General features: G+C 39.0%; 1 protein-coding gene across 1 annotated transcript; it reads left to right on the forward strand.

Moving 5' to 3' along the window:
• Nucleotides 1-12,777: 12,777 nt before the first annotated feature.
• CDH17 (cadherin 17) lies at nt 12,778-47,701 on the forward strand (the record flags this gene model as incomplete). The annotated part of the gene is given in 17 exon segments (XM_084230538.1): nt 12,778-12,825; nt 17,545-17,646; nt 22,884-23,018; nt 24,142-24,280; nt 26,127-26,372; nt 26,374-26,573; nt 28,874-29,005; nt 29,311-29,461; nt 31,326-31,541; nt 33,766-33,842; nt 35,933-36,124; nt 36,525-36,769; nt 39,722-39,852; nt 42,362-42,601; nt 44,103-44,219; nt 45,543-45,656; nt 47,598-47,701. Coding segments are annotated over 17 exon segments (2,589 nt in total).
• Nucleotides 47,702-72,089: the final 24,388 nt, after the last annotated feature.

Below are 72,089 nucleotides of genomic sequence, written 5' to 3' on the forward strand. Positions count from 1 at the left end.
AGATTAAAGAGAACTTTTTATATACTTAAATTTTTTAAAAAGATTTATTTATGCATACAAGAACTGGGGTACATGCCAGAAGTGTGGGGGGTGAGAGGATTCACCAGAGACGGAGTGGGGAACAGAACAGGCAGACTGACTGAAATACACTGCTGAGGGGAGCAACAGGCGAGTCAGGAGAGGTCTGCTGCACCATGTGGGTAGCTCCCTGGCTGGGGATCGAACTCTTGCAGCAGTGGCTGCGGATACCTTCATAGGCTGCGTCTTAACCCCTGGAGCCACCAGGGAGGCCCTATACTTAAAATTTTTATATACTTATTTTCCAAATAAAAAATAAACTCCTTTCAGATCAATGCTGTGAGAGTCCTGTCTTTGGTTCAAGGAAGTGAAACAAATAGGTGCAAGTTGTTTACTTCTCTTTTCTTCTTTTTTTTTAGACCAAGGTCATTTTATTTAGCTAAGGAAGGAAAGAGAAGTTAAAAACTTGAAGTGCTTAGCTTTATTAATTTCATTTCCTTAAATATAATTATGTTGTGTGTGAGAAAAAGTGAGATAGAGCCTTCCTGGACCTACTGGCATTATGTGTATGCTAGTCACGGGTATGTGACTGGATGGTTTCACTTACAGGGTCCCTGAGAATAAGGGACTTGGCTTTGAGAAATCGTGAAGGCTTCTCCAGGGATCTTGAGTGGGAGCCCATCTAGATAGTGGGCTTTACTCTTGTGCTTTCATTGTGCTAGATGCACATCAAGAGACAAGTAGAAAACAACACAGATTAGAAGCCCAGAAATGAATATCGGAGAGTGATCAGAAACAGGGGAAAGCATGACGCATTTGACACACAAGTGACATTGATTCTCATCTTTAGTCTGGATTTGCAGAATGACTGGGGATGGAAATCAGCAAATCAGTCTACAACAGGCTTTGACTCGGAAATCTGGGGTTATTGGCTTTTATAATTTAATCAGAAACTTCATTTTGAATGGAAAGTAACTCTTGGGTAAGTCCATTCTCATTATCATGAAAAAAGTACTTGGTTTATGTTATGGGCAAAAGCCCAGTGCTGGTTGTTTCATGCAGACTTTAAGGAGGACCCTTGGCACTCAGAAGTAGGAGTGGCCAGACTGCATCTTGAGTCACATCTGCGTCATTTCCTGTAGTTCTTGCGACTGTGATCAATGAATTGTGTCATTACTAAGACATGGCTCCCTGTTCTGTCTTTTGTGTTTGAGATTAAGTCTTCACAAATATTTGTCAGTTGAAACTTCTTTGCAGGCACTCTTAAGTATTGAGGAGTACAAAATATGTGTGAAACTCGTCTTTAATGTTGTGAAGTCTACACTTTAGAAATGATTAGTTTTTGCACTTGAACTTCTAATTTAGTTATCTGCACTAAAATATTCAGAAACCTGTTTTGAAATTATACATATATATAAAATCTCATATATATATACATATATATACGTATATATATACATATATATGGATTAACTTGGTTAATCCATTCTTTCATGGAATGAATATAATAATACCTTTATGATATCTAAAAATCAATAAAACCAGATGATGGTTAATGTTTAACAGAACATAAAGGGAGAGGCCAGGGAAGCAGAACAGTTCTGCAGAAGTGTCCTTTGGATAGATAGTTAAGTCCAAACAGCTGAATGGAAGAAAATAACTTTTAGCTACCGTTTTGTTATTTACTTACAGAAAGGTAAGTGTTGACATGTCTTAATTATGTTGAGAATATGTTTCTTCAAGAATGACAACATAGATGATGGCAGGGGGTTGCTTAGGTAGTTGCTGGCTAATTTATTTCATGAGAGGTGCTATGCAGCTTTGCAGGAAGGGAAGTTTATTCCTGGGGTAAAAGGTTTTGTTTATGGAACATAATTTTTTGTGGTTTCTTTTCATTAGTCTATATTTTATAAATTTAGTTCATAAAATGGCTTCAGTTTAATAAGCTTGGTAGTGGGATTAATGTAAACATTGAATTCTTAGATGTTTAGAAGTATTACACCATTCTTTGTGGACTGAAATATAACTGTCTCAACTTAAGATGCTCTGGGATTCTAGTATGCTATAAATTGGGGTTGAAATCTTATTCTCACTAAGTGCTATCTCTCAGATGTGATCTTCAAAAATGGAGCATTGGGTCTATTTCTTGGCGAACAGGATTAATTTATGGTTCTAAGGACAGTCTGGAACACAGTAGGGAAGGGGGAAATGCATAAGGGAGAAGAAGTCCTTTCTTAGAATGACTGGAATAAGAATTGGAAACAGACACAGCCCTGCTTCACGTTTGGGAAAGGCTTCTGGAGCAGTTTCTGGTGCTTCTTTGGTCTAACTGTGGTGAATGTGCCATCGGCAAATAAGTGGTTATTTTGAGATGTCAAGTAATGTAAAGCTTATTGGTGTCTTCAAAGATCCATCTGTCTGGGAATAGAGACCTTCTGTGATAGGGGATGCAAGAAAGGAGATTGGAAGGACAATGTCTCCTTTGATATTTTCTGGTCTTTGTTTTTCTTCAGAAACTTACGTTTAAGTGAGGAGTATTTTAAGAGAAAAAGAAATCATGTTTAGCTGTCAAGATAAATGGATGACATTCAGGTGTCACCAGGAAACAAAATGAGTCTTTCACTGAGTGAGGGTTTATTGTGGGTTACAGGGCATAGAGTTTATGTGTCTTTAGGGATGGGCAGATAGGTTAGGCCAGCTTTATCATTTATCAGTCCATGGGCACTGAACAGATTGCTAAACTCGTTGAACCTTATTTTCTCATCTCTAAAATGGAGATACTTGCCTAGCCAAGTTGTCATGAAGATAAATTAGATAAGCACGTAAAGAACTCTGGACATTGCATTAGCTGTCCTTCCGGTGAAAATTCGTCGGCAATGCAGGTCAATTGAGAAGATTCTATTTCATTCTGTAAGGGAAAAAAACCGACAACAGCTAGATTGCAATAACTACATTTTCCATTGTGCTAGAGAGCAACTAGTTCTTTGCTAGGAAAGTAGGATCCGGTAAGAGAATGATAAAACAACGAGATTTTGTTATTTTTAATAAGAGGCATTTAAAAAATTCCTCTGATATTTCACGTATTAGTCGTCCAGTGAAGGGTGGGTGTGGCATTCTCTGAAACTTGCTAAAATGACCTCTGGAAAACGTCATCACTGTTCAAGGTGATGCATTTCTGTACCTCCTCCCTTCCTTCATAAAAACACACCCTGCCAGCAACTCAAGTTTCTGTGCTATTGTCAGAGGAGCTCTCTGCAAAATGAGTGTGTACCCTTACCCTTCTTCCTTTCAAGAGAGATGATTCTGGAAAGGAATGTCAAACTCCTGACACTCCTTTCTTCAAAGGTCCACAAATAGGTGCTTAGAAAACAGACAGAAAAATAGATACTTGTTGGCAAAAAGTTGCATTCATTCAGAAGTTCTGTGTCAAATTTAGAAAGGATCTAGTTGTTATAGAACCTATTCATTGATTGTCAAACAAGGGAAGAAATATTGGATTTGTTAAGGGAATAATCTACCTGCCTGTTTGTTACTTATGGGAACAACCACAGATGTGTACTTAGATATAAGAAATAGTAACTTAATAAAAACAGATACTCATCTTGTGGTTGAGGTATTAATTATGCCAAAGTAGATTTTTCTCTTAAGCAAAAATGACAGGCCAAGGTATACGTGGTTATTATACATATGTGGTGCAAAGAAAACACTTTCTTTTAAGGTAGATTTTAAGACTGACAATGAATATTTTCATTTATGATATTCTGGATCAGAAATTTCTTACCTTATTTAATTATTTGAAAACATTAGGACTTGTGTTCTTGAGGGAAAATCAAAACAGTAGATTTAAGCTCTTAAAAGTATTTAAACTAAAAATGAACACATCTTCCTCCCAGCAGGAGTCTGTGCTTGGTCTCTGCCATCAGACTGGTGTCCCTCAGCCTCACTGAGCTCATTCTCCTGCCCTATAGCGTGACAGTGAGGCTCACCCTGCAGCGGCGCTGGCATATTTAAATGAAAAAGGTCATCCAAAGTACGTAGTAAATGCTCACAAAATGCTATTTTTCTGTTTTCAGTTATAAAAATGTAACTCATGAGTGAGGCTTCATAGTGGTATATTTTTCTTTTTTAAGATAGAATTAAATTCATTTCCCTCTAGCCCCTTGCTCCTCTCAGTTCTCTGGGATGATTTAATTACAGAAATCAGAAAATTAACGTACTTGAGTTTTACTGCACATTAAATCCTTGCCTCAAGGTCACCTTATACCTGAACTGGTATTACGCTGAGTGTGTGTGTGTGTTAATCTCAACATCTGTGCCCTAAGGAATGGAATCCACTTTATGATTTATACACACTGAATTTCAAAGGTCAGAATGTACAGCTTTGTTGTGTAGATGAGCGTTTTTGTCACACTTCATTATACATGGAGAAATGTTGTATGTGAAGAAACACTCAAAAATAATTAAGCCACCTTTTATGAGAAATGACACCTTCCTTTTCAGGCCAGGGAAGACGTGATGTTGCTCTGCCAGATAAGGAGGAAAGAAAGGCTCCTCTTTGCCTTCTCCTGGGGTTTCTGAGGTGGAAACCTGCCCACCTCAGAGAATTCAGTGCTGTTCTCTTTAACTGCCAGCTGGCTTCAGAGGCCAGGGAAGCACCAAGGCCAGACAGCTTGCCCTGTGGGGATAGCTTGCCCTGTGGGGATAGCTTGCCCTGTGGACTCGGCCTCTCCCTTTGCCCTAGCGCCCCTCCCTCTCACTCAGGGCTGGGTCTCTGGCGCCTCTCTCCCCGACGCTTCTTTCCTTACTCTGGGGCGGGGAGGGGTGTGGGTGAAGCAATGTCAGCCAGCAATGACAGGAGCAGCTTTCCCGAAAGTGTCTTTGGGAAATTTTTATTATTTAATGTCATCAAATTATAATGCTGTACACCTAAAACCTATATATTTTTTTACTTTTTAAAAATTATTTTATGTATTTTTTACATCATTTTTCATTTTTTTGCACAATGTATGCATTTTCATCTTGGTTATATTCCCCATAGAATTCCCACCCCCTTATTTTGAACCCTAATCCCTCCTCCCCCTCCCCGCTCCCCTGTAGTATATCTCTGGTTTATAGTTGCTTGTTGATTTTGATTTTTACGTTTTTTTAATTAGTCTTTTTCTTGGTCCCTTATTTTGATGAAACCTATATAATATTTTAAGCCAATGTTTCTTAGGTAAATTTTCAAGAGAAATACATAAATACGTTCAACTACAAAAACAAAAGGTCTGGCTATGACTTAACTTTTTGCTAAAAATCAGTCTTGTGTGTTATATGACTCAGATTTGGAGACCGGGGACCTAGAAATTCCCTGTCCTCACTCAGATTAATGGGGAAATAATAATAATGTCTTAAAAATAATAAATAATGATTTCTTATTTAAACAATCGTTAGTCTTTCCTTTAACACAAATAATGGTGCAGGTATTTGTACTTAGTCAGGTGAGTTGAAATTTTTTTTAATATTTTATATATTTTATACATCATTTTTCATTTTTGTGCAATGTATGCATTTTCATCTCAGTTATAGTCCCCATGAATCCCACCACCCATTCACCCATGAACTGTCACCATGGTCCCTTGTGCTCTTCCCACCCGTTTTGATCCTGCTTCTCCCTGCCCTGTAGAATGTCTCCGGTTTATAGTTTCTTGTTGATTTTGATTTTTACTATATTATAATTACTTTTTTATTCCTTATCCCTTATTTGGATCCTCTACATTCCTCCTATAAGTGAAACCATCCAATAGTTTCCTTTTTCTTTCTGGCTTATTTCACTGAGCATGATCTTGAAGATATTTTAAGTCCTCTTGACCCAACTGTTACCAATGAATAAAACAATCATGCCCCGTGTTGTGTATGTGTGGGTCCAGATTTCATAGACTGAAAGAGTAGTATATCTATATTGCAAAGGTTGCTGAGAGGGAAAATGTGTGGGTGTATGCGCAAGCGTGGGGGAGGGCATTGCTCCCTCTTTTTCTTCCTCTTTCCTCCTAATTAGTCCGAAGGGTGAGGCAGCAGCCTGGATTTCATGCTTTTCTTTTTGTTTCTAGCTTGTTAATGGCCATTTTAATTGGGTCCCTAACTGCTGAGTGCAAATTGAATAGATCTTTCAGTGATTTTTTTTTTTTAAAACCCGAGTGATGTGATTAGTGCCATAGATTTGTGAGACCAAAAATAGGGACAGGAGTGATGCGAACATTACTTGGTGAACAATGGTGTGAGGCAGATTTTAATCTGATCTTTATTCATAGCTGAACTTTCTTTATAATTTATGCATTGCTTAGTAATATGCAATGCAGAGGTGACATAAATGATACACAGGAAATTTGGTGCTGTTTCGTCTTGGGAGTGTTATGGATTCTATTCACATTATTTCCTGCCTGTCGCCTGTGTTATATATTTCAAATATATGCAAACAAAATTTGCAATCCACTCCTTCTGAATCATTTTTTTATTTGGAAATCTGTGTTCAACATTAGTGCGGGGTGTTTTATTTTAATTCAAAGCCCTTAATTTTTTTTTTTAACAAAAATGAGAGATGGATACGCTCCTTAATGTTTGGCTATGCAGAGGGAAGGGGTGAGGAATAGGTAAATTGGGTAAAGGAAATTAATTGTACGGAAACTAGATTTTTGGTAGTGATCACAATGTACCATATACAGATGTCAAATTATAATGCTGTACACCTGAAACCTATATAATGTTTTAAGCCAATGTTTCTAAGGAACGTTCTCAAGAGAAATACATAAATATGTTCAACTAAACAAAACAAAAGGTTAGGCTATGGCTTAACTTTTTTGCTAAAAATCATTCTTATTTGTAATATGACTTGCAGATTTGGAGACCAGGGACCTAGGAATTCCCTGTTCTCATTCAGATTAATGGGAAAATGATAAAAACATCTTTAAAATATCTGAAAGTGTCTGGGAGGCATCAGAGTCCAGAAGAAGCTTGGTAAGCCTTAAGGGGCCTCCTGTAATGTGTGGACACTGGATGTATATTATTAAGTGAATAAAGCTTCATCTGAGACTGCCTCCAATCCTGCGAAGTCAGTACCTTTCTTAGTCAAAGCCAGATTTTGTTGCTGTATTAAGTTGCTAGGGCTGCTGTAGTAAAGTTCCACAAAGGGCAGGCTTAACCGGCAGAAATCTGTCGTTCACCAGTTTTGGAAGCTAGAAATCAGAGATCAACGTGCCAGTAGGGGGCCTCCCTGGTGGCCCAAGGGGTTAAGATGCATCTATGAAGCTGTCTGCAGCCTCTGCAGCACGAGTTCGATCCCCCAGCCCGGGAGCATCCCACATGGCACAGCAGACCTCTCCTGACTCGCCCGCTGCTCCCCTCAGCAGTGTATTTCAGTCAATCTGCCTGTTCTGTTTCCTACTCTGTCTCTGGTGAATCCTCTCACCCCCCACACCTCTGGCCTGTACCCCAGCTCTTGTTTGCATAAATAAATAAATCTTTAAAAAAAAAAAACCCCACAAAGTGCCAGTAGATTGGTTCCTTCCGTTGGCCACAGGCTCTGTTCCAGGCTTCTCCCCTTGCCTTGTGGATGGAGTCTCTTCCTTATTTCTCTTCACAGGGGCTCCCCCTTACGTGTGTTGCTGGTTAGATTTTAATTTTAATTTTTAAATTATATTTTTTCATTGAGGCAACATTTGTATAAAATACCATGGTGTATGATTCAGCAAATATCCTCTTCGTAGGAAAACACTATGTATGATCACATTCTGAAGTACTTGGGAGTTGAGACGCCAACATATGAGTTGGGGGAGGGGCACCGTTTAACCCATAACACAGGCTTGAAATGGGAGACTCTGGAGATGGTGTGGGGGGAAGTGAGAAGGATGGACAGAGCAACACAGAAGGTCACCAGCTGTAGGAATGAAGCCTCTCTGAGCAGGGGGAGTCATGTTAGCAATTGAAGGGAAGAGCAGCCAGCGTGAAAAAGTGTTTGAATTTTTGGAAAGATAGGCAATGTACTAAGTGATACCAGATGTCTGATGAGGACATTTGTACTTTCAGAGGGAGATAATATAGGAATAGGAGCAAGGGTGTGGCATTAGCTGGGACTGTGATCAAGAGCAAGTCACTTAGCTTTTAGATTTCTGATCTTTAAGATAAACTTTAATACTGATTCATAGAGTTCTTAAGAGAAATTAGTTAGAATTCATATAGAAGTCTCAGTACCGTGTATACCAAATTGTTTCTGGCAAATGTCAGCTACGTTGTGTTATTTTGCTGACTGGACACATTCAGGATGTGGAAGAAGTGAGCGCTTTCTGGGCTGTGGTGAATTGAAAGGAGGCGATACGCCCTAAGCAGCAAGGCCAGCAGCACCGAATCCAGTTTCCGTATTTGTCAGTGGTCCATGGTTAAAGCAAATGGCAGTGGCTTTTCAAAACCTCAAACCTTTGACCTGTGTTGCTAAGGATGTGCCTGTCCTCTCAGATTGTTGCCATAGAAACTGTCTGAATTTCGTCTTTGTTCCTGAGAGCCACTCTGACAAATAGCAAAGATTCCAAGCAGATAGTACAATCAACTATTTCAGGTAGTTCAGAGAAATGTCATTGGATTATGAGGAATCTACTCCAATCCTTTCCCAAGTGATATTTGTGAGGAAATATATCAAGTGTGTATGGCTGGGCGGTTGTAGGCAATTTCATTATAAACTATGGTTTTCCTTCAGCACCATTATGATCCGGGATGTGGTATTTCTTATGTCCATACAAAGGGGAAATATAGGCAAGCTTGATGAGAGGCCAAGGTCCTCTTCTGGCATAACCCTAGCAGTTGTGTAGTTTGCATTGAATCATGCAGATAAAGGGTTGCCTAGCCACTTTATTTGGTCACCGAGGATGTTGCCATGGGGCTGCAGCCTGAGTAGGCTTCATTATCAAGGCCACCAAGGCCTGGACAGTGGGAAAGGAGACATCCTGAAGGACAGGGTTTAAGGTTCAGACCCAGCCAACCTGGGCAGCAGAACAAATTTTTATTTGACAAACACTGTTAGAAATAATAACTCATTGATGCCCATACACTTCAAAGAAAGATAGCATTGTTATCCCTACTTTCCAGAGGAGTAGAGCAGGCCAGGTGCCAATAGAGGAGCCAAAACCCACACCAGCCAGTCTACCCCTGGGTCCCTGAACGCCTAAGGACTGTATCATGTGGTAGATTTATCCCCAAAGAAATTGTGTAACCCTAGGTGTGATGAGAGTGGAAAGAAGTTATTTCCATTTTCCACATTGAGCATTAGGACTAAATGCAAAAACAAAATAAAGCTTATGAGCATTGCCACATTTACTTTTTAGATTCCTTTAAATCATCCCAGACCATGATCTGTCTGAGCAGCTGACTAAAACGAGGCACATATTTTCATTTGCTTTTCTGTCATTCAACATCTATGTTTTTGGAAGGCTAACATGTTAAAAAGAATTGGTTCAAGGAGAGATTAAATATCAACTAGTTCCTAACCTATTATTGAGCAAAAATTTAAGAGTGCTTAAGAGAAAAACAATCCTTTTCCTCAACAATAAAAGGCATTTCTTTGCATCAAAATAATTCTTTAACCCCCAAATTAGTTTTCTTTAAGAAGTTATGTTTATTCCAGAACTGTTTTCCTATAGATTAGACAAATTAACAGAATGTTAAATGATCACAACTGTTTTAGTATTTAATAAACATCTTTTGGGGACCTAATATATGCAAGACATAGCATGAAGAGTTATGAGGGGCTGAAAAATTAATTTTAAAATAAGGTCTCTTCCTTGAAGGATTTTGTTTTCTATAGAGGCAGTAACACAGACATGCAAATAAGTGATAAAAAATAAAATGCTTCAAGAAGAGGATACTTCCTCTGGCTGGAAATCATAATATTTGATGAAAGATGTGGGTTTTGGTCCTAGTTCCATGAAGTCAGACCCTTTTTTGGGGGGGGGCGGGGATATCCTGGTTCTTAGCACCGTATCTGGCACAGATGTGATGGTGGATGCTTTTAGAATAAATGGATATTTGAACCTAGATAGTGAGATAGGAGAAGTTGTGGTGAGGAAGGATAGTCTCCATCCAACATCATTAAGCAAATAGCTATTGCTCCTCTACTCCAGGTGGGGCTTTGTGCCAGGTGAGGTGAATGAACAGCAAGTGCTGGAGCCTGGGGATGGAAAAGCCTGAGAGCAAAGTTCACTCCCGTGGGCAGGTGGTAGTGTGTGTGGGAAGGGAGTGGGAGATAAGACTGAAAGAAGATGGGAGGGCATTGCGAGCACTTTGAGAGCCGAGGGACTTGAGAAGAAAGAGCCCCGATGTGTCATCATTGTCTATATTTTGTCTCTTAAAAAAAATGGTTAAAAAAAATATATGGTTGATAGCAGATTGTGTTCAATTTAGTCATATAAAAATATAATTAGACTGAAGAATGCCAGTATATTCATTTATATAGCTTTCATTTTGCAACATGCTAAAATCTGGGATTTGTTTCTATGTGTTTCCAAACCACCTACACAGTAGAAAATCTTTTTTTTAATTAATTTTTTGTATTGTTCATATTTTTATATTTGATTTCTCCCCTCGGGTGTAGTCCCTGTTACTATCCCAAACCACATCACCTGTGAACCATCACCGTGGTTCCTTGTGCTCCTCACCCCTCTTATTGATCCCTTGTCCTCTCCCTCACCTGCTTTAAGCCTCAAATCTATAGTTGCTAGAAAAATATCTTGTCCATGTTTAACAATATGAGCCAGTTCTAAAGGGATACCAGTCACCTGAACTAAAATAATTTTGTTGCAAAAGCTAACTTTTACAGCTTGGTAGAATTTTGTATCTTAACTGTCCTCAGGAGTCTTATTCCTGGTTTTTCTTTGAAATAGCTATAGAAACTTGGGATAAGTTGCTTAAAGAAGATGGCATGTATAAACAATATACACATTCTACAGCTGTCTACATGTATTCTCTGAAGCTGTCCCACCATATAGAGATGTATCGTAGAAAGAGTTGAAAGAGAAGTTTTGGACTTTGGAATCTGAACCCGATAGGGAGCATGGCAATGTCATTTCCTAGCTGTCTGACTTTTGGAAAATGGTTTAAGTTTGAACCTCAGTTTCCTACCTCCTTATGTTCATGAGAGATGCAGAAAAGCACGCATTTACTGCTGAGCCATTGCTGTGTGTTTTCCATTTGTGGAAACGGAGGCAGGGAGATTAAATAGTACACTCATGAGCTCTGAGAGATTGGAAAGCAGAGCTGGGTGCCCCACCCAGGCTCTAACTCTGAACTCAACTTCTGCACCATCCACTCTGTTTTTATAGGCACCCCCACCCCAACATACACACTCATATACCTCTACACACAGATCTTTGTAAATGCTTATTTCTGTCTTTACTTCCCAGGGCATTTGTGAATCTACCATGGGCTAGTACTCTTAGCCTTTGAAAGTTCAAATATAAGCTACCCAAATAAAAGGCATTTAAACATTTCAAGGTCTAAATTTTTAGAGTGGATAGAATTTTAACAGCTGATAATATTAGTGATATGTGTTCAATGTAGAAAAACTTTAAAAGAAAAAAAAATGAAAAAGGAAATGAATCATCAAAACCCCTAGTGACAAAAAAATGATTGGGATTTTAGTGAAATTAATGCCTTCTTCATACCATTGTTTTTGCTTGTTCTAGAAGTCCAGCGTTAACCATAGACAATAGCCCGGCTCTAGATGCCATGAGGAAAATTTATCTCGGATCTTGAAATCAGTCACAATATGTCAAAAATTGAGGTATAATTTTGTGAAATGTGAAGCTATAAGGAGCAAAGGAAAAGTAAAATTGTATAGAAGAGAATAAAGGCAGCATTTTGATTTTGACTTGGTTTACTTTTGGAGCATAAGTACATTCTCTCCTTAAATGTATTGATTAGTTAACAGCAATGTTTAGAAGACCAAAGAGGCAGCCAGTGAGCTCTTTGAATGAAGGATTGTGAGCATCTTTTTAAAAAGATTTATTTATTTATGCATACAAGAACTGGGGTACTGGCCAGAAGTGCAGGGTGGGGGCTGGTGGTGGTAAGAGGATTCACCAGAAACAGAGCAGGGAGCAGAACAGGCAGATTGACAGAAATCCACTGCTGAGGGGAGGTCTGCTGCGCCATATGTGGGTAGCTCCCTGGTCACTGGGGTGTGAACTCATGTCATGCTGCAGTGGCTGCTGATAGCTTCATAGTGCTGCAACTTAACGCCTTGCACCACCAAGGATGCCCAGATTGTGAGCATTCTTCTGGGTACTTTCTGTTTGAGGAATCACCTATATATATATATTTTTTACAGCTGAATGAAAACCAGTTAAATTTAGCACCTAGGTGTCCTGTTGGCCAAAATCTGTCTCCCCCACCCATATAATATGAGCGAAAGCTACACTTCTTACCTATCATTTAAGACCCTTAAATGGAAATTTTAATAAATGGAAACAGGTAAGGAAAAGGACTGGCCAATAGCCTGTTTGGGGATGCTGGCGTGTGTGCCTGTAGACAAAGGATGGTGGAACTTCTGGAAGATGGAAGACTGGGCTTTTCCCTGCAGAGGAGAGGCTGAACTGTAGGGACCCCATTTTACTAGGTTTATTATTACATATCACCCAGTGAACCTTACTGGTTGGGCAAAAAATAGTTTTAACAGATTGGTCACTGATTACTTTTATCTTTGGTTTATTCATAGGAGTTTGAATGAGGAAAACCACAATGACTCCTGCCCAGCTGAGCTGCTTGTTTCTCCTTACTCTTTATTTGGTAAGAGAAGAGAAGTTTCTTTATTTCCAAGAATATTTCCCCCCAGCCTTCTATCATACCAGAAAAACAATGGTATCACTTTTTAAAGAAACCTATCAGAAGTAAATAATTGTCAGCAAAAGACACATAATCTGCCCTGATGTCATATTTCTGGCAAAATGACTACAAATCATAAGTCTGTCCTTCAGTCAGGGAAGGTACTTTGCCCTCAGTTCTTAAAAGCCAATACCACTAAATGGGCAAAGTATAAAACAAATCTGTGGACTCAGGTTTAGACTTTCATGCATAGCCTAGGGCATCTGGAAAGAAAAGTGGATTAAAAAAGTGACCATAAGAAATTATCACCAATGTTAAGGAAAACATTTACACTATTTTCAACCCTCCTCCACTTGGTACTATCTTTCCCATATATGGCTTGGATTTTTCTGGTTAAACTTGTGTTTAGTTATTTGTTGAGCTGACCCTACTGAATGTCAGGCTTCTGGAGGCTGAAGTTGCATGGATCCTGGAGAGACCTGGCTCTTGACCTCAGATAAATAGTGACATGCCACTCTTGCTTCCCTCCCAAGACTCATATAGGTCAGACACTTGCCAAACAATTTGTTGTATTATGAAACAAGATTATGGGCAAGAAATCGTTTTCTCCTTAGAAGGAAGCTACTAGACACTCATACCTCAAACCTTTGTTCCTTTCATCTGGGATCCCCAAAGAACAGAATTTTAAATATGCAGTGTCTACACCCACATGGACCCTGACCTCATGAGGAAGTTGCTGTGTTTTAGTATCTTTGCAGCCTCAGCACGTAGCACTTAACAGGGCAGAAATTAAACACACGACTCTGGATTTGTATCAGGAAGCAACAAGGAGATCTACAATGATATTCCATCACAGTAATTCAAGAAGGGGTGCATGCACTTCTTTCTTCCTGGATAAAAGGGGAAAATAAGTTTTCCACTTACCTACTCACAGCCCCAGTGGGATTTTGAACCTAGACTAAGAACTGCTACCCAAACCACCGCTGGCAGCAAGAGCCTTGCCCAGAAGATAGCCACAAGCACAGCTGTCTCTGGAGGGAGAAGGGAAGGTGCTACCTCTCTGGTGGGATTTTCTCTCCTGTCCTGACTCACTGCTGCTCCAAAGCCCCCTCCTATGAAGAATAAAAGTTGAACTCCTTGCCTTTGGCATAAGGCTTAATTCAGCACAGGTAGCAATTTAAACAGATTGCCAGCCATTTTATTTCCATACTGAGAGTGACTCTCCTGTTCTCGTCTCAGAACTGTTTTTCATAAAGGGGTTAGAAACACAGCCTGAGTCTATGACAAAGGTACTTTGATCGGGCTTCCGGGAAAGGGTGCTAAATAAGGAGGCAGGAAGTCAAGGGGAAGTCACCTCTTTCAGAGTTTTGTCTGAGACTGCTTTTTCTAGAAGAGTTTGGCATACGTACTATGCAATCAGTGAGAGAACTCTTGCTGGAAAGCATACTGAGGGCAGTTACCAGGTTGGCAGCTCTGGCTATTGCAAGTGTCCTTAGTTGGCCTGGAAGGCAGTGTAGCAAAAGTTGAGTGTGGTGATCCAACAAGGCTGGCTCTTCCCCACCATAGCACCTACCAGCTATGTCTCTGTGGTGGGACTTCTCTGGGGGATCCTCAACCTGATATGGTTGAGGCTCACAAGAAATGATGTGTATGGAAGGCTAGTTCCATAGTTCTATTTCCATAGCTACTGTGTAGGAAATGTCAGTTCCATGCTCTTCCCCCCATCTACCATTCCGTGCAAGATGGCGGGTGTTATTCCCTCCAAGTCTTGCACAAACCTTCTCATCTCACAAGTTTCCACCACATTCCTAGTTCTGGCAGGATGGCCTGATGAGTTAGAATGGCTTGATGACTCAGTGTGCGCGTGCATTTTGAAACCTTAATAGCCCCAATTGCTAGGTTAATGGGCAGGAAGAGAGATTTGTTAGCTCTTGATAGAAGAACCCAACTTTGAACCTTGCAAATGAGATGGGTCCTCCTTTCCTGATAGGCAAGCCAGCTCATCCATGTAGGAAAAATGCAGGCTTGTTTGTGAAGTTTGCTTGACTCATGTACTTTTCCTCTGTGTGTCACCTTGTGGTCAACTGAAAGGCTGACCACCTGCTGATGTGAGCACAAAGTGGATGAAGGCACTTTGCTGTTAAATAATCTCCCCACAAAAAGCACTGCCCTTGTCTTGGACCAACCACATAGCCCTGGACACCAATTTCTGTGCCTCACCTTGCAGAGGAGCTAATGGGGCAGGAAAAAGAAAGAGTGGACAGGAGGGAGAAAGCCCTACCGGAGGAAGAAAAATTTGGAAAGGAAGAGCTGGGTTAGAAGTCTACACAGTTACTGTGTCAGTTGACAATGCTTTTAGCCACAAGTAATAGGAAGTTCAACTTTAAAGGTCTTCAGTCAACAGGAGGTTAGTTTCTTCAGGTGACGAGAATCCTGAAGGGTGATCCAAGCCGGGCTTAGCCGTGATGTTGCTAGAGGCTGGGACTTCTCCCTCTTTTGCTCTCCCACTTTGTTTGAGCTGGTTCCACCCCTCCCTTTTGTGATGGCACTGCTGTGGACATGAGGTCTGTTGTCTGAATGAGAACAAGGGAGAGGGAGGGCAATGACAGCCCTATCTGTCTTTGTTTAATCAGGAAAATGAAAACTTGGCCAGATCCCAGCTTCTCCTCACCTGGAAGAGGACTTTTGTTTCCTGAACTAGAACCAGAATGAGTCACTTGGTCACCTAGTTGCAAGGGAGTCTGGGAAAGAGCCTGTTCAGTTCCCCAAGACAGAGAGGTTGGGGAAGGCTGAGGGCAGCTAATACAAGGGGCTGCCACAACTCTGAAGGAGCGAAGACCAAATTCCAAAGCCTGCTGGCTTCCCATTTCTTACTGTTCTTTTGCCAGTATCAACTTAATTAAGATTCAGTGAACCAAGGGGTATAACTTAAGATCTTTCCCCCATCACTCATACGATTTGGGGGTTATTTACAGGGTTTCCAAGGCAGGACTAGTGGAAGTGGAAAACAAAGTATCTTCCTCCCAGTTTTACTTTTTGTTTTGTTTCACCTGTTCTGCTCCAAAACCCCCAACTAATTCCACAGATCACACTTCTGATTCTAACCCATCCTGCCCTCGACTTCTATAAGTGAAGACAAGAACAGCCTCCTCAGAAGGAGATTCAGGGAGGGGACTCTTAAGTCCAAGTCCCAGAGGGTGCCCAGCCAGGGTGGGTTTGTGGCCTGCTCTCCTTTGTTGTGTGCCGCGCCCTCCACCTTGCTTCATGCTTCCTTTCAAAGGTGTGGTCATGATAAGAGATGAAGGCAGTGCAGCGGTGCCAAGGTCGAAAAAACTCCCCATTCTTCCCAGTTGGGAATGGCGAACAACCCCGCTTTCACCGTCGGACAGAGCGGGTTTTCCTGCCGGGTTGTCAAGGCCGTTTTTTGCGCCCCCTGGTGGGTAGTGGGGTATGCTGGCTGTGAGGGCCGCTTCTGGAGTTGCATGTTCCAATCTTCAGCTTCCCTCTGCTGAGCAAACTACTGATCCCGGGTAACAAGAAACTAACACTTTTCCCTCAGAGGTTTTTTTTTTTTTTTTTTTTTTTTTTTTTTTAAAGAGTTATTTATTTATGCATACAAGAGCTGGGGTACAAGCCAGAGGTGTGGGGGTGAGAGGATCCACCAGAAACAGAGTGAGGAACAGAACAGGCAGACTGACTGAAATGCACTGCTGAGGGGAGCAGCGGGGGAGTCAGGAGAGGTCTGTGCCATGTGGGTTGCTCCCTGGCCCGCCAGGGATCGAACTTGTGCTGCAGAGGCAGCGGACAGCTTCATAGGCTGTGTCTTAACCCCTTGCGCCACCAGGGAGGCCGGCAGAGGGTTGTTGAGGATTAACTGTGTTTAGGACAGAGCTTGGAAAATACTAATTTATCCAGTGTGAGCCTTACTGGCCAGGCACCGCTTACTACACTATTCCAGCCTGGATTTGGGCATCTGCTCGCCTGTCAAGTTCAGGATCTTTGGGTTTTAGAACTGTTGTGGGGTTACCGCCTGAAGTAGACATTTTCTGTTTTTATTTTCCCCTGAGCCCCCTTGAATATAAGTTGCTAATCAAATGTTACATTTACCATGTAAATCTGGGCCAAGCCAGCATTGTACTAAACACATTTACATATTTTCTCAGTCTTTATAAATGCAGTTGTCTTAAAGTGACTGTGAACTCTAGAATGCTGGGAATCTGCTGTGAATTTCTCGATAAACTATTAAGAGGGCAGAGAGATGCTTGAAAAAGCTGGTGTAAAACCATGTAGAACTTAGAAAGCATAGTGGCATTGCGGGGAAATTATGAGCTTTGCTTCAGTTAGATGTGTGTGTGACTGTCAACCCCTTGTGGACTTTACTCGGGATAAGTGGCTTATCTTCTCTGAGCCTGATTGGTAACATAGGAGCTGATATTCTCCCCAAAGTGTAATTATTTGAATCATAAATAAGAAAAAAACAATGCAAAGTTCAAGGCAAGCCATCTTGATATAGTAGAGCCTCAACAAATAGTAGACCCCTTTGTGCCTGTTTGGACTAGATTTCAGTTGTTTTGAGCTAAGTTAGAATCTCAATTTCATGTCTCAGTCTCGGAAGCCATAATGACATCAGCAAATGACCCCTTATGTTCAGAATGGATGATGATGCTAATTTTCTTTTAACAGACAACTGGATATGGACAAGAAATAAGTGGACCCTTGAAGCCTATGACGTTTACTGTCCCTGAAGGTGAACTACCAAATAAGGACAGTTACAAAATATTCCAGGTAATAGCTACATCTTGGTTTGGCAGGCTCTTAGTGTACAGTAGTAGATGAAGCTGCAGTGTGGTAGAGCTCATCAAGAATGATTTCAGAACTTAAGTGAAGCAGAGAGATGGACACCCTTGTTCGGACTTCTTCAGCTGTGTTAGGGCAGGTACTTTCACCTTGCTGGGGGTGGGGCAAGGTACCTGTAGACTCTGCCCCTCCCCCAGGGCAGGAAGAGAAGCAGCCTCTGCAGTGGGATGGCTTTTACCATAGGGCTGCGTGTTCAAAGAGCTTGCTGCCTGAAGCATTTGAAGGTGTGAGTAGTGCTGGAACTTGGCCTCTCTGAGCAAAGGCCCTGCTCACCACTTCCTCTGAGCCTAGCTTTGGGTCCTTGATTATGGGTTGGCCACAGCATGCTGGGAAGTGGTCATATCATTTAACTAACAAAAGCATCGGATTGGAGGTAAGAGACTTCAACTATACAGGGCACTGAAATAATCCTGTAAATGTAATGGAGAGGGAGAAAAACATACTATTGCATTTACCAGAAATCCCCTGGGGTGACTGACTTGGCCTTTGAATGCTTGAGGATGCTTTTATGACCCTTGCGGGATGCCCGTGACCCTTCACACCCCACATCAAGTTTGCCTTGATGGATAGTTCCCCTGAAAGCTGCCTCACCCCGTTTTCTCACCAGATTAGTATGAAGGGTACCAGATTAGTACAAAGGGGTCTCAGAGTTGGAGCTGGCAGAGGTGCACATGTATCTCAGTCCCCGGTGCCATGGAGGGTGTTATCAAGGCCTTGACCTCTCCAGCTGAGAAGTTAGGCACTGAGGGGGTAGCCAGTGATTTGGGAGCTGGAGGCCCGTAGGAATCACTTGGTGAGGAAAGGAGAAGAGTGTTCCAGCAAAGGCACAGCTGGGACTTGGCCCAGTGCTGGGAGAGCACAGGGCACATACTGAGGATGAGGCAAGGGTAGGTGGAAGGCCAGTGCAAGTGGGGAGCTGGAACCTGGGGAGGAAGGTGGAAGGGAGACTGTAGACCCAGGAGGACCCTGGCTTTTACAGCTCTACAAAAGCAGTGGGCCCCATATCAGGTTTCCCTTTAAAAAAGGTTGCTCTGGCTGAAAATTGGAGGGGAAAGAGAAGATGCAGAGGACTAGTTAGGAGTTTTCCCATTTATTTAGATATTTCAGTTCAGTCAACAGTATAGATTTCAGTTTACAAGTATTGGGATTTCTTTGGTAAAATTTATTCTGAAGCATTATTTTTGATACTGTAGTAAATGAAATTGTTTTAAATAATGTTTTCAGCTTTTTTTTGATAGTGGACAGACATACAATTGATGTCTGTATGTTGATCTTTTCTCTGTACCCTGAAACTTTATTTTATATATATATATATTTTTTTTTAAAGATTTATTTATTTATATAAGAACTGGGGTACAGTCAGAGGCGCGGGAGGGTGAGAGAATTCACCAGAGCCAGAGCAGGGAACAGAACAGCCAGAAGCACCGAGACACTGCAGGAGAGGTCTGCCGCGCCATGTGAGTTTCTCCCTGGCTGGCTGGGAATCAAACCTGCGCTGCAGAGGCTGTGAACAGCTTCACAGTGCGGCGCTCAACCTGCTGCGCCACCGGGAAGGCCCTATTTTATATTTACCATCATTTTCCATTTTTGTACAATGTGTGCTTTCTCCTCTCAGGTGTAGACCCCGTGAAATTCCCATCACCAATTCACCCGTGCCCATCACTGTAGTCCCTTGTGCTCTTCCCTCCCGTTTTGGTCCTTCTCCCTCCACCTTCCCTGCAGAACATCTCTGATTTATAGATGCCTGGTGATTTTGATTTTTTAATTATAATTACTTTTTTCCTGATTCCTTATTTGGTTCCTCTACATTCCTCCTGTGAAACCATCTGATATTTTTCTTTTTCTTTCTGGCTTATTTCACTGAGCATATCCTTTCCAGTTCCATCCATGTTGCTGTGAATGGCATGAATTTATCTTTGATTGCTGAGTATATTCTATTGTGTATATGTCCCACACTTATATCCTGAAACTATGGACTCATAGTTATTAGCTATAATAATTAGCTAATAATTATTAGCTATAATAATTATTAGCTATAATAATTTTTAAATGATTCTTTAGGGTTTTTCATGTATAAGATTGTATTTTTGAACAGATAGTTCTTTTATTTCCAATCTGGATGCTTTTTCTAACTGTCCTTGCTGAGATCTACAGTATAGTGTTCTACAGAGGAGTCAAGTTTGGGCATCCTTGTCTTGTTCTTGAGCTCACGGGTAAGCATCCAGTCTTTCACCATTAAAGTATTATGTTAGCTGTGGGTTTTTTCTTAGATGCCTTTTATTAGGTTGAGGAAGTTACCTACTAGTTCTAGTTTGAGTAATTTTTATCATAAAAGGATACTTGATTTTTGTCAAGTAATTCTCTACCTCTATTAAGAGGTTGAGCTGATATTTGTTCTTTAGTCTATGAATATGGTTAGTACATTAATTTTCATAATTTGAGCTAACCTTGGATTCTGGGACAAATTCCACTTGATCATGGTATAAAATTCTTTTTATATGTTGCTGGCTCTAGTTGGCTAATATTTTGTTGAAGACTTTTACATTGAAATTGATAAAGGATATAGGTTTGTAGTTTTGTTTTATTTTCTCATTTTTATATCAGGATGATACTGGCTCACAAAATGAGATGAGAAGTGTTTCTTATTCTTCTACTTTTTTGGAAGCACCAGGGAAGGTTTTGGTGTTAATTCTTCCTTATATGTTATGCAGAATTCACCCCTGAAGTCATCTGGTCCTGGGCTTTGTGGGAACTCGTTTTAGTTCTGCTCGTATTTATTTATTCTTTAATCAGTTTTGGTAGCTTTTGTCTATTTAATAATTCATCCATTTCATCTAGGTTGTATAATTTGTGGGAAAATAGCTTCTATTCCTTATTTCTTTTTAAAAAATTTCTTAGGCGTTCCTGATTTTTTGTTATTTGAATATTTTCTGTTTTTCTTGGTAAGTCTAGCTGAAGATTTGTCAATTTTGTTGATCTTTGGAAAAACCTTGATTTTACTTTTTTCTCTTTGCTTTTGTAATGTCTACTTCATTGATGCTGTATTTGCTTTTTGGTTAGTATATTTACATTTTTTATTCTTATAAAGAAATTTCTCTAATAATCTTCCATTTTAAGTTTTTACAAGTATAGATGTCCTAAGTACAGCTTAACTTGCATCCCATAAGGTTTGTATGTTTTGATTTTCATTCATCTATTTTCTAATTTTGCTTTTGATGTCCTCTTTGTCTTGTTGGTTATTTTATTTCTGCATACTTATGATTTCTCCAAATTTGTTTTTGTTATTGGTTTCTAATTTTTTTCATTGTGATCAGAGAACATATTTTTGTATGATTTAAATTCTTTAAAATGTATTGAGACTGGTTTCATGTGATCACATATGATTTGTTCTGGAGAATGTTCCAAATACTGTTGAAAAGATGATATTAGGCTTTTATTGGGTGGAATGTTTCACGTTTGTTCTATATAGTTAATAGTGTTGTTCACTTCTATATTTCTTGATCCTTTTATTTGACCATGTCTGTTAATATCTATCATCTATCTATCCACTCATTACTTAAAGTGAAGTTTTGAAGTCCCGACAATTGTTGAATTGTATATTTTTCCTTCACTTGTGTCCATTTTTCTTCATGAATTTTGGGATCTTCATGCAATCTGGTTTTTCTAGGCATTCCTTTCCTTTAAAAAACAAAATGAAGGGCCTCCCCTGGTGGCGCAGCAGTTGAGCGCTGGGCTGTGAAGCTACCCGCAGCCTCTGCAGTGCTGGTTCAATCCCCAGCCCCCGGGTGAGGGTCCCACATGGTGCACAGACCTCTCCTGCTGCCCGCTGCTCCCCTCAGCAGGGTGTTTTGTCACTCTGCCTGTTCTGTTCCCCGCTCTGGCTCTGGTGAATTCTTTTACCCTCCCGCGCTTCTGGCTGTACCCAGTGCTTGTATAAATAAATAAAATAAATCTTTTAAAAAAAGAAAAAAATGAAGTAGCCTTAATTTACAACACTGAAGAGGTTCCAAGATTTCATTTTCTTACCATACCTTCCGTCAAATGTCTAGTCACCATCCCCTAACAACCAATCACACAAAATGGTAATTTTTTCATTTAGTTATATAAAGTAGTATCAACAAGAAAAATGCACAAAAACTCTTCATCCACAGTCTTACCCATTTGACAGATTAACCCTTCTTTGTTGAAATTCCATTTCTTGCCTACTAACATCAATATTTTGGGACTGTTACAGAGTCTAGATTTACTCTTAAATTCTCCTTTTGTTACTTCATGTCTATTTCATAACTTGTCAAATGAATATTTTAATGATTAAAATTCTGTTAAGTTCATGCACTATAATAATTACATTATCCTCCTTTTGACCATTTACCTTTCAACTTTACCGATATTATAAATGCTACTTAAAAGCAGGTTGTTTACTATTTAAATATTTCGTTAGGCTAGATTGTCTAGTTATATTATCAAAGGCTACAAACATTTCTATGCCTCAAGTTATTTCTGAAAGGTTTGTACTAATTTACATATTCATCAATAATACATGCATTTCTTTACTTCTTACCAATATTGGCTGTTAAAGTTTAAGTTAGAAATATATTAAATTATTAATGAAGTTGAACAACTTTGTCAGTTTAATGTTTTTATGAATTCTCTTGCAGACTTGAAAGGGCTATAGCTAGTCCATAAATAATGGTTGATGTTTTCTTCACTTCTGAAAATCATATTGAATCTTATGAAGTTAAAACCGCTTTCACATTGTTTTATATTAAAATGTCTTTTAATCCTTGCCACAGTATTTGGAAGTACTGAATGACATCTTTTTATCCTAGCAATAAGCCAATAAGTTTTTAACATTTCTTAGACACTAATAAACACATAGCTTTCAAATATTCCTAGGAAAATCTCATCTAAATACAACTATAATTTAAAGCTTTGACTGACCTTTGTAAGTGTATTGAATTATATCATACGTTGTTTCCTGAGGAAAAAGTATTTTGGAATGCTAAATATTTAATGGGCAAGCAAACTTTTGGGATGTATCAATTTAAAAGCTGAGAATTTATTTAGTGATTGTACAAATGGAAACATTTCCTGAAATTTGTGACTTCCTACACATTCCACATTGTTTTTCCATATAACCTGATCTAATTTTTGCTTTTTTCCAGTTTCAAGCCAATCCTCCTACTGTGAATTTCCAACTATCTGGGGAAACAGATGGCATATTTGTCATAAATTCAGATGGATTTCTGTATTTTTCCAAACCTCTGGACAGGGAAGCAAGAGCTGTTCATCATCTTCAGGTGAATTGAAACTAAAGAACCCTTGCTCTTTGTGGTAGTACCTTGCATAGAAACCTGTTATAGCTCTCCCGACATTATGGAATGTTTTGAAAATTTCATTTGCCCTTTTTATTTTTATTTATTTATTTAAAAAGATTTTATTTATTTATATAAGCACTGGGTATAGTCAGAAGCGCGGGAGGGTGAGAGAATTCACCAGAGCCAGAGCAGGGAGCAGAGCAGGCAGAAGGACCGAAGTACACTGCTGAGGGGAGCAGCGGGTGGCAGGTGAGGTCTGCACGCCATGTAGGACCCTCCTCCGGTGGCCGGGGAGCCGCTGGGGATTGAACCAGCGCTGCAGAGGCTGCGGGCAGCTTCGCAACCCAGCGCTCAACCGCTGCGCCGCCGGGGAGGCCCTGCCCTTTTTATTTTTAAACCAGTTACGGAAGTCAATGGCATCATCTTCCTTGGGTTTTTTTAACTAAACTAACCCAACTTACATTGCTAAGAGCCTCTGATGACATTACTCACCCAAGTATGGTCATGCTCAAGCACCTGGATTAAACCCAACTCAACTCTTCTGGTATCTGCCTGTGTCTTTTTATGGGCCCTGAACCCACAAAAAAGGCAGGATCAGCAGTAGAATGAAAATTTTATGGGCTTTGCAAGAAGCAGAAGTAACCAAAGGTTGGAGGCTGACTAAAGAAACACTCTTCTCTCTTTCCCTTAGTTTTCTTGGTTGGTACCTGAATTCCTAAGAAGAGTACAGATAATTATTGTGGGAGGGGTGGGGCAGGAGAGCAAGTTAAGTTTACTATTGGTTCTGAAGGTTGACCACGAAAAACCAGTTGACTGCTATGGAAGAGGATGGCGCCTTCAGAGCCTCAAGAGTCCACATGTTTTTATTTCACTGACTATTCAGTAAAGAAGCAGTCCAGTGTCCAGCATACCTCACTGCTGGAAAGACTCAGTCATAATTACCCAATTTTAACCAATGGGAACCCTCTTTTAGCAGCTCCCAATTTGTACTCCTATAGTCACCAGATTATTGTCGTTTGAACTCTAATTTTCTTCAAGTGACTTTTGGGTATGTGACATGAAGTCCAGAGTCATCAAGGTGCTTTCCTTTTCCTTTCGACACCAGGTTTCAACCTTGGATGCTCAAGGAAGGCGAATAGAGGGTCCAGTCCCCATCATCATAATAGTGGAGGACATCAACGACAATCAACCTGAATTTTCCAGGTCATTTTATGAAGGCTCAGTAAGACAGAATTCTCGCCCAGGTAACAGGAGATGTCTATGGAAAGATGGAGGGTATAAGATAGAGAGGGAAGGTTCCTATGGCTGAAAGCTTAGAGTGTCAATACTTAATGAATGACAGCTTTATTTAAGTTTTGCAGCAATCTTCTGAGAGTTGTTATATTATCCCCTTTGCTCTGGGGCATGGTTTCTCATCCTTTGCACTATTGACAAGTTGGGCCTGATAATTTTTTTTGGGGGGTCGGGCTGTTCTGTGCATTATAGGGTGTTAGCAGCAAACCTGACATCCCACCAATGTCAGTGGCAACACCACCCCCTGCCCAAGTTATGATAATATAGATGTCTTTGAACATTGCTAATGTCCTCTGGGGGGTGAAATCACTTCCAGTTGAGAACCACTATTTCAGGGTGAATTTTAGACTACCTCAGAACACTGGAGCACTCTAGTGAGCTCCGTCTCCCACATCCTCTAAGGAAGCTACATTCTCATGGTCACTGCTGTTTACTAGCTCTTTGTCTTCGCTTACTTCCAATTCCTGGCTCTGGCTAAACCTTCTACCATGTTTCCATCTTTAATTTTCACAAAAGTCCCTCATCAAGGCATTGGTGTGTGCTACAAGGTTTACTAAAGATTTTAGGAGATGAAGGAGCATCATGTCATAACAGTACACAAAGTAAACATTGGGATGGTCAAGAATCTGAAAACAGAAACCTATCAACTCACTTTCAAATTTCTCTTTTGTTTCCTAATCTTCTCTGTCTCATGCCCACTTCCAGAAACTCAGGAGAAGTATTCCTTCTGCTTTATGTGGAGCAATCTTATTATCTCTGTCCCCAAGGTTGTGTGCCAAAGACTCACTAATGAACTTTCATAAACAGGAATCTTCCAGGTCTTACCCTTTCTCTCTTCACCAATAGACCCTCTTAGAGCAGTGGTTCTCAGACTTTTTAGTGCCAGGACTCCCATCCTCTCCTAAAAAATGATTTAGAACTCCAAAGACCTTTTGGATATATGAATTCTGTTCTTTGGGGTGTTGATTTGTAGGATTTGCCAATTTCTGTGGTATAAATACTCCCTCTGTGGCCTATTTTAAGATAATAATGGTATTAATAATTGACTCACAAAATTTTTGGAATTTCAATAATTGGCACTCATGAATTGGCACCTGTAGTCACTGGTTATACCCATCAGTATTATACTAGAAATTATAACTGAGAAATTAAAAATTGTATTCATTCAATTAAAAATAGTAAACATTTTAATGAAAAATAACTTCATACAGACAAAAAGAATTAGGAAGAATGGTATTGTTTTAACCTTTGCAAATCTCTCTAATATCTGGATTGATTGAAAATAATTGGATTTTCATGTCTGTTTTCACTTTCATTCTGTTGCCATAGGCTGTTTTGGTTGAAGCATGTATAGAAGCACTCACCTTTACAGATGAAAAAAGGAGTAGTTTTGTAATAGTGTTTCAGATATAGTATTGTATTATATAGTCTTGATACTCTACCAAAACTCAGCATGTCATTGTTTCTTATAGGTTGGTTGAAATGTAGATTCTGAAATGATTTAAAGCCCTTTCTGTTACTCCTTTATGCTAAAATCCATTTAATTACCTTGTTCTTTGAATGGATCTTTTATACAAGTATGAGTTTTGACTCCATTGACCACTAAAATCAGTCTTAGTTTCTAGAGGTTTTTGCATTATATTTTGAGAAACCTCATCCTAGACAAAGGGAACAGAGTAAAGATTTCTTTCTTCATTGGTAGAAATTATGGCATCTCCCCACTTTTTATTTCTGTCTCTTAGAAGGTTGATTTGGCTTTCAAGAATTTTTTTTTCCTGGGTATGTTTTGTTAAACAGGAAGACCCTTCATGTATGTCAATGCCACAGACAAGGATGATCCAGCCACTCCCAATGGTCAACTGAATTATGAAATTATTGCCCAGTTTCCTATGGTCAACAATGTCAAGTACTTTCAGATCAACAACAAAACGGGGGGAATTTCACTTACCCCAGAAGGTAAGTCCAGGGAAACCTTCATAGGATTGGGTTGGAAAATAGGAACTAGATTATGTCACCTTCAGAGGCATTTCCTTTACTCTCCTACTTCCCACAGGATCTGAGAAATTGGATGTTGCTGAGAAGTTTTCCTACAATCTGGTGGTCATGGTGAAAGACAGTGCAAAACTTCCCTTCAGTCAGACAACAAATGTGCAGGTTACAGTGACAGAGAATATTTGGAAGGCACCAGCACCTGTGGAGATTGCAGAAAACTCAACGGATCCTCACCCCATCCAAATCACTCAGGTAGTGCCCAAAGATGCCTAAGAGATAAATGGCCTAACTTTCTAGAGACCCACTCTCAGGGACTTTACTGTTAGGTTAAGTATATTCTTACATAGCATAATTATAAAGCAAACTATATAAAGTGGCCCCAAATCTCTGATGTTAACCATTATAGATAAACTCTGGACTTCACCAACTTGGATTCAGATCTCTGAATCCGAATTATATATATGTACTTATTATACATTATATGAATGTGTATATATTGCACATTATATATGTGTGTGTATATATATATGTATATAATTTATTTACCCTTGAACTTTAATAGAGCATCACTTACCTTCACCTTCAAAGTAGATGCCACTAATGTCTGTTCCCTGTATGGAATACTGCTGCCCTTGATTAGGTTGTATACAGTGCACACATCATATATATAACATCATATATATAGTTTGAATTTGGGATTGCAGATATTTTTGAAAGGCTGCTTCTTATTCTTGTGGGATAAGTAGACTCATCATAGGTTAAGGGACAAAGGACTGACCAAGAGTCAGAGTTGAATAGGCAACCTTTACCCTTGGAGAACACCGTCTTCTCCAACTCCATCTCCTCTGTGTGCCTCTCCCCTCCATCTGAATGCTCCCCCCTTCCCACCTCCTAACTCAATACTCTTCACTCTGGCATGCCTCCCACATTAGCTCCTAGAAGTCTACTCTAATCTGATCTTTCCTAGACGATCAGGAGGCTATTGACATGAAAACTGGGTTAGTGAGAGCACTAGATTTGGAAGCACTCTACCTTTGCATCATTAACACAAACCATTTAACTGTTTTGATCACAAACCATTTAACTGTTTTGAGCCTCAACTTTTCATCAATAAAACAGGGTTAATAAGAGCTCTCCGATGTAGGCATTAAATGAGCGGTAGTTTTCTATGAAAGTGGATAAATGTATTAATGTTCTGAGGGAGTCCCAGTCTGTAGTTCCCTAAGATTTTTTTTTTATTACTGTTACGGGGCTCATCATATCTTATCTAATCTAATAGGACTTTTGTTTATTGAACGTTGAATTAATGAACTTCACCTATGGGAAATGAAAATAAAGGACTGCTTTGCTTCTCTGCTTTAGCATCTAAGAAAGCATGTCAGGCCCCACTGCCAAGAGTATTTCAGATTTGGGGCATTTATTCAAGTCTTCCAATTATTTAGGTTGTATGTATAAGCATTTGCAAATGCTAACAAGAACTCATGTGTTATTTGCTCTCAGGGTTGTAAAAGAAATGAAACCTGGAGTGCCTCACCAGCACAGCTTAGGGAAGCACTTTGGGTGTCACGAAACCCAGTAGGAAGAGTGGGAGCAGATAGCTCAAGAGAGAATTTAGATTGAAATTCTAGGGGAACAAGGAGAGCTCCCTTAGAACTGAGAACATGGCCCGTGGTGTGGACAGAAGGTGGTGCTTAGCTCACTAGCAAGAGACAATACCGATTCTTGATTTTCTTCCCATGCTGATCTGAGAGAATAGTTTAGCATGGAAATTTCAACCATGTAGAGGTCCTTGGGCAAATCACTTCAACTCTGTGCCCTAGTGTCCTCATCTCTAAAATTGGGATAAAGTTGTTAACCTCACAGGGCTATTTGAGAAGCTTTAAGGAGAAAATACATAATAGAATTGTCTGGTACATGGTATCCCCTTAATATATGTTGTTGTTAATAATATTAGACCAAGGGGAGGCCAGGCTGTCTGTCGCAAATCAGACTGGTCTTACTACTAAGTTTTTCTTTTTTTGCCAAATTGTTTATAAAACAAAGTTAGACTAAATATTTAGATGAAGGCCCTTTATGTATTGTTTATCTTAAATAATAGCATAGCAAGGAGTTTCAAGTGTCTTCTATTGCTTTTATCATCATTGGGGTTTTTAGAGTCTCATAACATATTATGGCATAGTCCTCAGATAATACCAGCTACAAAGTACATTTTTTTCCCCATAAATTTGTTTCATGGATTTGAAGCCCTCTATAGTCAGACTTCCAATTGAGTAACCCACAAATTCTGTAGCAGGTTCACAAAGAATTGCTTTAGAGCAGAAAAATACTCCTGTGATAGCATGATTCGGCAAAACAACTTGGCAAAAAAGAAAAGGCTTATTTTAGGTTGAAAAATGAAAAATATACTTTGGTAGTTATAACAAACCAAAAAGTACAAACATAACATGGTGTGTCAAGAAATTTCCAATCAAGGACCAGAAAATTGTTTATTTCCATCCCATATCTCTTGGTAGGGATGTCTCTTTCCTCACAATTCACTTTGGGCTCCACAGGTGCAGTGGAATGATCCTGGTGCACACTATACCTTGACTGAAAAGGAGAAACTGCCAAGATTCCCATTTTCAATTGATCAGGAAGGAGCTATCTTCGTCACTCAGCCCTTAGACCGGGAAGAAAAAGATTCAGTGAGTAAAACTGGGAAGAGTTCACAGGTGATAAGACAAAGACCTGTGCACACAAACAGCTGAAAGCAGAGCTGATTTTACTTTAAAAAACAAACAAAAAACCCAAAGACACTCCCCTCAAAACTGTGTTCTGAAACCCAGGACATTATTGCTCTCAAAGAGATGACAATTTCCCTACAAATCCAACCTGTTACAATGTCTGTTTCCCAGTTCTTAGTAAATTGAAATGGGGGGGTAAATGTTTTTCTGTGTTTTAAAGGGAAATGTGAGGGACTCACAAATTAACTGTGACCTTCCTGTTGTAGTATACTTTTTATGCAAATGCAAAGGATGACTCTGGAAAACTACTTGCACGCCCTCTGCAAATTCATGTGAAAGTTAAAGATATTAATGATAATCCACCTACTTGTCCATCTGCAGTGACTGTATTTGAGGTCCAGGAGAACGAACTCATAGGTAAGAAAAGAGAGCTGTCCAAAGCTGTGTAATTGTCCTCCCTGTGTTAACTGCAATCCATTTGTCTCTGTGAGTAAAAGGTAGGCAGATAAACCTGGGCAGGGATCAGTTGTCCATGTCTAGTGTAGTATAGAGGTTGAATGCGTCTGGGCTCTCACATGGGTATGGTGTTTCAGCTCAAACAACATGTGGGTAGTGTCCTTAAGTTCTATAATTGCGTCATCACTACTACTCTACCATCCTTCCACTCACACCATCATCACCTATGCCAATATTCTAGCTACATCTATAAGAGTACCTCATTGGTAAGACTTTCCTACAGGTTCTTATTTGTCCTCTAATAAATTCAGATACAATCTCATCAAGTCTGCTAAACAACTTGAATATTTATACCCAATGCAATAAGTAAGCAATATAGATGGAAGCTGACTTTTGACCATTGATCCTACCTCTCTAGGAAGCTGAACACACTAATAAAGTTCAAGCTTTATCTGTTTTTTTGTCCTTTTAGTCTTGCTCTGTCCTGTTATGCTCATTTGATATGCACGAGGGGATGTCACCTAATTCCACAAATGGCACATTGTCAAGTTTTAGTCCCAAGGTCAGATAGTTGCCCCATGTAATCCACAATTCCCATTTCACAGAGCATGATGATCTAGAACCTATCAGAATTCACCCAGAGCTGGGTGGAGCACTAAGTCACGACCTTTGATTTCTGGAACAAACTGAACTGAAACACAGGAATAAAATACGTAAGGCCATTATCTGCAGCATGGCAGAGAGGATGCATGTCTGTACTTTGCCACGTGTTATCTTTGGGGTGGAGTCAGTCTCTGCAATTATTCTGTAAAGTTGCTTAAAACTGACCCTGGGTTGGTCTTTCTTTGCTTAGTTACCCTATTTGCTTGTGTGTTAGTGTGCTGTGACACATCACTAGAAAGTTGGTGGCTTAAAATAAATTTATTCTCATAGTTCTGAAGGCGAGAGGTCTGGAGGCAAGGTGCCAGCTACCAGCTGGGCTCTGCAACCTCCAAAGGCTCTAAGGGAGAATTTTTCCTGGTCTTTTCTAGCTCCTGTAACTCCTTGACTGATTGCGAAGGCATAATTTCAGTCTCTGCTCCTTCTCCACTTTGTTCTTAGAAGACACACAGAGGAAACACACACATCTCAAGGTCCTTACCTAGTTACATCTGCAAAGAACTATTTCCAAATAAGGTCAAACTCTAGGTTCTGAATGATTTGAAATTGTTATGATACTATTTATTTTATGGGCTGAACTATTCCCCCACCCTCTAAATTCATATGTCTAGTGAATAACTAGTCTACATCTCCCAGTTCTTTCAAAGGGTGATGATATTTGGGAATAGTCTTTAAAGATATAATTATGTTAAACATATCATTATGTGGGCTCTAATATGAATGTTTCCAGTATGGCTAGTGTCCTTGTAAGAAAAAAATTGGACATGTAGAAAGGAACAGCCATATGAAACATACAGACCATGTATGTATGTACATGTACAAGGCAAGGAGAGATGTCTCAGGAAAAAAAAAAAAAACAACAACAACATGAAAACATCTAGATTCAGATCTTTAGCCTCCAGAAACAGAAAACAAATTTCTGTTGTTAAAACTCCCCAGCCCACAGTACTTGGTTTTGATAGCCCTAGTAAACAAATATACTATGCAACCTACTGCACTATGGGAAGGGTTAGAACAAAATAAATCTGAAAGCTTTAGTCTGCTACTCAAAGTTGTTACTACTCGAGTGCTTTCTAAGGATCTGCTTGTTCAGTGAAACCATTTCTGAAAAACTAGACTAAATAGAGCCTGTAAGGTATGAGTTTCCTTCTTGCCTTCTTCACAGGGAGCGTTATTGGTACCTTCACTGCTCATGACATGGATGAAGAAAACACTCCCAACAGTATCTTAAGATACAAACTTGTGGATCAAACCCCCACATATCCCAGTAATGACCTCTTCATGATCCAGACCTACAAAGGAGACTTACAGTTAGCTAAACAGTCCCTGAAGAAAAAAAATTCCCCTCAATACAACCTGACAGTAACGGTATCTGACAAAGGTTAGTATCACATTCACTGTTTTCCTTCTCGTTGTGGGTGGTGAGGCCGCTCTCCTGCCTGGTCTGTTACAAGGGGATGCTAAGGGGGGATGCTTCCTCCATCAGGCACACATGCAGCCTGGGGGCAGCCAACATCACAAACAGCCAGAGTTTCAGTTTGGACACATTACTGTCTTTATTCCAGTTCTCTGTGAAGCAGGTGCTAAGAGGGAATTAAACGTACAAGGATTCCATGAGGGGAGCAGCCCATCAGGAAATATGGGGAGGGAGGCAGAGAAGGTTGGGAGAGCCACCAGTTTGCAACATTTGCTTGCTCTGAACCAAACAGACCACCGAGAAACCAAAGGAAATTTTGTCAAAATCCTTGGGAAGTTCAAAGTTGGCTGTCAAAGGAGCCTTGCTCGGAAGCCAGGCCTTGGTACAGATGTGCTGATGGATTTCAGAGCATGAAGGTCTCTGTTGTTGGGGGTCAGCAAGGTCCATTTCTCATGGCTTCCATGATCACAAACAAGACAGTTATAGTTCCCATTGCTTCCTTTTGGACTCAAAGGATTCTTATTGTAAGGAATATAGGAAAATGCACTTTTGGGGAGTTTATCAGCTTCTAGTTGGCCATTTGCTACCAGGAGACATTCTTCCTACTCTTTAGTTTCAGAACAAGTGGTACTTAAGAAAGCAAGTGGATCATAGGACCTTTTGAGAATCCAATGAAAATTATGCATTCTCACATAAAGACACACATTCTCAGTGTGTGCTCACATGCATGCACAAATACATGTCTTCAGAGATAGACTCACTTCATGGTCACACACATGCCTAGAAGGTCAAGTGTCTTCCTGTGAGTTAACTAGAACTGAATCTTAGATTACCAAATAGTTCAACTGCTATGCTATGAGTTTCAAATTCTATAGTTGCAGAGAAGAAAAAAAGCATCATTTCACTTTGTGCTTCACACTTTTTCCCCTTTTTTTAATTTATACAAGAACTGGGGTACAGGTCAGAGGCATGGGAGGGTGAGAGAATTCACCAGAGAGAGTGGCGAGCAGAACAGGCAGACGGACCAGAGACACTGCTGAGGGGAGCAGTAGGTGAGGCAGGAGAAGTCTGCCACACCATGTGGGTTTCTCCCTGGCCTGCCAGGGATTGAACTCATGCTGCAGAGGCTGTGGACAGCTTCAAAGCACAGCTCTCAACCCGCTGCACCACTGGGGAGGCCCCACTTTTCTCCTTTAGACAGATGTCAGTATACTGAAAAGAACTGGAGTTTAGTAGGCCCCAATGAAGAATGTTTGAAACTTAGCACTCTGGCAAATGCTTAATACTTTGTATTGTCCAGAATTATGTCAAGTATACAATGGAAGCAACTAATCATCCCTGCCGGTGATGAATTAACAATTTCACATCATTAGCCATCCATCTGTTCATCCAATTGTTACTGAGTGTTTACCTTGTTTAAGGGCTGACACTAGGCCTCATTCACCTATGCATTCTCAAGTCTTTGGTGCCTGAAAGTACAGTCAGTCAGGGAGATGGACATGTGAATAAATTGCAAGCCCACAAAAGAGAAGAATGCCTCATTGGAGGGAGAGAGCAAGAGAGACTTTCTAGAAGTGGTATTGAATTGAGTTTTTATGGTAAAATATGACAAAAGTTACCAAATAGCATAATGCTGTTTATTTCCATAAAGTGGCAATCAGATTAATATTGTCTGTGTACATGAGTACGTCTATAGAAAATGTGGACCAGTTTTGTAAATATGGGTATATGTTTGTGGAATTAAACATTCAGTTGTACACTGCAGAAATTTAGAGTCTAGGCTGCAATTAAGAGTTTTACATAAAAGCAGGGAGGACCTGTTACACAAGAGGCCCTAGGCTGGCTCAAACGAGGGGAGATGTTCAGAGAAGGTTTTCTGCATACTTCTACGGTAGGCTTGGAATTATACAAAAGTTTCACTAGGGAAGAGGACTGTAGCTCTGGAACAAGTCTTACCCAGGAGGAGGCAGGTAGAGCACAGTGGCATGCATTTTGGTCTTTTCTCAGCCTCCCTTTGGTGATCTGCTGTGGGTGCAGGAGGGGGAGCAAAGATTCCCCTCTGCATATAAATTGCAAGTCAGTAGTAAAATTGCGACTATAGTTACCATTTAATGCTAATTTTTTCTGGCAGGTTTGATTTTAATGCATGATGTTCAGTGAAAATATCTGTGATGACTTTGATTTTCAGATTTTGAGACCTACTGCTTCCTGCAAGTCAATGTTATCGATATCAATGACCAGATCCCCATCTTTGAAAAATCAGATGTGAGTAGTTGCCATTTGTTTTTGTTATTTTTTATTTATTTTGTTCATATTACTTGGAACCTCCTTCTGGGATAAAGACACAGATGGTAGTTAGGAAACATGGCAGGCTGAACAGATAGCCTTAGTCATGCACTGGTAACAAATGCAGACACCATCTTCCTTAGACATCTGGAGGGAACAATAACATTTGCTATTATAGTATCTGGGAATGTCTGTTTGTAAACTTCTGCCAATGGCTCATTTATTCCTAGGGCTGCTTAAAAGCTACAGGTACAACTTTGTCGAATTGAAAGGTGTAGAACAGCTACTTGGAGCCTATCATTCATTATCTGTTTTGTGTGTAGTGGGACAATAAATAGATTACTGATAGGTCTCAAGCAAGCACTTGTGACAATTTTGATGTCTGGAATATTGGCAACTTGAATTTATTTTGAAATAACTGAATAAGAGAAAAGGAGAAGAAACTAATCTCTGCCTTTGGCTAAAGAAAAATGTGCCCAAGACATTTGCAAAAATTAAGAACTGGGAAGAAAGAACAGGAGAAAAAATGTCAGTTGAGAACATCAAAAAAATGTTAAGTTACTGTTTACTTATTGTTGATGTAGACTTTACATTTGGTGGTTTTATCATTGTTTCCCTTAAAAGAATGTCTATTCTGGAACAGAGAAAAGTCCATTTGACTAGATTGTTATGTCATATCTGTTATGAGGCAGCCAAGAGCCGTGTGATGTTCCTAAATCAAATAGGGACTAAGCTGTGACAAAGGGAACTGATTTATGAGAGGGCTTGGTGAAGAAGAAGTATGGCTGTGCATAAATGTGTAACAGGCATGGAGACTAAGCAAACCTGAGATAAGAGTTCATTTTATTTATTTTTTGCTCAGAAGAACTGGGGTATAGGTCAGAGGGGTTGGAGGGTGAGCGGATTTATCAGAGACAGTAGGGAGCAGAACAGGTGGATTGACTGAAATACACTAAAGGGAGCAGTGGATGAGACAGAGGTCTGCTGAGCCATATGTGTGTGGGTTAGCAACTTGGCCTGGGTTCAAACTCATGCTGTTGAGTGCTAGAGCTGAGAATGAACCCCTAGGGCACCAGGGAGGCCCAAGAGCTTATTTCTTCTCAGCCTCCATTTTCTTGGGCATTTGATCTTTTCCTTGTGTTGTGATTTCCTGGCATTACGCTGAGATAGCATTTTTAGACTAAGGGTAAGCATCCTATTGTGGGAGTCTCAGACTTAGAAATGTACACCAGCCTCTGGAGTGAGGCTGCTGCTTTCATTGCTGTGGTCCTCTCCCGGACCTTGCCTGTTACCATCGTTAAGATCATGATACCAAGTGACATGGCTTAGGAGATTTCAGTGGAGGAGTCAGATGGCGTAAGTAATGATTAAGAGCACAGGCTTTGGAGTTGGACATGGGGTGGGTTTTACATCTCTTATCCTTTGCACCTCTGTCAAATGAAGATGAATAATTTTGCTATGCAGTAGGGCATTGTGCTGCTTGTTATAGAAACCAAGTATTAGGCATTTTCATGCATCATCTCTCTCGATCCCCACAGCAAACATGAAGTAGTTTCTACTGTTATTATCTCATTAGGCAATGAGAATAAAATTTAAAGAAGTTGGGTAACTTACTGCAAGTCACCCAGCTCATACACGGCAAGCCTGGAATTCATGCCATTTATTTCACTCCAAAGTCAGGCTTTTATCCGCTATTCCCTGGTTGCCTTAATTAACATAATGGATGTAAAGAGTCTGCTTCATTGTAGGTACTCACTGTAGTTATTTATAACATTTACTACTGTGTAACAATTAGTTAAGCATATTCGATATAGGAGGGCAATGTGTTTTAGAATCCAACCAGTAGCTCTCTGAGACACTGTTTCTTCATACAATGGAGATAGCACTCTGAGAATGACTGTAGTCAAAATCAAAGCCACAGATTCATCATAGGAAAAAATGCGCTTGGCAAGTATTGACGCATTCTCTGACTTGTGTCCTTGTTCTGAAACCAGTGAGACAAGTTAGCCCTTTGGTAATTATGTTTGACAATGGATATTCTTATTACTTCCTTTCTGTTTCCTTCTTAGTATGGAACTATAACTCTTGCTGAAGATACAGCCATTGGGAGCACCATCTTAACCATCCAGGCTACTGATGATGATGAGCCATTTACTGGGAGCTCTAAAATCGTGTATCGTATCATAGAAGGAGATAGTGAGGGACAACTGGAGGTTAAGACAAATCCCCAAACCAATGCTGGACATGTCACAATTAAAAAGGTAAAGCTCCTCTTTACTGGAATTTGTGTTTTTCATAGATTACCTATAAACATGCCAGGACCTATAAACAGAGCTGATATATAAATGGAGACACCTCAGGTGTGGTGATAGACGGCTGAAGCACAGTCATTACCTTCTGTTGGGTGAATGAAATCTCTCAGGGTTAAATAAGTTTAAGGATTTCCTCATTCTGGTAGTTACAGTGCATATTGGCACTGATAAGTCAAAGCTCTGATAAGTCCTGCAGTAAGGATGGTTCCTTGGCTCTGTTATTTTTCTGAGAAGGTTTTTGCTGATACTGGATTGAGAACAGCTACTCTCTAATAGAATTAAAGGGAATTAATATTTTAAGGAAGTTAGTCATCCCCAAATTAATTTTCCCTCTTCTTTCCCTATATAGCTTCTTGATTTTGAAACAACTGCTGTTCACAACATTGTCTTCCGAGCAGAAAATCCAGAGCCCCTAATATCAACTGTACATTACAACGAAAGCTCTACTGCCAGATTACAGCTTATTGTGACAGATGTGGATGAAGCACCCCAATTTTCCCTTCCTGTTTTCCTAGAACGTGTCATTGAGAATGTGCCAGTAGGCACCAAAGTGGGCAATGTGACTGCGTGGGATCCAGAACATCGGAACATAAGGTAGAAGACAGCATTGTTGGGCAGGCCTAGCTCCATGCTGGGATGAAGACTAGCAGAAGGAGGGAGAGCTGGGAGGGGCAGAGAAACTGATTTAACTCCAGAGCTTTCCCCCTAAGAAAGCAGTCAGTGATACGAAGCTGTGTGCACTACACGTTAACCTGACCCTTAGGGGATTAGGGGGGCATGTGGGTGGTGGTGGTAATGGTGGTATGCCAATGAGAACTGAGGCTCAGGCAAGTAGGAAGCACATCAGTTTTCATTACAGCTCTCTTACTGCATGTCCTAGTTGAGCATCATTGAGTTGGGTGCTGGGGTTCAGAGATTGGGCTGCCCATTACCAAGCCCTATATTTGAACCAGTCATAGGGACTGGGATGTGGGAAAGAGGTCCAGCCCCTAGGCAGATTGGAGTTCTACACAGAATGAGGCAAGAACCAACTAGAGACACGTAAGTACTTGACAGGGTGAAGGGAATCTTCTGCATATAGGGTCCTTCTGTGCATGTTATAGGATAGGTTCTGTAGTTCCTGTTCTCTAGGACAGGTTCTGCAGCTTCCTGAGAGCAGGTCTGGGGCAACAAGACTCATTCTGAACTCTAGTTCTTAGGCCAAGGTAGTGAAACAAAATATGTAGATTTTTCCATCTTAGCAGTTCTCAACATTTTTTTCCCCCTCGGTACAATGAGTGACACATTTGCCTTAAAAATGTATAATTAGGGCCTCCCCTGGTGGCGCAGTGGTTGAGCGCTGGGCTGCAGGGCTGCCCGCAGCCTCTGCAGCACCGGTTCGCTCCCCAGCTGCCGGCGAGGGTCCCACAAAAAAAAAATAAATAAATAAATAAAAAAAAAATGTATAATTACTTTGCCCAGAATACATATGTATCAATAGCTATGCACCTTTATGATATAGTTAATAAGCATAGAGAAAGGACTGAACCCAGATCTTTTGCTTTTATTGCATAACATTAGTCTATGGCACAACAAATGCTTCAGTATAGCTTAAGCCAATGTATGTGGTTATGAATGACAAGGTTATGGCAATTCCTTAAGTTTCAACATTTGAGGGCAGTTTTGTCTCTCATGGAGCCATGACTTAGGCCCTTGGAATCAGTTCCAAGAACTTTTTCCTGAGTGTCAAGAAAGTTCTCACCTACTGTGTTACTCTACCCCCTTCCACGCTTTTATAGACAAAGAGAAGAGTGGGGACTATCTTGTACAGTTCAGTAAAGACATTATCTCAGCCATGTGTTATAATGGGGCTTATAACTGTACAGCACTTTATAGTCAAAGACAATTAAATAAGAACTGGAGTTTATGAGAGGGCAAGACACATCACCTAAGAAAATTTCTCAAATAAACCAAGAAAAGATACATTGAGATCAGACAGATGAGGAAGAGGGTAAGAAGGGGAGTGTGCAGTAAGGAACAGTCCTGGAAGACAAATTAAAAAAGTGTTTCATGAGTAAGAAGTACTTAATAGTTCCGAAGTTACTAAGTCAGTTAAGAATTAAGGATGACTCCAAAGTTTTTTACCCAAGCAAGTTCCATAAACTTAGAAACCATTGGCACCAAATGGATCATAGCCCAATCTACCAACAAATATTAGAGATTCTTTCTTTGGAATATATCTAGAGTATAACTGCTTCTCACCCTTTCCACATGGTTTAGGCCACCATAATCTTTCCTGGATCCATCTTTGTCCCTGCCACTCCTTCCCCACCCTGAATCTATTCCCTGTAGTCAGAGAGGTTCTTTGAAAATGTCAAGATTGTGCGATTCCACCCCAAACCCTCGAAAGCATCCCCATCTAACTCAGGATGAACTCCCACCCAGTATATAAGATTTCTTTTTCCTCACCAGAACACAGAACCTAACATAGTGATTGGTATACAGAATATAGTACATTAGGAAAAAAATTGATGTACAAACACATACATCTTTAGTTATTCTTACTCCTGGACATATAGCTTGTTTCCTGTATAGTATGAAAATGTTTTGAATATATCTGCATATAATTATTCACTATTATTAAATTGTTTACCTAGGGAAAATTTCCAGAGGTGGGATCCTTTGGTCTAAAGGTGTGGGGATCCTTGCGGCTATGATGGATTGCATCCCAACCCCTTATTGGCTGTACCAATTGATTTTTCTGTGATTCTAGTCTTTGTCTAGACTTGCCTTTGACACACCCACTGAGTTCCATTGAAAACACAAATATGACCGAATCTCTTCCTACTTAACACCATTGTTTTCCATGATCTGGTTCTTTCTGATCTCTCTGGCTTCATCTTTTGTCATCCACTGTTTCCCAGTTATATTCCAACACTGCTGGAATGTCTGACTATTCCTTCCACCAAACTGTTCCTTGACCTCTGCTTGAAGCTTCCTCCCTGCCTTGCCTTACTTAACATTAATTCATTTAGAAAGACTTCTCTGATTACCACAAACTTCCTTAGAATCCCATTGTATTAACCATATTTAAAAAAAAAATATGTTTGTCCCTGGCACTGGCCTAAGAGCCCTTTTTGTAATCTTCTGTCAGTCCACTGTCAGATGTTTGCTAAGCACTCAACAGGTGTTTGTTGAACAGTTGTTTGCAAGAACTCATTGTGCCACCAGTAGGCTCTGTGAACCCGGGTCCACATTCATACATGTCCACCACTGGGTGGTCAGGTTTTCTTAGACTGGGGTGGTTTGTTAATCTGTTTTAAAAGATTTTTTCCAGTTACCTTAATTGAAATTCTTTGATTGCCAGAAAAGTTTTTTTCTTCCAGAGTTTGTGACTATCTTTTCTAATAAAACAAGTGTAGTTCATTAGGATGAACAAATCCTCCCTTTGAAGACAGATGCTATGCAAATGACAGTGCTGATATCAACGAGTGAGGAATAAGCTATTATAAACAATTCACATATTCATGTAGAATGATTTTTTTTTGCTCTTTTCACTTTATGAAGGTATTCACTGAAAGGCGACAGAAGAGGTTGGCTTAGAATTGACCAGACCACTGGTGAGATCTTTAGTAGGGCAACATTGGATAGGGAAGTTGAAAGTCCATATCGGGTACAAGTGGTGGCATCTGAAGAAGGTAAGCAAAATGAACAAAAAACCACACCAAAATTTCAGAAGCTTCATCAGTGGGAGGGAAGGTGATATGGATGGGTTCAGAGTTGGTGGTGTGGGGCAACTCAGTTTTCAGCAGAAGGATGGGTAGGCCTCAGTTTCCAGCAGAAGGATACCAACAAGCAATTCTCAGACAACAGCAGGGTGTCCAATAATTCAACTCTGACACTGTCTACCTGGAGATAGCATCAGATTCCACAGGGATGGGCCCAATCTCTCTTGACTGCCCTGCAATTCAGACTCAAGTCACAAGCCCCAGGCAAATCCCACTTGATTGTCTGACCTACTGGCTACAGAAGGGAGGTCCCCCAAGCCCCTATTCAGTCTTCAGATGTCCACTACAAACCCAGATCATTATCTGCACATTTGATTGGCTATAAATTAGAGGAATTAGAGGTTCCCAGGACACCCACCTCAGGTTCAATTAATTTGCTATCAACTCACAGAACTCAGGAAACTCATTTACTCACTAGATCACTGATTACAAAGGATATTTTTGTTTTCTGGATGACCATATACATATGTATATCCTACAAGTCACCTTCCTGCCCATTGATGAGGGCCTAGATTTCAGGGATTCTGTTCACTCTCTGGATGTAGGGGCCATAGCTTCTAGGAAGGCTCCCTTGTCCCCCACCTTCCTCCAAAGTAGTTGAAGGTTTCTCCTGGGTGTGGGGTCAGACCACTGCCTACTGATCTAGGCCATTAATGCTCCTTCATCCTCACTTCACAACACCTCAAGGCTTTTTCCTTTTGAAACAATATTTTATGCACTGTTTCCAACTTTGATATGTGCCAGAATCATCCAGCAAATTTATTCAAATTCAGATGCTAGGGGACTTGTATTTTTATGAAATAGGGTAAATTTAGGGTAAATTTTTAGAAAGAAAACTATTAAGTCAAGGGTGTTGAACCATCCTTTTATAATCTCTGCTCCTCATTTAATTAAGGTGTGTTGATATATGTTGCTCACTGTTTTGAGTGTGGAGTTCCAGGAAATAAAAAAAAAGTGTTAAAGATAAACTCATAGCAATAGCATGCTTACCAGTGATGAGGCTGGTAATTAAAACATTGAGTTTCTTTGCATTTAATGGAATTTTCCAAATCAGAGAAGGAATTCTGTTGCTCTTATGCTAACCAGAGGCTATAATTAAGTAGCAAATATATCTGCCTGATTAACGAAAAATAAAAATTGAATAAATTATTACTAAATACAGTTTTAGGCCAAAAAAATAAACTTTTAAAATGTGAGATCCAGGGTCAGAAGGTAGAATGGGGAACATTCCAGTAGGTAGGAATCATAAAAATGGTCCCTGCATGTGCAATGATTAAAAATAAAAACACCACAAATTGAAACAGTGAGGGCGGAAGTGCGAGCCAAATTTGGAATGGGTATGTGTGAGCAGGCGGCCTCACTGAGGCGGGTCAAGGGGCCCACCTCTGTCTCCATCGCTTGCTTCCAGTTAAGCACATTCCACTATCACATTGTATACATTCAACTCTTGATTTAAAAGCTCCCGATGAATCAGCAGACATTTTCCAGGTAAGCTTTGGTATTATGCACACCCCTACAACATACTCCACTCTGGATGTATGACCTAATGGCCTCTCACAGCTTAGAAATTTCAAGAATCAAATCCAGGGTACAAAAATCTGTTCCATTTGTAGTTGGAACTGAAACACTGTAGAGAGATGAAGTGACTTCAAATGCATGGAAGCTTTCCCCCCTTTTAGTTAAGAATAGACTTGAGAAGACAAGGAAATAGTTTATGGGAATTCAAATAGGTGGGACTTAGAAATTTTAGAAACAAGCATCTGTGATTGATATCAGAATGGTTACAGTCAGTGGCATTCACAGCCTGTTTTAAGCACTCAGTGTAACAACTTACTCCTCATTCAACATTATGGAATAGTACTGTTATTGACAGTTATGGATGAGGAGACTGAGAAGTAACTGGCTCACCATCATACAGCCATCAACCACGGAGGCTACAGATCCAAATTTCTTACCACCATACCATTGGAAATCTCTATCGCACAGCCCGTTATTGTTGTCTGAGAGCACCAAAATGTGGGATCCTCACAAAGCCACAAGCTTTACAGCTGAATTTGAAATGAGGCTCAGAAAAACTTAATGAAGATGCCTACTTCATTTTTGAAGATCAGTGGAGTTTGTGGGCGCTACAGTCAAACCATCCCTACTGCTCTGTGACCTTGGGCAAGTCCTACAAGTTCTGAGCCTCAGCGATCATCTATAAATATGCATCAGTCATTTCAAAGCACTATACATAAAACCTTAGCATATAAATTATGACTTGTTAACAGTAATGAAACCAGGTTTGATTTTAAAAACTTGCTTTCTTTCAGTATGTTTGAATGGTAGTTTTTTTTTTTTTTTTTAAAGAAAAGGCAATATCCTTTTTACGAGGACAATGAGAGCGCTGTTACTATGCTTTGATTATTTGATTCCTTAGGTGGCCACTTAAGCTCAGAAGTGGATTTCCAACTGACCCTGTCTGATGTGAATGACAACCACCCACGGCTGATGAAGGAATACGAGGACTTGCTGTTCATCTGCCATCCCCTCATAGGACACGGAAGTGTCACTTTTGGGGCCACAGATGATGACGTGCAGCCACATCGGGGTTCACGGTTTACATTTTCCTTTGGCAGAGGCAACTCAAATGAAAACTGGGAACTCTCCACAATCAATGGTGAGTTGTGAAAAGTATATGGAAAAAACAGTGCTGGATGATGAAATGAGATTTTTGCCTTGGTGGGCTGGCAGCAGTCAACAGGTGCTTTCTTCCATGCTGCAGTGAACCAGTTTATGATTTGGAAACTTGCACAATGAAGCTAAATGCCCACAGATGAGAAAGCTCCAGGCTTTGGTGGAAGATTAACACACAGCATCCCCTTTAGTGTAGAGGAAAGCTGGACAATCTGAGCAGAGTTTCCAAATTTTCAGTGAAAAAACAGATTTCATAATTTTAAAAAAGGAGCTTTACTGAACTACTGAAAGTTGATATGCCATAAACTGCATAATTTTATAAAAGATATTATGTATACACCATTGAAGCCATCAGCACAATGAAGATACAATGTTTTCCATTTTTCATATTCATTTGTGAAGTCATCTGGACCTGGAGTTTTCTTTGTAGGACATTTAGTTATATTACTTACATCTAGTAAAGAATTTGGAATTATAAGTATTCAAGTTGTAGATTTCTTCTTGGTTAAGCTTGTTTGTATCTTTTATATGTCTGTTTTATTTATCTAACATTGGCATAACATCCATTATTTTAGTATTTTCTTAACCTTCAGAATATATAATATTACCTCATTCTGCTATTGGAAAATTACGTCTCCTTTTTTTTTGCCCAATATGGTTAGAGGTTATTCTGTTTTCAAAGGGACCAACCTTTGGCTTTATTGATTTATCGTTTTCTCTTTTCATTGCTCAATTTTTATTAATTTCTTTGATTCTCATTTATTTCAAAATTCTAATTTCCTTTAGATTTTTTCTGTGACCCATGGGTTAAGATGTGGTTTAGCTTCCATATATTTGGAAATTTCCTATATCTTTCTGGTTGATTTCTTAGTTAATTTCATAGTAGCCAGAGAACATAATTAGAATACTTTGAAATATATTTTTTCTTTCAGTACTTTAAAGGTACTTAAAGATATTTCTTTACTGTTCCAGATTACATTCAAGGGAACAAAGAAGAAACAATGTAAATTGTCTGTTTTTCTTGAGATGCTTTTGAGATTTCTCTATTACTAGTTATAAGCGATTTGATTATGTACCCTGGTACAGTTTTGTTCATGTTTCTCCTTTCTGATCTTGGATCTGAGAATTTACTTTTCATCCAACTTGAGGGGAAAGCTAGCAGTTAGATATTTCTTTAAATCTCTTTTCTAATTTGGTGTTTGCAGCAATTTCATAAAACAATTTTGGGAACAAGGATGACTATTTTCATTTCTATAGAGACCTCATGAATTAAGAACTTAAATTTAAAAATTAAAGAGAGAACTTAAAGAATGACTTAGCCCTTTAAAAACTGTTAGGTATAATTGCAATGGTGATAGAGTAGTTTAACTCATCCTTATATCTAATGTTTCCCAGTGAAACTTGGTGTATGAGGCAAAGATAAACTTTATTCCTACTGATCAGGTGTGTTTTCATCATCTTCCCCCACCCACCCAATCTGACAGGAACTCATGCCACTCTCATCACCAAGCACACAAAGTTTGAGGAGAAACCTTACGATGTTGAGATCCGCATCAATGATAATGGCCAGCCACCCTTGGAGGGGACTGTCTCACTAAGAGGTAGGTATTTTGATGTAGGCAACCTGGAGTAGTTTGAGAATTCTTATTTTTGCTATGGGGTTCTACAACTGTTTGTCTAAAAATTTTCCCTACTAAAAAACTGGGTCGCTACATGCAAAAGAATGAAGCTTGACCACTACCTCATACCATACACAAAAATCAACTCAAAATGGACTAAAGAACTAGACATAAGACCTGAAACCATAAAATACATAGAAGGAAATATAGGCGAAACACTACGTGATATGCACCTCAAAGACATCTTTACAGACACATCACCCAAAACAGTGATAGTGAAGGCAAAGATAAAGAGCTTCTGCACAGCAAAAGAGACAATAACAAAAACAAAGAGAAACCCCACCAAATGGGAGAACATTTTTGCACCCAACACTAATGATAAAGGACTGATCACAAAAATCTGCAAAGAGCTGATGAGACTCAACAACAATAAAGAAAATAACCCAGTCAAAAAATGGGCAGAAGAGCTAAAAAGAAACTTCTCTGAAGAGGAAATGCAAATGGCCAACAGGCATATGAAAAAATGTTCACCATCACTTGTAATCAGGGAAATGCAAATCAAAACTATGAGATACCATCTTACACCAGTGAGAACGGCACATATTAAAAAACTAGCAACAACAAATGTTGGCGAGAGTGTGGAGAAAAAGGAACTCTCCTGCACTGTTGGTGGGAGTGCAAACTGGTCCAACCACTATGGAGAGTTGTGTGGAGATTTCTTGACCTACTTAACATAGAGCTTCCATATGATCCAGCAATTCCACTCCTAGGTATTTACCGAAAGGACACAGAAACATCAATTCCAAAGAGCACCTGCACCGCTATGTTTATAGCAGCACTGTTTACAATAGCTAAGCTTTGGAAACAGCCCAAATGCCCAAAAATAGATGACTGGATCAAGGAGATGTGGTACATATATACCATGGAATATTACTCAGCATTCAAAAAAGATAAACACATGCAATTTGCAGCAACATGGATGGCGCTGGAAGGGATCATGCTCAGCGAAGTAAGCCAGAAAGAAAAAGAAAAATACCGGATGGTCTCACTCATAGCAGGAATCTAGAAAACTTAAATAAGGGACCAGGAAAATGAATAACTATAAGAAAGTGAAAATCAAAATCAACAAAAAACTATGAACCAGAGACACTCTATGGGGGGTGGGGGGCAGGGAGGGGAGGAATTGGAGTCAAAATAAGGATGTTGCAATTATATGGGGAATATAATAATAAAATTTATTTAAAAAAATAAATAAAAAATGAAGGAAAAAAAAATTTCCCTACTAAATACTGCTTTGCTTTTCAGTTAATTTTTGCAGGTGTGAATTTGGAAGTTGTTACCGGGCAGCAGGTAAACAGCCTGGGATGCCCACAGTGGGTATGGCAGTTGGTATACTCCTGACTACCTTCTTGGTCATTGGTGAGTAACTTGTGGTAACCGAGGCAATAACCAAGAATACAGATCACTAGTAAACCACGTCAAGCTTTCCTGTCTGGGAGATACTGCTTTAGTGCCCCTCTTTACCTATCAGTGCCTTCTTGGTTAATTTGGAAAATATAACATAAGATTTTCAAGCATAGTTATGGTATTTTATGCCTACTTTCTAAGCTTTTGTGATAAAGCAGAAAGAAATGTACTAGCCATGCCACTGCTATATGTCAGGCACTGTGCTTAAAATGTAGGGTGGGATTGGGCAAGATATACACAGATGCTTCAACAGTGGCAGGCGGGGCCATAAGCTCTGTGAGTGAAGTAAGTAAAGTTGAGCTTTGTGATATAAATGCTGACATACCTAAAACATTGCAAATTTCCCTTTGTATATTTTCATAACTGGACTCTCATTCATACTCTAGAATAATTTCATTGCATAACAGTTGTGACTCAGCCCTAGTCCTGCCTAGACAGCAGAGTCTCCTATTCTAGGTGTCTTTGTGAACAGCTCAGTGATTGATACTACAATTGCCCTCTTTTAACTGTTGTGCTCACCATTAGATATTAGCAATAGATAATCTATCAATTCATGTTCACTTGAGTAAAGGGGTTTACTCAAGTAAATTGAGTAAAGAAATATTCATTTTCAAGGGCAAGGGTTAGTCTAAGTGTTCTTAATTGCTCTCCTGGAATCTGGTATTTTCCTATCATGACCCAAGCCCTTCATTATTATGACACCTTTGTGACAGTGGCTGCCACCCATTCTAACATGAGCATGGTGATCATCTTTTCTCTGAGAACCATGTCTGGTGCACACCTGTCATATTAATTGAGTTGGCTATTTGAGGTCCTATCCAAGAACCAAGGTCCTTTCTCCTATTTCTGTCTTAATCCTTTCAACATGGAAGGGCAAATAGAATGAGTTTATAAACTAAATAGCTGCTTTCTAACACAACCATTAATACCTTAATTTTATTGCAAGTAAAGACTCCTGACCACCTTCTTGGTCATTGGTAGGTATAATTTCTAGATTCAAGGATTCCTGTCCTGGGCCTGAAAGACATGAGCTCATCTCTGGGTCTAGCTTTAAGGGCTGGTGGTTTCTCATGTGAATTTTGGGATCTATATGTAGAATCTTAACAGTTTCATATTCTATTTCTTCAAAATGCAGTTAGGATTATTACGAGTAATGAATCTGAGCATTCAATTTTTTTCTGCCATGCTTCCTCCTATAAAAATTACTGCCAGGTTCATTTTCTTAAAGGTACTTCCTTTTTCATATTTGTCTGATTTATAGTGCACATTTGGTGCTAAAATGCACACTGTGATATCGTAGAGTTTAGATGGTGGGGGACACTACAAAGATTGGGTCGTCTACTCAAGCTGGAGGTGCTAAGGAAAGCACCAAAGAAAATGTGATCTTTGATGTGGACACAGTAAAAGTAGGTGTAGATAAACCTGTTTTTAACCAACAGGTTTCTGGTTATTCTGATTGGACTATTTCTTCCAGGAAAGGGGAAAAAGGATTGAATTAATATTTATTGAGTATGTCTAAAGTTTAGGAACTCTGTCATATCCCCTGCTTTAGAGTAGCATAAACCTTCTGTATTCCCTGATAAAGACCCAGTGATAGCCACTAATTTAGACACAATTTGGGACTTGATATATACTAGCAACAGGATAGGTGATAATATTGTGCAAAAATGAAAAATGATGTAAGAATTATATAAAAAAAAATAGGTGATAAGCTTATTCAAGAAAGCCAATGCCTAGAGTCCCTTAGTCACCAGGACAACGAAACTTTGAACCGCAAACAAAATGAAGTTAAATGAGTCACTTTTTCCTACCAGTGTATGACTTTATAAATGAATGTGACAGTACATTATATTTTAAGATTCCACTTATTTGACCACAACTTTTCTCTTTTAGGTATAATTTTAGCAGTTGTGTTTATGCGAATAAAGAAGAAAGACAGAGATAATGCTGAAAATGCTCCGGCAGCTGAAGCCCAACCTCTGAAAGGGAATGCTTGAGTTTATGTACCAATTTCTATTTCAGCAACAACCATTTAATCCCATCATTTAAATTTTTATCCAACATGAGCACTATTTTTTAGATATTCCCTCTTGCCCTTTAGTATTTTATTATTATTTTGTGTGCTATAGACATTAGAGCTATTTTTCACTTTCCCATGACACTTTTCCCCTCTGCAAAAGCCTTAGATGTTTGGCTTTTGATAAATATCTATGCTTTTTTCCCCCTTTAGGGAAAATGGACTATTTTATCAACTGATCTTTTTTTTAATCAAGGAGATTTATCTGTTGTTTATCACAGAACTTCCTGAATTCCATTTATGCTTTTTCTGCACCTATCCTGTGTCTTCTTCCTCTGTGTATCCTTTGTTATTTCAATAATTTTAAAACATTTGTTGGATTAGTTTGATGCTATTAGCCTTTCTTTTTTTTTTTTTTTTTATCCCAGTGAGGTTCATGTTGCCCTGTTTGAGGTTTTTTCCACTTAAGAGTGGCATAGACATACTTCATAAGCCACGCTGTGGAAACCAACGACGCCTACATGCTGAGCATGTTTCCTTTGTGTGTACATATGAGTGGTTCTGGTTGTTAATATGTGGAACAAAATAAGGAAGCATGAAAGAAGTGACAAAGATCAAGAATAAAACGTAGGCGATGGTTGTTTTTGCCTCTGATGTCTAGTTCTTTGCATTTGTTGAATGATAATGTTGGATAACAATAGTTACCTATCACATACCAAAATTGTCTCATGTAGAATAAGCCCAGTAAGTGGTGATTACAAGGAAATAAACACTTCTCTAATGATCATGAATTGAGTTGTTCAAGGTAGGTACACTGGTACAAGGTAGGTACTAAAAAAAATTTAGTATATTGTTCAAGGTGATAGTATAGGTAAATCCTGAACTCCTTATCCCACAGACAGACCACTCTACAGCTACATTTGAAAGAGGTTCCACCGGAAAAAAAAATACATGAAAACTAACTGAAAAATCTCCCCCAAAAAATGATACAAGCTCCAAATGGAAATGGGGATGCATTCTCATCAACTCCAGAGGACTCTTACCCTTGCTTATTACCTCCTTGCTAGTCCCTGAAACTAATAGGAAAACCACAAATCCTCCACCAGTCAAGCACCAGAGAGAAACAGACCCACTACCTTGCTCTAGTGATAACTCAGAGTGGTCCAGGGAAGTTGCTGCCCCTCCTATTTCATCATCAACAGATGTTCCTTCCTTGAATCCATGGTCAGATCTCTAATTTTTGTTTTATCAATAAAGTCAGACAAAAACATTCTAGCACCTCTGCCGGGGACCAGCCTCCGGCAAAACGTCTTGTCAGGGGTTCCTGAAAGGATGAGACGGTCTAGGCGAAAACGAAAGGGCTGAAACTTAAGGGCTGAGGGGAAGGGGATGAGGTAGAATGAGGAGACACTGACACTTGGTGAGGTGCTAGTATCTTCTGCCGAGAGACTCAGCAGGTCTTTTTTTATTCATTATTAGTAATAATAATAAGGAAATACATTATCATGTGTAAAGCAAAAACAATTAGTATATTATGTTTCCCATAGACTACTGGCCCCTACAGGTCTCAGCTAGACGGCAGCTTTCAAGGTTAATAGATAATAAACCAGACCTAACATTAAAGCTACTTATTTTTTCATTTAGACAATTATTTAAAACAGTGAATAACCACCAGTGCATTCCTATCAGCTAAAGCCTAAGCATCAAAGGACTCTTCTATTCACATGACCTTCAGCCGGAGACCAGCTGCTGCTTAGTTATCAGAACTTTTTCTACCTAGAAATTCTTTAACTCAAATAGCTTCATATTAAAAACTTTCCCAAGAAACTTTAAGAGAAAACAAAATAGAAGGACCTACTATGATTATTGTATTGTAATGCTTGTCAGGCATGTTCAATAACTTGTCTCCCATTGTCAAGTGAGCCAAACAGCCCAACAACTAATTTCTAAACAAACAATTTTTCGTGCTATTTACTTACAGTATGCTGATACATATAATTTATTGCCTAATATACTTTCTGATAAATTTTTCTCTATGTCCATGAACAAAAAGCAAAGGGATGTCAGATCTTCAGCCCCACGGTGTGAGGCCCTTTCTCTTAGCTGCTTGTCAGTATCCTATCTGGCTGGGGCAACAAGACCTCCTGCAGCACACCTCCATCCATACTTGTCTGAATACAGTTGGGAGTGATCTCCCATACAAGGAATTACTCCCTGAGAAGTGATGGGTTTATGCCCCATAGCAGGCACCCAAACCTAGGGACCTGCGCCAGTGAGGAGTCCCCTGAAAGGTCTGACATTTAAACCCAATGGGATGTATGCTCAGGAGATCCAAATGCTGTGAGAAATGTACTGTCTGCCCTGAAAGGGCCATTGCACAGATTTAGTACAGAAGAGGTGATTTGAAAAGTTTTTCCTATTAGTTCCTATTTGCACAGATTCAGTACCCAAGAGGTGATTTGAAAAGTTCCCAGACCATGAAGGTTTATTAGCTCATCTTAAAGTTTCTGCCAGAGGGGAGGGGGTCTGTGGGAACTCGCTCTGAACAGTAGTGCTGGCAGGTGCCATATTTGATCTTGCACTTTATCTTGCTAGCTCTTGTGTTGGCAGGTGTCATTTTAGAGCTCCCCAGATCCAGTTAGAGCCAGTGAGCTTGCTTTACACCTGTGTTCCTTGCAGGAACACAGTAGACTTACTCTGCCCTGTGCCCATCATAGCTCTGTTCAAACCAGAGGGGCTGAGTAGTGCACACAGGGGATGTCCTGTGGGTTCCTGGCTCTGGTTACTAGGGGCTAGCATTTCTGGGCCCCACAGGACTGAAATAGACTCTTCTTGGAAGGCTACCACCTACAATTATGGCACATTTTGATAATGTCAAATGTTAAAGATGTAGAGAAGTCTTAAAATCAGCAAAAGGGACTCAACATGTCACATAGAACTCTCCCAAAAGGCTTTCAGCAGATTTTTCATCAGAAGTTTTGCAGGCCAGAAAGGAGTAGTATGGTATAGTCAAAGTGCCGAGAGAAAAAAACTTACAGTGAAGATCTTTACCTGGCAAAGTTATCGCTCAGAATTGGATAGTGTTTCCTAGATAAGCAAACCTAAAGGAATTCATCTAAACTGGCTTTACAAGAAATATTAAGGGGTTTTCTTTAAGCTGAAAAGAAATAGAACTAAGTTGAAACAAGAAAACATGAGAGAAAAAATATCTCACTGGTAAAGGCAAATAGTAAAGGAAGTGTATCAATCACTTATAAAGCTAGCATGAAGGTTAAAAGACAAAGGTAGGAAAACTGCAATAAATAAGGTGCACACACACCAAATAGGATATGAACTGTGACATCAAAAATATTAAACATGGGTAGGGAGGTGTGAAAATATACAATTTTAGAGTGAGTTCAAAATTAGATTGCTATAAAAAAATTAGATTGCTATCAACTTAAAACAGTATGCTATGTAAGTATGATATTAGCTCAACTTTATGGCAACCACAAAGCAAAAAACTATAGAGAAAAAGAAATTTATTTTTAATATTTTATATAATTCTTATATCATTTTTCATTTTGGTTATATTCTCCATACAATTGCACCCCCCTTATTTTGACCCTAATCCTTTCTCTCCCCCCGCCCCCCATAGTGTGTCTCTGGTTTATAGTTGCTTGTTGATTTTGATTTTTACTTTGTATTAATTAGTCTGATAAAAAGAAATTTAAATGTAACACTAAAAATTACCAAACCATGAGAATAAGAGAAGGAACAAAGAGGTGTTAAAAAAAAAACAGAAAATAATTTTTAAATGGCAATTAATGCATATTATCAATAATCTCTTTAAATCTAACTGCACTAAATTCTTTAGTCAAGAGTGGCCAAATGGATAAAAGAAAAAACCCCAAAATACCAAGACTGATCTACATGTTGTTTACAAGTAATTCACTTCAGATGTAAAGACAGATTAAAAGTGAAGGGCAAGAAAAACACATTCCATACTAATGGAAGTGAAAAGAAAGGTGATATAGTCATTCTTGTTATGACAAAATTGACTTTAAAACAGACTGTAAAAACAACCAAAAAAGAGGCAATGCATACTGATAAAGGGATCAATGGAACAAGAGGATGTAACAGTTGTAAATAATTAAACATCCAATTTAGGAATACCTAAATGCAAAGTAAATATTAACAGACCAAAAGGGAAAAATTAACCACCATACAATAATGCAGTGGATTTTAATAACCCACATAAAATCTATGAACAGATCATCCAGACAGCAAATGAACAAGGACACATCAGTTTTAAATGGCATATTAGGCCAAATAGACAATACAGACAGAACATTCTATCCCAAAACAGCAGATACACATTCTTCTCCAGTACACATTCTCCAGAATAGACCACATGTTATGCCACAAAACAAATCTCAATACATTTAAGAAGACTGAAATCATATCAAGTATTTTTTTCTAGCCCCAATGGTAAGAAGGTAGAAATCAATTACAAGAAGAAAAACAAAAATTTATAAATATGTGGAAATTAAACACATACTACTGAACAACTCCTGGTCAACTGAAAAAAAAATCAGATAAAAAATAAGCTTGAGTCCTATAAAAATGGAAATTCAATATACCAAAATCTATGGGATGCAACAAAAGAGGTTCTAAGAGGGAATTTCATAGGACGCACACATACCTTCAGAAACAAGAAAAATCTCAAATAAGCTAACACAATCCCTAAACTGACCATGACAAGAAAAACATGAAGTCAAATTTAGTAAAAAGAAAGGAAATAGTACAGATCAGAGTGGAAATAAATGGAGACTAAGAAAGACATAAAAGAGATCAATGAAATTAAGAGCTAGTTATTTGAAAATAGAAACAAAATTGAAAAACCTCTAAACAAACTCATCAAGAAAAAAAAAAAGGCACAAGTAAAATCAGAAACATAGCAGGAGGGACCTCACCCTGCAGGAGGGACCAAATGGCAGAATAAGGAGGTTTTGATTAAAACTCTCCCTTAAATACAAATAGAAAAAAACTAAATTTTGCTCACAGGAAACATCACCAGTACATCACTGGCTATGGGGAACTAACCCATAAATACTTTGCACAAGTTTGGTGGTGCACTGGGAAGGAGGTGTGGAGCAGGGAGAAGCAAACTTCTTGCTAGCCTCACTAAGAAAAAAAGGAACATCTGATAAATAGAATCAGAAACAGAAGGAGTGAAGTTACAGCAGACATTTCATAAGCGATTTCTATGAACATCTATACTCCAGCAAATTGATCTTAGGAGATTATTACGAACATCTGTATGTCAGCAAATTGATCAACCTACATGATGTGGACAAATTCTTAGATATTTATAATCCTCAGACTGAATCAGGAAAAAACAAAAAGCCTTGACAGACTTATTACAAGAAATTGATACAGTAATCAAGTCTCTCAAAAGGTGAAAGCATGGCTTCAGATGGTTTAACTAATGAGTTCTACCAAACTTACAAAGATGAACTAATGCCCTCCTCAAACTCAAAAATTTGAGAAAGAGGGAAAACTTTCAAACACAATCTACGAGTCCAACATCACTGATACCAAAAGCAAAGGTATCAACACACAAAAAAGAGTCACAGACCAATATACCTCAAACAAGTGTAAAAATACCCAACAAAATCTTTGCAAAGTAAATTCAACAATATGTCAAAAGGATCATATAGCATGATCAAGTAGGGTTTACTCCAGAGACACAAGGATGACTCAAAAATCTGAAAATCAATCAATACAATTCACATCAACAAAAGATAGAAATCCTATGATCATGTCAATAGATGCAGAGAAGGCATTTGATAAGATTCAACATCCATTTATGATTAACTGGGGACAGATGGAACAAACCTCAACATAATAAAGGCAATATATAAAAAACTCACAGCTGATACTCAACAGCAAAAGACTGAATGCTTTTCTTCTAAGATCTGGTACAAGACAAAGATGTTTGCTTTCATCACTGTTATTCAGCAGAGTTGGAAGTCCTAGCTAGAGCAATTAGGCAAGAGAAGTTACAAAAGGAATCCAAATTGGGAAAGAAGTAAAACTCAGTATTTGCAGATGATATAATAATATATATATAGAAAAGCCTAAAGACTCCAGTAAAAACTAATTGAAATAATAAAAACAATAAAGTGGCAGGTTACAAAATTAATTTACAAAAATCAGTTGTGTTTCTATATGCAAACCATGAGCTAGAAGAGAATGGAGTCACCAGGAAAACAATTCCCCTTACAATCACATAAACAAAAGGAACACCTGGGAGTAAACTTAACAAAGGAGGTGAAGGACCTATACAAAGAAAACTATAAGGTACTGTTAAAGGAAATAGAGAAGACACCAAAAAAATGGAAAGATATTCTCTGCTCATGGACTGGGGGAATTAGCATTGTTAAAATGTCCATCTTACCCAATGCAATATACAGATAAAAGCAACCCTTATCAAGGCTCCAATGGCATTCTTTAAAAAAGAAGAATACTGATAATCATATGGAACCACAAAAGATCTCAAATAGCCAAAGAAATACTGACAAAAAAGAGGAAGAGTGGTGGTATCACACTTTCAGACTTCAAAGTATATGATGGAGTCTGGTAATCAAAACAGTGTGGTATTGGAACAAAACCAGAAACACAGACCAATGGAATACAATTGAGAATCCAGAGATAAACCCACATAAATAGACAATCTATGTCTAATTGGACTATAAATGGAGAAAGGGAAATCTCTTAAATGGTTTTGGGAAATTAGGACAGCCACATAAAAAAAAGTGAAGATAGATCATTACTTAACTCCATACACAAAAATTAATTTGAAACGGATCAAAGACTTAGACATAAGACCTGAAACCATAAAATACATAAAAGAAAGCACAGGTGATACACTCTTGCATATCAACTGCAGAGATATATTTGGGGATGCAACACTAACAGTAAGGGAAGCGAAACCAAAAATAAACAAATGGGATTATATTAAACTAAAAAAATAGAGCAAAATAAACCAACACAAAACCAAAAAGGAAACCTATGGATTAGGAGAAGAAATTTGCACATCATACATTCAACAAAGTGTTAATTTCCACAAAATAACAAACTCATACAAACTCAACAAAAAACCAAACAGATTACCTACATGAATCAGAAACAGAAGACAATTGCTCAATATCACTTACTATAAGAGAAATGCAAATCAAGCCACAGTGAGATATCACCTCATCCCTGTAAGAATGGCCTGTATCAAAAAGATTGGAAACACACGTTGGTGAGGGTGTGGCGAAAAAGGAACATTCATCCACTGTTAATAGAAATATAAATGGTGCAACCTCTGGGGAAACAGTATTGAGCATCCTCAAAAAAAAAAAAAAAAAAAAAAAAAAAACCCCAGCAATCCCACTTCTAGATATTTCTAGAGAATGCAAAAACACTAATATGAAAAGATTTATGCACACCTACGTTCACAGCAGTATTATTCACAACAGCTTACACAACTAGCCTAGATGCACACTGACAGCCGGATGAAGAAATGGTGGTGTGTACACTCAGTGGGATACTCCTCAGCTATTAAAAAAGATGAAATAGTGTCTTTTGGGACAAAATACTAAGCAAAGTAAGTCAGAAAGTGGAAGACAGTTGTCGGGAGGTTTCATTCATTTGAGAAATATAAATAACCAAAGAAAACAAACGGGCAAAACCAAAAAAAAAGAAAAAAAATCATTCTTAGACTCTGAAAAATATACCCAACACCAGAAAGAATGAGGAGGTGAGAAGAGGTACAGGGAGGAAAGGTGACAGGCTACTGGTGCTGGAGCATTGGTGGAAGGGGAGTGAAGCATGTGCTCATATGTGAATCTGTACTCCCAAATTGTGTAATTAAGTAAATGGATGAGAAATCAATAAAATTTGAAAACAGTCACATGTCTAATCCCTAAACAATTTTTTCTTTTTATGACATTTCTTTTATAAGAGATGCTACAACTGATAAAGCAGACATAGACAGGATCAGTTATGAACAATTACATGTCAACAAATTACATACTCAAGAAAAAAATGGATGAATTCCTAGAATATTGCAATGTTTCAAGACTGAAACAGGGCTCACTTTTCACCATAGATGTATCTGTCAACAATTACTCTAAAAATAAATGTGTAAAGTGATCTTACCATGCTTGTGCTTGGAGAGCAGAACATTGAAAGGGATATTACTGACCATGTAATATAAGAAAAGGAGTATTTTAATTACACAAGCAATTCCCATCTTATTGGCTTGCTATTTTTGCATACAAGATGGTACAAACTCCAATTGACATTTCAGAAATAATTTCCTGAGTATGTGCTATATATTAATCATTTGTAAGTCATCTCTGCCCTTAAGACAGTCTCCTGAGATGGGATATAACTCTGAAGGGAAAGCAGCTGGAATCCAGGTCTAATGGTGCCGATGGCTAAAATGCAAGTTATGTTCAAGGCCTCCACATGTTATTTGTCTCCAACAGTCATTGGTTTCTTTGCATAGAAACCGAAGCCTCCTTTTTTCATGTTATTTTCATCCCGGGAGAGTCAGTGGATTGGGCGGTGAGGCAGGAAGGGCAAGTGAGAAAGCAAGTGGGGGACACAGAAGCAACCATTCATCTGATTGAGCTAAGACTTTCAGTTTTCCCACTGCAACAATTGGACTCATGTGTAAGTCTGGGCTTTGAAAGGCTGCATTTGGAAGAGGAGGAAAGCAGGCACGTGGGAGGTGGGAATAAAAATAGCATGTCTATTTACCAAGCATTTTTAGTTACGCTCCTGAATTAAGCACAGGACTGAAAGGAAACTATATTTTTGGCAATAGAAAACAAAACTAGGTCTCTTTGGCTGCTGGCCAAGAAAATATCCCAAAGGCAGAATTTCCTGTAGTTCTGCTCAGACACAACCAAAGTCAGCATGGTCTTGATTGGCAGTGGACACAAAGACGCAGAGAAAGGACCTTGAGATGGCCCGATTGGTTGTGGAACAGAAGGGCAGAGATCCTGGTTGAGGTTCTCTGCTGAGTTCTGCCTCTTGCTGTGGGACCTCAGTCTTCCTGGAGCCTGCAAGGGGAGGGGTTTCCCTGTATAAGCAAATGTGGCCTGCTCTATGCTCACCAAAGTCCTGCCCAGTTGGTGCCAAAGACTGACACTGGGGGAAGGCATGTGCAGAACTGAAATGCTTCCTGGGCTATTCCTACATTGTCTCAGCTCAGTCTCTCCCCTGGCAGCACCTTAGTCTAGGCAGGGAACTGAAGTGTGGCTTGCGTGGAGGTGGGGAGTAGTGTGCTCTCATGGAGGTCTCTCTGTGAAGCAGAGGCCAAGATGGAATAGGTCAAGGAAGAGATTTATTGGAGGGAAGGAGTAAAGATGAGAACAGGTGAAGGGGAAGAGCGCTCTAGACCATGATAGAAGTTTGAAGGAAGGAAGGAGGGTTGATTGAAGAGTTATAAGCCATTGTACAGCTCAGAGGAAGGGTGGGCCAGGCAGATGCCAAGTTCCTAAGTAGAAAGAGGAATCTGTGTTTGGCAGAAACCACCAGGTGTTAGACTCCCTGCTGTGCCCAGTCACTGATTGGGGTGTGATCTCAAATGATTAACACATAGTACACGTTCGTTGGGAACATTACTTTTGAAATGTCAATTAGAGTTTGTACCATCTTGTATGCAAAAATGGCAAACTGATAAAATGGGAATTATTTGTATTAAGATATTCCTTTTTTTTTTTTTGCATTGTCAATAATATTCCTTCAAATGGCCTACTTTCCAAGCAGAACTAGCTCATTGATACAAGATCTGGGCATGTACTCTCATGCCTGTGATGATTTGTTTATTCTTTCATGTATTTGTCAAATATTTCTTGAGCTTTGCTATGGGCAGATACTGAACCAATTGCTAGAACACAAACAGCTAATAATTCTACATTTATCTGCTATTATGAGAATGGTAGAATAGTAGGCACTATTCTAAATGCCTTACAATACATTAAGTCACTGAAATCTGACAACGAACTATATGTAGGAGATACAATTACATCTATCGTACAGATGAGAAACTGAGACAGAAAGTTTAGGAAGGGAACTTATTCAAGGTGAATAAGTGACCCCAACAGTCTTACTCTAAAGCCTGTGTGCAAAGCTCAGCATTTCATCTCATTCAAAGTGCCATCTAATTGACTGGATCAAGAAGATGTGGTACATATACACCATGGAATATTACTCAGCATTCAAAAAAGATAAACACATGCAATTTGCAGCAACATGGATGGCACCAGAAGGGATCATGCTCAGCGAAATAAGCCAGAAAGAAAAAGAAAAATACCAGATGGTGTCACTCATAGCAGGAATCTAGAAAACTTAAATAAGGGACCAGGAAAATGAATAACTATAAGAAAGTGAAAATCAAAATCAACAAAAAACTATGAACCAGAGACACTTTTTGGGGGGTGGGAGGGGAGGGATTGGGGTCAGAATGGGGGGGGGCTGCAATTGTATGGGGAATATAAAAATAAAATTTATTATTTAAAAAAAAAACAAAAACAAAGTGCCATCTATTGTAAGATGCATTCTTATTTTTTGTGACACTAAGAAAAGATCATTGCCTTAATCAAAAAAGATAAACTCATGCAATTTGCAGCAACATGGATGGCGCTGGAAGGGATCATGCTCAGCGAAATAAGCCAGAAAGAAAAAGAAAAATACCGGATGGTCTCACTCAGAGCAGGAATTTAGAAAACCTAAATAAGGGACCAGGAAAAAGACTAATTGCAATAAAGTAAAAATCAAAATCAACAAGCAACTATAGACCAGAGACACCCTACAGTGGGGGGTGCTGGGGAGGAGAAGAGGGATTAGGGTCAGAAAAAGGGGGTGGGAATTGTTAGGGGGATATAGCCAAAATGAAAATGCATACATCATGCAAAAATGAAAAATGATGTAAGAATTATATACAATAATTTATTTTAAAAAAGAGCATAGCCTTGCCATACTGTTACTAGTAAGATGCACTCTCAACTTCAGAAATATTAAAATGTGAAAAAGTGTGAATCCTACAATCGGAAGTTACTACACAAAAGCTCTAGCTCTGTTTACAAGGACACCACAATTGCATAGGGCAGAGAGACCTAACCAATTGTCACACAGTGTAGGAAGTATTAAGTATCAGCAGAATGAGAAGAATCAATTGCAGCAGAGGAAGAGAAAGAGGGAGGTGGGGGAGGGTAGGATGGAGGGAAGAAGGGACAGAGAGACAGAAAGAGAGAGAGAAAAAGAAGGGATCATTACTTCTGCCGAGGGCATCTGGGAACCCCTCACAGAGGAATGGCACCCAGCTGCCCCTTAGGGTTTCTCCAAATAGAGAAGGGGAGGGTGTATTTGAGAAAGACTGAGTATTTTTTTTTTTAGATTTATTTTTATTTTTATTTATACAAGCACTGGTACAGTCAGAAGCGCGGGAGGGTGAGAGAATTCACCAGAGCCAGAGCGGGGAGCAGAGCAGGCAGTAGGACCGAAGTACACTGCTGAGGGGAGCAGAGGGCGGCAGGAGAGGTCTGTGCGCCATGTGGGACCCTCCTCTGGTGGCCGGGGAGCAGCCGGGGATCGAACTGGCGCTGTGGAGACTGCAGGCAGCTTTGCAACCCAGTGCTCAACCGCTGCGCCACCAGGGAGGCCCAAGACTGAGTATTTTAAGGGCCATGGTTGAGAATGCCAACAATGCAACAATCATCTAAGTTCTCGTGATATGCCAGGTGCTGTGTTAAGAGTTTTTCACATGTCATCCTATTGAATCCTCACAAAACCCTAAGAGAAAGCACCTTCTTAGGCCCATTTTACAGGAAGGGAACCTGAGGTTCAAAAAGTGAACTCATTTACTCTCAGTGCACAGCTAGCAGATAATGGATGGGGTAAGAATCTCCAGCAACCCTGCTCCAGAGTTTCATACTTTTGCCACACTGCGGGACCATGTCTCAGAAGTGAACTACTTTTAGAACATCATATTGCATAATTGAAATTTGCTGAGAAAGTAGAACTTAAATGTTCTCACTAAACACCCCAGGTCAATGTTATGTGTTAAGGGGTGAGTGGTGGTGGTGGGGGTCTTTTCACAATGTCTTGGTATATAAAATCATCATATTGTAAACGAAGTAAGTTACCATTTTATTTGTCAATTTCACATCTATAAAACTGAAAAAACAGTGAATTTGTGATGAGACATGTTCACCAAAGCCATCCTAATGTCCTGAGCTCTCCTTCCCTGGAGAAGACAGGGTGATACTGGACACTGTCAAGCACCTGTGAGACTCATGACTGATGCTGAAGCAGGGAAGAGGATGACTGCTGGGTGGAAGTTTCCAGAAGTATTAGTGGAAGATAGAAACTTTGCAATCATTTCAACTAGCAAACATTACTGAAAGTTTACTCTGAACAAAGGTCTGTGCTGGGCACACCATGGGGACTGCTAAAGGGAAGTCCTAGGTCCCTGCACAGGTCTAGTAGACACCGCCCCACCCTTCTCCTTGAGTCTCGTTGCTCACCATGCTTTAGTCACACTGGCTCTCTGCCACTTCTTTGAAGAGGCCTAACTCCCTCTACTTCTACTCCTTTACGTGTGCCTCTACCTGGAATCTTTTCCCACCCCTACCTCTTTTGTGTGGCTAGTCTTGTCTTTGCATTTTAGTATCAGTATAAAAGTTGCCTCCTCTGAGACACCCTGCCTGTCATTTTCCATCATGGCACCTGTTAATTTCCTTCCCAGCACTTTTCACAGTGTATAACTGTGTACTTTATTAAGCTTGTCTCTGCAGGGGCAGGGACCTTGTTCCCTGTTGTGCCCCTGTACTAGGCACCTGGCATATAGAAGATGCTCCATATTAGAAGAGCTTAGTTTCGGATCTAATCACAGAGACAAGAGGTACAGCTGTGTCACAGAAAAGAATTAGCTGCTCAAAGAATGGAGAGGTTGATGTGTACAAAATGTCAAGGAGATGTTCGTATTGAGTGAGGTAAGCAAAATTCAGAGAGTTGAGGATCCCAGGGAAGAAAAACTAGCTGGGGAAAATCCAAGCTATGGGAAGACAAATAAAAAGTTTTTCCTTTCTGCAGGTTTGAAGTATCTTCATTTGCAGTATCTGGAATCCCTCTAGCTTCGCTTGCCTCCTAAGCTCTGCTACTTTTATTTATTTATTTTTTTTTTAAAGTTAGACTATTTTATTAATGTTTTAATTCAAATTTTAAATTATTTATTTATTTTTAAATAATAAATTTTATTTTTATATTCCCCATACAATTGCAGCCCCCCCATTCTGACCCCAATCCCTCCCCTCCCGCCCCCGCCCCCCTAAAAGTGTCTCTGGTTCATAGTTTTTTGTTGATTTTGATTTTCACTTTCTTATAGTTATTCATTTTCCTGGTTCCTTATTTAAGTTTTCTAGATTCCTGCTATGAGTGAGACCATCCGGTATTTTTCTTTTTCTTTTTGGCTTATTTCGCTGAGCATGATCCCTTCCAGCGCCATCCATGTTGCTGCAAATTGCATGTGTTTATCTTTTTTGAATGCTGAGTAATATTCCATGGTATATATGTACCACATATTCTTGATCCAGTCATCTATTTTTGGGCATTTGGGTTGTTTCCAAAGCTTAGCTATTGTAAACAGTGCTGCTATAAACATAGGGGTGCAGGTGTTCTTTGGAATTGCTGTTTCTGTGTCCTTTGGGTAAATACCTAGGAGTGGAATTGCTGGATCATATGGAAGCTCTATGTTTAGTAGGTCTAGAAATCTCCACACAGCTCTCCATAGTGGTTGGACCAGTTTGCACTCACACCAACAGTGCAGAAGAGTTCCTTTTTCTCCACACTCTCGCCAACATTTGTTGTTGCTAGTTTTTTTAATATGTGCCATTCTCACTGGTGTAAGATGGTATCTCATGGTAGTTTTGATTTGCATTTCCCTGATGACAAGTGATGTTGAACATTTTTTCATATGCCTGTTGGCCATTTGCATTTCCTCTTCAGAGAAGTTTCTTTTTAGCTCTTCTGCCCATTTTTTGACTGGATTATTTTCTTTGTTGTTGTTGAGTCTCATCAGCTCTTTGCAGATTTTTGTGATCAGTCCTTTATCATTAGTGTTGTGTGCAAAAATGTTCTCCCAGTTGGTGGGGTTTCTCTTTGTTTTTGTTATTGTCTCTTTTGCTGTGCAGAAGCTCTTTAATTTGATGTAGTCCCAGCTGTTTATCTTTGCCTTCACTATCACTGCTTTGGGTGATGTGTCTGTAAAGATGTCTTTGATGTGAATATCACGTAGTGTTTCGCCTATGTTTCCTTCTATATATTTTATGGTTTCAGGTCTTATGTCTAGTTCTTTAATCCATTTTGAGTTGATTTTTGTGTATGGTGTGAGGTAGTGGTCAAGCTTCATTCTTTTGCATGTAGCGACCCAATTTTCCCAGCACCATTTATTGAACAAACTTTCTTTGCTCCAATGCATATTCTTTGCTCCTTTGTCAAAGATTAGTTGACCATAAATCTGTGGGTTTATTTCTGGATTTTCTATTGGATTCCATTGGTCTGTATGTCTGTTCTTGTTCCAATACCATGCAGTTTTGATGATTATGGCTTTGTAGTATAGTTTGAAGTCTGGGAGTGTGATGCCTCCATTCCCTTCTTTTTTTTCAGGAGGGCTTTGGCTATTCGGGGTTTTTTGTGATTCCATATGAATTTCATCAATAATTGTTCTATTTCTTTGAAGAATGACATTGAAATTTTAATTGGAATAGCATTGAATCTGTATATTGCTTTTGGAAGGATGGCCATTTTAACAATGTTTATTCTTCCAATCCATGAGCAGGGGATGTCTTTCCATTTCTTTGTGTCTTCTTCTATTTCTTTTAACAGTGTTTTATAGTTTTCTTTGTATAGGTCCTTTACCTCTTTTGTTAGATTTATTCCCAAATATTTGATTTTTTTTGTTTCAATAAAAAAAGGGATGGTTTTTTTGATTTCTTCTTCTTCAGATTTATTGTTTGTGTATAGGAAGGCTACTGACTTTTGCGTGTTGATTTTGTATCCTGCCACTTTACTGAACTGATTGATGAGTTGAATTAGTTTTTCTGTGGAGTTTTTGGGGTCCTCTATGTATATTATCATATCATCTGCAAATAGTGATAGTTTGACTTCTTTTCCTATTTGGATTCCTTTGATGTCTTTCTCTTGTCTTATTGCTCTGGCTAGGACTTCCAGTATTATATTGAAAAGCAGTGGTGAGAGTGGACATGCTTGTCTTGTTCCAGATCTTAATGGAATTGCTTTCAGCTTTTCACCATTGAGAATGATACTGGCTGTTGGCTTGTCATAGATGGCCTTTATGATGTTGAGGTATGTTCCTTGTATCCCAAGAATTTCAAGGGCTTTTATCATGAATGGGTGTTGCACTTTGTCGAAAGCTTTCTCAGCATCTATTGATATTATCATATGGTTTTTATATTTCTTTTTTCTGCTACTTTTAGAACATGTGTTAAAGTCAAAATGGCCAGTTGAACAGGCCATCTATAGAGGACTTCTGTGGGATCCCTTGGGGGACCACACACAATATTGAGACTGTACTCACATGCCTCTTCAGCCTGGGAATGGGGAGGTTTGGGGAAAGCAGCGTGGAAGCTGTCCTCATTTTACTGTTGCACAGCAACTCCCAGTGATCTCAGAATCCCTTCCAGGCTTTTAGAAGTAGAGGCTGATCTCAACTAATATAATGTCTCCAGACAACTGTTCCTGTCCTTCCCCACCCTCGTAATGGACTCGTATTTTTTTTTTTAAGATTTATTTATGCATACAAGAGCTGGGGTACAGGCCAAAGGAGTGGGGGTTGAGAGGATTCACCACAGAATGGGGAACAGAACAGGCAGATTGACCGAAGTACACTGCTAAGGGGAGCAGTGGGCAAGTTAGGAGAGGTCTGCTGCATCATGTGGTTAGCTCCCTGGCTGGCTGGGAATCACACTCGTGCCACAGATTGCTTCATAGGTTGTGTCTTAACCCTTGCGCCACCAGGGAGGCCTGGGCATGTATTTTGATTCATTCACCAGACTACATATTTACACAAGTTTGAATTTCATGGATTTCCATACCATATGATTGGGTAATAAAGTCAAGACATATACATGTCCTGACTGTATTCAGTAGGCATTTATCTTTCTTGTCTAGAGAGTTGAAAGAGACATCTCTGCAGTATCAAGATTCATTTTTGTTATTTTATCCATGTATTCTTTCTCTTACCCCACTCCTACCAAATACACTTTCTGAACTTCTTCAGGACAGAAGACCATGTCTTCTTATCATTGTAACTCTGCTGCCAGTACAGAATCTTCAATAAAACAGCTTCTTGGTAAATGCTGAATTAAAGAGTTCCAAGAACTTCTAGAAATTCAATTCTCTGCTCATTTTAATAGGGGAAGTTGCCTCAGTTCACCTCAGCCCAAGATTGTTGTCTATTAACCAGTTAAGCCCACATTTATATCTGCCTTATTAAAGACTATTAAAAAGTAAATATCATTTTAGCCTTAACTGATGAGATTTATATTGTTAAACCTCTCCTTACCTGAGATGAGGCATAACTAAACAAAATTATAGAAGAACAAGCTAAAAATAACCTGTGCTATAACCACACAATGAAAAAAAAATCTAAGCAAAACTCTTTGCACAAACCTCAACTCTTTAAAAAGAAGCTTCTAGCTATTTCAGAATTTGAAGGGAATATTAATCACCACATCTTGGCCAAGGACAACACCATGCGACAGAGCTAGGAATGAAGTCATTTGGGTATGTTTTCTGGAACACTGCCCTGAATAGTTTTCTTCTTGAAATATTTCCAACTCCTTAATACAGCTTAACATTAATAATGCTTATAGCCTTTTTATAAAATCATGTATAGAATATAAAGGAAGCATGGAGAAATGCTCAGAGTGAGGAAGGAGAGAGAAAAAGAAGCAATGCCTGGGAGCCTTCACCCTCATTGTGCCTGGTGAATTCTGCCATGTCAGTGAGAGCTTTATCCAAAGAATCATCTAATGCTTGACATGATGTTTGCTCTCTGAATTAGGACAATAAGGATCTTCTTACTCACCCTGGACCAATACCTGTGTCTAGTATTTCACCAAAACCTCATCCTAAGATCAACTGGAAAACATTTGAAGGTAATGAGAGGTATGAAAACACCTTAATGAGGACACATCTTTGGAGTTTCAGAGAGACTTGATAAAGGTTTCCCAACAGCTGGGAACAGTCAGCCAGAGAGTGACGCAAAATTCATAAAGCATGTTAAGAGTTTGGTTCCCTGGAAAAAGGTCCAAAATGTTCCAATCATTAAATTACTCAACTTAAATCACTTTCAAATGAGCAAATTCAGGACAAACGTTACCCACTACATCATATGTTCCAAGAACAAAATAAAAAACAATGAAGAATAGTCTGTTCGTACTTTACCTGCTTATGGAGGTGACTCAGATTTAATACAAGAAAAGCAGAGTCAAGAGAAATCTCCAGTATCCTTCCCTCAGAACCAATAATGTGAATATAGTAATCTTGGACCACTGTTCAAAGGAGTTTAAATGATTCTGCCAATTTGGTAGGTAATGGTAGATGCTCAGTGAAGTTTCATTTAATTACATGACTGCATGGATAAATTAATAAATGACATGTAATAAAGAGAATAAGGTGAAAACTCAGTTTGGCAGAGTAAGATGACTCTTGAAAAAGAATTTAAAAGTTACCAAAAAAAGTAACAAAAACTTGCAGATTGAAGAACTGATAAAAATTAAAGAAAATTGTAAAAAAAGTGAGTGGTGACAAAGTCAAACGTAGCGAGATGACTCTAAAATAGGAATGATAAATGTCAAGTGGATTTAACAAGGTGGTAAATCTGATTATAAGAGTTGCAATTTGCATACAAGACTAATTCAGTAGGCAGCCTCTAAGACTGCCAGCTTCTGGCATTTGCTTTGTGCCATGCATGTGGGCCGGATTTAGTGCAAAATTCTAGTGAATAGATCTGGCAGCAGAGATGGGATGTCACTTCTCATGAGATAACAAAAGGACTGTGGTTTCTTTCTTGGGCTGCCATCTCACTCTCTGCTCTCATTTGCTTGTTCTGAAAGCCAGTTGCCACTTGGTAAGCTGTTGTAAAGTAGCCACATGATACAAAGGATGACATTCTGGTCAATAGCTAGTGGGGAGCTTAGGCCTGCCAGCAGCCATACCTAAGCCCACTACTGCACTGTTGACTATGTTAGGAATATGTATTAATAGGCCTGCATTCTCCTTTTGAGAAGAACTACTATGGAATTACTGAAGATCACTGTGCAGCCATTCTCTAAATGGCTAAATGACTGGGCTAAGAAAGTGGATTGCTTCTCACACTTTAATTCTTTGGTCTCCTAATTTATTGCTTCACCTATTGCTTCAAGGTCTGTTTAGAAAATTTCAACCTGATTTGACTGAAGAGACAAACTAGTATAACTAATAACCAAAACAAATTATCCCTAATGTTGTGATCTTTGAAAGTGGGGTTTCTTTCAAAATTACTTTCTCTCTTTAATAAAACATACCTAAAGAAAATCAGATACCTGAAATTAATGGGAATGACTATCACAGTCATTTGGATGGGGTTGTTTTGATACAGACAAGATTTTGATTTAACTTTTTTGATCCTAGTGCTATGATGTTTTATTGAAATGAAAAGTTACTGTTTTTTAAATTACCAAGTGATGTACCCAACAGATTAGTGGAACTCTCTACCCTTCCCCTATCATAGACCATTCTGATCTTAATTTCCAGGAAGGAGTTGATAATATGGTTAAATTTCAAGATGAGGTAGGGATGACAAGCTCACAGTATTGTAGAATGATATTTTGAATGTCAAATTTTATTGGGATAATTTTGCACAATTATCAATAGGGCAATCTCAAAATGTCAAGTACTTAGAGGCATGTTATTTTTGCTAACATTTCTTTGTTGTTTTGATATTTACTCAAAATGAGCAGTCTCCACTAACATAACTGCATGCAAATGTGGTTTTCCAACTTTGAATACAGTTGGAATTACAGTTATGTAATCAGTATGCCATCCAATGGACTCCCAAGAATGCATTATAATACAAAGATTGAGTACAGAATCTGGTGTTAAAATATCATCTACTAGCAATATCAACAGGGAGACAGTATTTAATATCTTTGAACCTTGGGTTTGTTTTTTGTTTTTGAAAATGGGCTTAATAATAGCATTTGTACAGATCACACGAAATGATGAAAGTAAAACTTAGCAGACTGCTTGGTATAAATTATTATATATTATTAGCACTTATCAGAAATGGATATTTAACTTGCACCTGGGAAGGTGCTTCCATTAATTACATCATAATGTTGATAAAATCTAGGTTGGAATTATACAAAAGTTGTTATAATAGTTCCCGCAAAAGACTGCATATCAAAAGTCATCTGTAGAAGTTTCATCTTACTGTGAAGATGGAGTAAAGATGTCTACACATAAGACTGTAACAACTAAACTGGAAAAACTTATGAAGCAAATGTTTTTCATACATTGGACTACAGGTAGCATATTTCTGTGATTCTTAAAAAAAAAGAAAGAAACAAGAACAAGATCAGCCCTATGAGTTAATGCTTCAACTTTCCATCAAAGGAAATTTATGGCACTGACACAGGGAGAGGGAATCCAAAGAAAATGTGATAGACTTGCAGAGTTGAAGGTGGAGATAAGAGTTGGAGAGGCTGAGGTGGCTGAACTTGTGAAACAGAGTAACAGAAAGGTAGAAGTAATACAGAAAATGACCTATGAAGATTTGTGTAGAGCTCCTTCAGAGGATTGGCTGATTACTATTCCGTATGTGCAGAAAGTGTAAAATTCCACAGGTAGGATACAGAATGACCAGGGAGTTATAAATTGAATGAATTATAACTCAAAACAGTGAGGGGAGTAGTTTCAGCCCTGATCAGTACTATAATACCAATCATCTGTAATATTCAGTGGAGAACATAAGGGAGTCCCAGGAGTACAGGGCTATACTATTTTTGGAGTGGAGAATACTCTAGACCCATTCTAGCAAAGCTTCATATATAGTTTCAAAGGAGTTAAATAGATTAGCAAGTGACTCAACAGATTGCAACTTAAAGCCCAACACTCTTTAAATCAAGTCAAATCAAATCCAGATACTCAACAAGGTAACATTCACAGTGTCTAACATCCAATAAAAATTACTAGACATTCTAAGAAGAAAGTGTGATACAGTTAATAGAAATAGTTCTGGAAATGACATTGAAAAGAACTCCAGACAAAGATGCTAAAATGGCTATTTTAACTATATTCGAGTATTTAAAAGATATATATGAAAAGAGCCATAGAAGATGCAAATAAGAACTCAAATAGAAATTCTAGAGATAAAAATTTCATTTATTGTGTTGTTCAAGTTAACTGGATCAGGTACCACAGAAATGACTAGTGAGTTTAAAGACATAACAATAGAACTATCCAAACTGAGCACAAAGAAAAATAGACTTTAAATAGACTTTTAAAAATGAGTTCAAGAGAAAGGACAGACAAGTGACAAACTGGAAAAAATATTTGCAAAATACATACCTGATAAAGAACTATTATCCAAAAATTCACAAAGAAGCCATACCACTCAACAATCAGAAAACAATCTGATATAAAAATGGGCAAAATGTATGAATACACACTCACCAAGGAAGATATACAGATCAAAGAAAAGAAGATAAACAGATGAAAAATCAGTATATGAGAGGATGTTTAGCATTATGTCATTAGGGAATTGCAAATTAAAACAACAATGAGATGGCACAACATGTCTGTCAGAGCAGCCAAATCCCAAACATCGACAACACCAAATGATGATCAGGATATGTGCAATACTAGTAACTCAGTCAATGCTGATGGAAATGCAAAATGGTATAGCGCCTTTGGAAGACAGTTTGACAGCTTCTTACACAACTAAACATACTTTACCAAACAACCCAGCAACTGCAATGAATTGAAAACTTATATCTACACAAAAACTTATACATTGATATATGTAGCAAGACATGGATTCTAACTGACAAAACATGGAAACTAACAAGATATCCTTTAGGGATGAAATGAATAAATAAACTGGAAGATCCAGACAATGAAATGCTATTCAGGACTAAAAGTCTAATGTCGATCCATGAAATGGAGTAGAAAAAAATTAGAACCTTGGAATTGTACCGCTAAGTGAAAGGAGTCAATCTGTTGGGTTTTTTTTATTTCATATATTTTTCATATCGTTCTTTTTTGTACAATGTATGCTTTCTCATCTCGGTTATCCCACCACCAATTCACCTGTGTACCATCACCATAATCCAAAAGGAGTCAATTTGAAAAGGCAACAAACTCTAAGACTCCAACAGTATGACATTTTGGAAGATGAGAAGCCAAGGAGATAGTGAAAAATTGGTAGTTGCCAGAAGTTAGCGAGAAGGGGAGGATGAATATGTGGAACACAGAAGATTTATGGGATGGTGAAACTATTCTGTATGATATAGAATGGGGGAAACATGTCATTATTTACTAAAATTCATAGAATATACAACACCAGGAGTGAACTCTAAACTATGAACTTTGGGAGATTATGATGTGTTAATGTAGGTTTAACGATGTAATAAGTGTGCACTCTGGTATGGATATTGATAATGGCAGGAGACTGTATGTGTGGGGGCAGCAGGTATACAGGCACTCTGAACTTTCCCTTCAGTGTTGCTGTGACAGCTGTAAAATTACTCTAAAATTGAAAGCCTATTTTAAAAAATGAAAACAGTCTCAATGGCCCAGGGGACACTCTAATATTTATATAATTGGAGCCCTAAAAAAGTGGTGAAGAGGAAGAAAATATTTCAACAGTTATAATTTTTCTCAAACTGAGGCATACTGTAATTTTCCCAGCTCCATCCCTACAAAACACACCAAAGTTACACTATATTCAACTTCCTGAGAACCAGCGAGGATAAAAATCCTAAAAAGTCAGAAAAACAACACATCAAGTACAAAGGAGCAAAGATAAAAATTAACAGACTTCATATCAGAAACAATGGCCAAAAGAAAAGATCAGAATGACTTCTTCAAAATGCTGATATAAGCCCCAACAGTCCAGAATTCTGTATTCAGCAAAAATATTCTTCACAAATAAAGATAGAACTTTTTCAGATGAACAAAAATTAAAAGAATTTGCCATCATTCAAGAAATATTAAAAGGAAATTCCTTGGACAAAATAGAAAAAAGAGATCAGATTAAAATCTGGATCTGCACAAAGGAATGAAGACAACTGGAAATGGTAAATTTACATTTTACTGAACACCTTGAGTCATTTGTTTAAGAGTTGTGTAAACATAACCTTCAGATTTTGATGTGAAGACACTGCACCTTGGTTTCCCCAATACCCAACCCTCAACACCCATTTCCAATCACCTTCTCTCTTGCTTAATTTCTGAGCCCTTACAGCTAGATGAAGTGGACCATATCCCACAATTCTGGCAAATAAGCCATAAGCAGAAGTCTGCTAAGGGTGGGGGTAATACCTTGATGAAAGGGGACATGTGTTCACTAGCCATCTTGCAAATGAGAAAATTGCTGATATGATGAGCTGTTGAATCATAATGGCAATAATAGGCCTCCTCTTGATTTTTTTGTTATATGAGAAACATTTAAATGTTTGGAAGTTGTATTTTCATTTACTTGTAAGCAACACAATCTTATTAGAAGACTAGGGCACATTTATAATGTACCCCACCTCTCCAACCAAAAAAAATCAACTAAGGTAAAAAAAGACATTCATTCAGCACTTTCCTTGACTGACTATAGTACCTTAGAACAACTCATTTTGACATCAATAGATTAACAACAGAAACAAACACCTCCACAATTAGTAATCTAGTGAAGACACTGTTGAGAGAGGGAACAAATAAAGAGGTTTATGGAGTCTTTTTGGCCACAGGAAAATAAGACAATATGCCAATACATTCTTACACATCAGAATGGTTAAATCTAGGCTATGATTCTCCATGTGGCACAATAAAACTTCATGAAGCACCTGTTTTAGCATGCAGATTCAAGATCTTTTAGCAGCACATACACTGAGGAGTCAACTCCTATGAAGATCAGAAAAAGGTAATTAGCACAAGACCCATGTTCTTTTTACATGGCAAACCATCAGTATTCGCTATAAGAGCTTCCTAGTTAGTAGATATTTGTGGTCAAATTTCAGAGATTTCTCAGAGATTTCTGCCCACATGTGGCCCATACTCTGGCTAAAAGGGGATCTCACAGAATTTCACATGCCCAGGCAAAACCATGCAAACCACGTGGACATGCAACAATTAAAGCAAGTACACTTTTAGTTGGATTCCAATTTTAGATGGAATCCAAGAGCCCCATCTGTAGGAAGTCAGGGGTTTACATACACTCTTAGTTTCCACAAGATTCTGGGTGGGTTTGTATTGGCAGCTGTACATGGTCAGATAGGACGTGGCTATATACCAAGAAGTGAATTGCATGGTTGCACACCAGTCAGTAAAGGGTCAGTAATCATGGGACACCCCCACCCCCTAGTCCATTCTGCTTCATGGTTAACATCTGGCAAGATTCCTACCAGAAATTAAGTTACATTCCAGGAAGTGAGCAAAAGGTAATTACTAAGACCACCACCTCCCTCTCAGGTCACCATGTTTCAATGTCACCTTAGAAACAAGTACAGAAACCCCCTGGAGTCCAGGGGTAGGGAAAGTAGCACAAAAGGAGATATTTGAATCTTTCTATTGAAAACCGAATTATTAGGCTAGTAATGCACCAGGGTAAGGTAGTTATAGATGTTTTCTGGAAGCCATCGAGGAGAAGCAGCCATCATTAAGCATATCCAGAGCCAGCGTAGATGAGAGCTAAGGTCAAGCTTAGAGTATACAAATGCCATTTCTCACAATGGCAGGGTGGTCATAAGAGAATGCTAAGGGGGTAAGTCCTGTAGCGGACACTTTCCCAGTCCTTCCTAAAATAACCACCAGTGTCCTTTTGTTTTTCTGTTTCATAACTAGAGAGTTGCTGACTATCTTTCTGCCCTACAGATAACCTCGCTCTATTAATATGGACTCTTAGAACATTTTTTCCATTCCCTAAGACATATTTAATGCTAATCCCTCTCGATTTCATCGTTAGCCAAACTGAATTTTAAGCATCTTTACTTGTATTTCCTCCAACTCTGTTCAAAACTTTTCACTGAGCTCCTATTTTCTCAAAGATGATT

This window comes from Talpa europaea (assembly GCF_964194135.1).
Source record: "Talpa europaea genome assembly, chromosome: 3".
Classification (NCBI taxonomy): domain Eukaryota; kingdom Metazoa; phylum Chordata; class Mammalia; order Eulipotyphla; family Talpidae; genus Talpa; species Talpa europaea.